The sequence below is a fragment of the Eucalyptus grandis genome, chromosome 2, assembly GCF_016545825.1.
Source record: "Eucalyptus grandis isolate ANBG69807.140 chromosome 2, ASM1654582v1, whole genome shotgun sequence".
In the NCBI taxonomy this organism is placed as follows: domain Eukaryota; kingdom Viridiplantae; phylum Streptophyta; class Magnoliopsida; order Myrtales; family Myrtaceae; genus Eucalyptus; species Eucalyptus grandis.
In genome coordinates, this window is record NC_052613.1 from 34,645,072 (window position 1) to 34,716,370 (window position 71,299).

A 71,299-nucleotide genomic window follows, 5' to 3' on the forward strand; every position below is an offset into this window, starting at 1 on the left:
CAATATCTTATGTCCTAAATGTTTCAAATTCCCTGCTTTGTTATACGGTCTGCCATGCCAATCATGCGTAAAGCCTTTGCATAATCAATGCAATACTCATTCAGCAAGATAAGGTAAAATGGATCAATATGATGATGAATGAGTCAGGTAAGGGTCAGGCAGATCTCTACCCCTTGAAAACTACTTGATTCATGACCCCCAACCTAACACCGATATTCAAACCCAACCGAACCAAGATGGCTTACAAGCCTATCCTCGTGATGGAGCTTGTATTGTATGCCATCGCACGAGTCCAAGTCCTTGTCCTAGCCATTGCTCAAGGTATTAACGTGACGAGTCCTTGTCCTAGCCATCGCTCGAGGTATTAACGAGCTCGAGGTATTAATGAGATTGTAGGACGGAATGCACCGATTCATCCCCAATGCGTTCCTTGCATCAGATTTCACGGTTCCAACACAGCCAAAACTTGGTATAACTTGCTATCTATGGCCTCGTCTACCCAAGGGCTCTCATCGATGACTGACGCTGCATGTTGTCGATTCTCTTCATTGTCGACAAGCTCAACCTGTTAACTGATGACTTCTACTCTGACAAAACTCTATTCTTGCCTGACCGAGCATGCCACTCATCGATTTCAAGAGTTGGTTATTTTTTATTGCCGACATAGTACAAGATGAGCCCCCCCTGCCCAGAAACGTTTTTGATTGCTGAAAAGATTTCGTAATCACCATATAAGATATCAATTCCAGACATCTTATGATCGCAGAGCTTTGATAAAATCCACGACAAAGTAATTTTCAAGCATGTGAGCCATCTCAACTTCGTGTTTGAATATATCTGTTGTCATGGAGATAGTCTCACAAAAGTTCGACATTTCGCTATAGAAAAGCCTGTGGACATTTTGAGGCACAACAATTGAAAGCAATTACAAACCACTTTCAAGACAGAAAAGGAGACATACCAAGACTGCCCTTTATTCTACATTTTCAAAGATCTTCATAACTACATGCGTGCACGACTGTAGTTACTGTAGTTGAAGGATGCAGTTCATCCCTGAAGGCCAATAACCCCTGCCATAATGAAGAGGGAGAAGCAAACAGACTATGAGAAGTGGTAGGGGAAAAAAAAATCCCATGGCTGTCTGAGCTTTGTGCGTGCACCGTATGATGAACATGTTGAAGATGATGTCGAAATGTATAATTCACGAAAAGATCAAATAGACTTCATCTACAGATGCCTACTGTACCGCACCAACCTCTCTCAGCAATTAAACGAGCAACAGAAAAGAAAAGAGCTGTAAAAGATCAACATAGAGGCAAGTGACATCTATCAGCTGACATTTCTCTGCCCACCTACAAGTGAGCTGCTAAACCTTGGGCCAAATAAAAGCGGCATACTAAATTTCATATGATATGGATCTCTACGACATGACGCTGCAGTAAGTTAAAGCTAAAATGCTCACCGCAAGCAACTCTGCCACCAGCATTCCCAGTTGTTTTGCTAAGTTCGTGCCCACCTGGGTATAGGAAAATAAAAACAAGTTACACTTTTTATAAATATAAAGAAGGCTCACATGAAAAATTGCATCGCCTGGAGAGGTGGGAATAGTTTAAATAATCAATAGAAAGAAGATGCCAAGTTGAATATGCATTTTCCCTGTCACTTAAGCTATTTGCCACAGCAAGAAGAAATCCATAGCATGATGATAAACACAACTGATACCCTAGTAGAACTGGAATAAACTAGGGAAGATGCCTACTAAATCAACACTCTTTTAGCTGGAGAACCTAGCATTTAAGATTGTTGAGGGCCTGTTTGGCATGAGAAAACATTTTCAGCTTTCATTTTCTGTGTTGTCTGAAACGTGTTGTGATAGTGCAAGTGCAATTCTCTTTAGACGGTGACAATATGCTTGTATTCTATTGGTATTCCAAACCTGCATGCTTTCATTTGGAACAAGAGAACATTTTTAGCTTTCGTTTACTGTTTTCTCCAAAATGTTTTGTTGACAGAAGTGAAATTCTCTTCAGATGCTTGCTAACTATGTGCTTGTACTTCATTGGTATTCCAATCCTGCACGATTTCATTAGGAATGAAAATACTAAAAGCATAGAAAGTTGCCTTCAGTTTTTTACTCTAGTTAAAGACAGTTTCTCTTATTTTTGTTTAGAAAACCGTTTTCAAACTACAGGAGTTATTCTCAATTTTCATTCTCTGATGCCTTACCACTAATTAGAAAAAACCAAACTGAAAACAGCAAATGTGGAAATTTTTACGAACTAAACACAGCCTAAATTCTCAGAAATTACCCTTCCCAAGATCATCAGGATCTCCATGAACAACGACAGCCCTTCCAACAATTGAGCTTGGTCCACTGAGAGGAATCTGCATAAAGGAAAGGGTCATCAAATTAAATTCTGCTTTAGGTTTCAAAGAAATCTAAAACATGGTAATTCAACACATAATGCTAGTTGCTAAGGATGGATGGATAGTAGAGAACCTGGTTATCAATGATTGTGAAACTAACAGTGCCTGAATCACAAGGAAAAGCATAGTTAATCACAGCTTCTATCATATGCAAAACTGTAATGCTTGACAAAATGCAGATTCCAACAGGTGGGTAAAGTCACAACATCTTCAAGTATTTCCATCAACATTCATCTTGACATCAGCATTCGTAATTTTTATATTAGTAGTAAAGGAGGTTCAGTTGACTGTATAAAGCTTACCATCATCACCCACATTCACATTCCCCAAATCACCCGCATGACGGTTCTGGTCTTCAGGGGCTCCATGCTCTTTGCCACAAGGATTAAAGTGTGGTCCTGTGAATGTCATTTTCAAAGATCATAACAAGTCAATAAACTAAAGATTTGGTTTATGTAAATGAAGAACTAGTCTATATGCTTTCTCATTAATAAGAAGACCACTGTAATCAAAAGATACCTGTTGACATACAGCCATTTGTGGTGTCTCCGAGAGCATGGACATGGAAACCATGAAGTCCAGGCTTAAGGCCAGACAGACTTCCAGTTACTGTGGTTGGGCCTGAAAAGAACAACGCAAGACCAAAAAAGATGAATGGAACCCTGAACATGAAAACACATGCGAGATTCTATAATCAGAGCGTTGCATTACCATCTCCTTCTTGAGTGAAGTAGACAGTTCCGCAGACACCCTCACTGCTCTTAAGCACAACAACAGCCTTCACCATCTTTCCTTGTGATCTAGACAGAAACAAAACAGAAAAAGCTAGATCAGCAATCATGCAAGCTTGAACAAAGAAAGAAACACCACATAAACAAATGGTCGTTCTGAAATGGTGAAAATGTAAACAATTAAGCCACAAAAACAAAGAAACGAAGCATAAAGAAACTGTGATGAAATCAACAATTAAAGCAGGAATATGGGTTCAAAAGAAGCCGCAAAGTCAACAGACTGACAGTACACAAGAAATTTCGAACTCCCATCGATGACCCAGTTCCAGTAATATGCAAATTTCAGATCTGATGTTCCAAAAAGCTGGCTCTATCAGAACAAATTAAACTATATCTGAGCAAACTCATCTTCTCTCACTTCGATAGAGGAACTCAAAACCTAGTCAACTGGTGATACACACAAACAAAGAGACACCATCCCAACTCCGAGCTTTTTCCGCAGCAACGGAATCGCAGTACTTGCAACTATAAGAAAAGGGAAGTCTTCGCTCCTCAATCAAGACCAGATCTTTGAGGACCAAACCGATCAAAACCCATAACGAAAACAAGCCCATCCGATCAAAGCATCAAAAGAAACAAAGATTTGTCAAAGAAGAACAATCCAACACTGCGGGTCACGTCCAGCATCAACCACTATGATGGTCATCTCAAAGAGCAGAAATTAAGTGAGAGAAAACGGGAAGAAGCTACCTCAGAGCACCCCTTTCTCGAGAGACAACGACACGCAGCGACGAAATAATCTACAGGCAGCAAATGCGTGGAGGAAGACTCGGTTCTTCTGTGGAAATCCGACTCTTTTATAGGAGGAGATAACAACGTGGGTCAGCTCCGGCCAGCTAGACAGAGGGAAGCCGGCCGTGCCTCTCATCCCCTCAACTACTACCTACACATGTACGGCCCGCCGTTTTTGATTCGTGAGGTGTCGTTTTCTGATTTGGTCTTCGTTTTCGTCTTTTTTTGTCAAAAAATATTATTTCGTGGATATAACAAAAGGTCCGGTCCAATTTTCACAGCTAGGATGACGATATGAGCTCAACCAATTGGAAAATTGGAAAAATTTGGGGAAATTAGATTTCGGTTTCGAGGTAGCATGTCGATAAATAGATTAGAAAGTGAAAATTGCTTGACCTAGGAATGGTATTGATGGGTCTGCGCTATTTATTAGACTTTCCTCCTATGCGTACGATTTTCAGCTCTGAATCAAGTGTACAAATTCTGACTCTTTCCAATAAATTAGTGAAAAAGTTAGATAGGTTGATGACCCAAATTAGGATCAAACAAAATATGCAATTTTCGATGTTTGCCTGTACAAAACGGGGAAAAGAATCTCCTACCCTCTTACATACACAAAAAGTAGGGCGATTGGTTCTGAGGTAAAAAAAAAAAAATTCCCGACTACCAATTGGAATCTAGTCTCATGCTTGATTTTAAATGATTGAAACCAAAAATTAAACTAATCCATTCGGGAAGTGCTGATTCCTAAACCGACCAATTCGGAGTCAATTAACAAATTCACCCAGGATTTGGCCCATTTTATGTTTAAAATTGTACTCTTATAAAAAGATATTAAAGTTGTATCATTTCACTAGAACAACATTTATGAGTTAAGTAGTTATGTCGTTATTTCTTCATGTTGAAAATCATGGTTCATATTTAATTGGTGCAAAAGTAAATTCCTTTTTCTAAAAGAGGCTTAAAAATAATTAAAACCAGTTCAACTTGGGTCCATTCTAGTTTAATCAATTCCTAAATAGAACTGACACCTTCAACCTTGGAAATGGGAATTGAACTTGTCCTAGGTCGATTTTAGGTTTAATAAAAATCAAGAATTGGACTTTTGATCTAGTTCCTAGGTTGAATGAAACCTAGTACTCACCTCTAGTAAAAAGTTTTTCAAGTTTTTTAGAAAAAATTTCAGAAAAATCAAAAAAAATTATTAATATCACTTGAAATAATTAATTGTTGAAAAATGTTTTCATTATTAAAAAAATATATGTTTAAATACTTTTTTGGGCAATGAAAATATTTTTAATTGATCATTTTCTAAAATGATAAGAGAGACATTTTAGAATTTTTTTTTCAAATCATCCATTTTTTTGAGAAATAAATGCCCTTTGTATTTTTTTATTTTTCTCACGACTTTATCATTATGCACCGATATTTTGGAATATGAAACGGTTCCCTTGTGATGTGGCACGAAACATTGTAGGACATGTACTTTCTACAATGCAAGATTTGAAATGCTAGTATCTTTTAAAATTAAGTGAAGTAAGCTGTCTAAAAGCTTTTGCAATGTGTTATAATTACATTATAGAAATTGAAGCCCTAGTTTTTAAATCATTATCAAGAAGTCATTTAAAATAGCTTCTTATGGCACATTTGATAACGATTCTTTTTTGGGAATAATTTTTTATTAGAAATATTTTTTTTTAATTATTCTATTTCTTGGAATAATTTATAAGAAAATGAATACTTAATTGTCCAAAATTTATATTTAAGATAGAAATACGTTTAGTAAGATTTTTATTTTTTATTTTAAATACTTTTATTATTTTTTTTCTCTTTTTTTTTCTTCTTCTCCCTCCTTCTTGGTGGCAATCACGAGGCACGGCGATGGCTCGGCAACCGGCTAGGCAAGATTTGACAAGCTTGCTAGAGGCTCAAGTCTGGCCAAGGTTCCCAATCTTCCTCTAGGTGAGGTCAACTGGCCTAGCCATGGTGTTGTCGTGGCCGACGATGTTTAGGTGAGGTTGGCCCACTCTCGTTTGGCCAATGTCGGCCATGGCTAAGGCCAACGATCCAAAAGGAAAAGAAAAAAAAAAGAAAAGGAAAGAAAAAGAAGAAAAGAGAATAAAAGAGAATAGAAAAAAAAAATTAAAATTGACTCTAGAAATTGTTCTGGGAAAACATGAATCATTTTTTTCTACTTTTAATTTTATTTCAAATTTATTTTCAAAACAAAAAGGTTAATTTTTGTTCTTGAAAATAAAAAAAAATTACTAAATGATTTATGTTATTCTTTTACTTCTAGGAACAAAAGAATAAAATCAATTGTTCTCAAAAGTATCATCAAAATCAATTATTCCCGAAAATGCTGAAACTAGGCTCTATCAAACAGGCCCTACTTTTACTATTGTCCATCAAAATGAAATTTGATCAAAGGATGTACATGGGAAAAAAGAATCCGAATTTAATTGCCACGCCTTAGCTGACACGAAAGCATTTTGAACTGTGCTTTCCTTCCAACATGGAATTGTCTTCTAACATTTTACTAAGAAGAATTATTAATCCGTCAAGTCCATCACAGGAAATCAAAATATGAAAAATAAAAATAAAAATAATTTCTCCCGGTTCCTGTTCTACCCCTCAGCTGTCCTTCCTTTTTCACTTTCCACCGAATTTTTCGTATTGCTGTTAGACCCCTCTACCCCTCTCTCTCTCTCTCTCTCTTTCTCTCTTCCCGTCGTCGACTCCCATTTCCAGCTCTTCCGATCGACTTCGCCGGCGAAAAGCTAGCGTTTTTCCGGGCGCCCATTTCGCGACTTTGGAAGATGCGGTCCCTGGAGGAAGCCGTCGAGTCCGCCATCGCGATTTCGCGGCGCGGCGGCCACGATTCCGCCGCCGTCGGAGGGAGCTTCGTCATCGGCCCGAACATGTACGGCTGGCTCTTCGAGTGCCACGGGTTCTGGCACAACGTGCTCTGATCGCGTCCGCGCTCGCGTTCGCGCTCTACTTGGCCGCTCAGGCGAGGAAGAGCTTCTCGAAGCTGTCGAGCGGGAGGTCCTCCATCATGATCGCCTATTACGGCTGCCTCTGGCTCGCCAGCTTGCTCAACCTGACCTGGTGCTCTTTACAGGTGAGGGTTGCTATTTGCCCGTCGCAGTTTTAAGATGGACTGTTCGAGTTCGTGCATTTGTTCCGGCTCGTTATTGCGCTTGATCGTGGCTTTTGAGCTTGTCTTTAGGGCATTTGGATTGGGTTTAGATGATGAAATGCTAATGTTGCTTGCAAGTTAGGGTCTTCAGTTTGTTGGTGTGGCTTTTCCGAAGAGGGGTTTTGAGTGTCTCGTGCAGAAGCGTAAGGGAAGTTTGGACTCCTGGAATTTTGTAATAAGCTGTGGATGGTGGTTGCGGTGGAAAATGATAGAAGAACTGATCAGAATGATGAACATAGGATGATTTGAATTGGTGTAGCTAAAGATAGAATAGCCTTTCATTCAAATTTCCGACGTCTTCTAAGAAGTGAATACGAATTATTCGATGATACACATTCTTTGTTATTTGCGGTATAAAGCCAAAGTTCTAAATGCGTTTCTGTAGAAGTCCACTGGCAACTCTCTTGGCATGTGGTGCTCTTCACCGTGTAATTATTTCCTATTGCTGAGATACTTGAGATGGCTATCGCTAATGGTGTTAAAATGAAGGTTAGGTGGAGCGGAAGAACAATCATATACTTGTAATTGTTTGTCAGATATCATTGTTCTGATTTTGATTATTTCAATTATGGAGGACACCTATTGATTTTATTCTTTGAAAATTGAAATACAGACATAATACAGGATAGTCCTTAATCATCATTTGAGATTTAGTATATCAGGAATTTGCTTATCAATGATGACAGTTGGTCAAAAGTCCACACCAGTTGCTGTGAAAACTTCTAGTTACCTTCATGCAGGGGGGATGTTCCATTAATCATATCCCAACCAACTCCAAATGACTGAATATATCATGAGTCACACAACAACACATTCTCAACCTATGGATATCAACTCCACTCCCCTGTCCTAATGCTTCCCTAGTTAGGTCCCATGTCATCTGTGTAGCACTCCAAGTCATTGTCGAATTTTATGAAGTCAAATTTTTTAAGGGAAGTAGAAAGCCTAACTCAAGGAATATTAAACAGATGGCAGCCACAAAGCTGATTCACCATTGGTTATCTACAACATGGAGAGAGAACAAAACTGGATTAAGAAACTTTCCAAAAACTTCATTGAAGTTGTGGCCCAAAGTACCAGTGATTTCCAGCATTTATATTTCTATGCTAAAGGTCATGGAATTCACACCAACTGAAGTTGTTGAAGTAATGTGTTGACACTTAAGGACATTAACAACAACCTTATTGGTTCAAAATTTTGATAAGTAATGAGATTTTCTGATAAGGTGGCTTAGGACTAAGGAACAGTGAAGATAATAGTCTTGAACCATCTAAAAATATAAAACAAGAAAGAGAAAAAAATGAAAATATGCCAACCAAACACACTTTCATAGTTTTTACACCTCTTTTGAGTTTCAAACAAGGAAAAAAAATCTGGTTTCGTGAATTAGAAATGAAGAGAATATGAAAATGAAAACAAACCAAATAAGTTCTCTTTCATCTGAGTAGTTCTGTGATTGCTTATCTGCAACCATGCTGATCAGTTGTATGGAGGTGATATACACCTTATGTCTACAAGACATGAAACTGGACTGGTTGCGGGTGTCGGTTCACTTAATCTCAAACTCAATAGTTGCAGGTATGTGTCTTATTGCAGAGCTATGGTTAATTCAAATCTCAATAGCCGAAAAAAGTGAAGAAAGATAGTGAGACCATTTGAAGGACAACATTTGAATATCCTGTTAATTTCCTGTTTTCTTATGACCAAGTTCTAGTGTTCAAAATGTTTCTATACATCTCTGGTCCTTGTATTGTACATTTTATTTCTAGAAGAGTCAAGCCATGATATAAATCTGCACTCGACAACAATATCTAAGTTTAAGTAATGTAGATCTGTACTTTGAAGGACCTTTCATTGTTCTACAAATGCTTGAACGGCTCTTTTGTTTATAAAGGCATGGGAATGCACTGCTGGGAAAGAAGTGGCCTGGAACATCTTGTCTTTGTTTACAACGTCTGGAATGCTCTTTCTTGAAGTAAGCTTGGTGGCCTTCTTGCTTCAAGGGAACTCAGCAAGTGGGCTGCATGCACTTACTCGTACATTTGTTGTCTCGGGGCTCATTGTTGGTTTGGATCTTCTTCTCAAGGTAATGTTTTGCCTTTTGCAATATACGAATTATCTCCACATTCCTCCTTCTGACTGAAGAAGCAGGTTGAAGCACATTATCATCTTTCCTTTTGTGGATCATGCATTGTGTCTTCTGATGGAACAAATTTATTTGCAATGAGTGGCACAAGAGATGGGTTTGCACTTTTCAAATATATTTATACAATGGGAAACAATCATCTTTCAAGCCCTATGAGACCTGAAGGTCATGATATGACCTGTCGTCATTTGCTTCCTTTTTTTTTTATTAATGATCTTCATCAGATCTTCCTTCTCTTTATTAATGGGTGATATTATGGCTCTGGAGATTGATATTTGGTTCCTTATGGTTTCTATTTCAGGCAATTTATCTTTTTGCATTTGGAATCCCTTTGTTTATCGACGACATTGATAATCCTCATAGGGTTAAATGGGGCTTGTGGGTAGTCCACCGACTGGTGCTTACGGCAGTTTATGGTTCTATATTGTTCATGTATCATTCCAGGTGGAGAGAAAGGCTACCTGGTATGTCTATGTCTATGTTTATGATGAATCTCCTGACAATCTAACGTCGGTAAAATATGACCAGCTGGGTATGTCTATTATTTCTCTGCAGCTAGACCAGCGTTTTACAGGTATGTAATCATCATGCTCATCATGAATGCACTAGCTCTATTTGCATGCGGCGTAACTGGAAATGGAGCTGGCTTTGGATTGTGGTAATTCAAATTTTCATTTGTTTCTTTCTTCTTTTTTCTGCTTCAGATGAACTTTTTGTTTAGCAATCTATTTTCCTGATGTTTAGAGCACTTAATCTTACAGGTTGTACGGTGCCACAATCGTCTGCTATCATGCCTTCTACCTTCCCCTTTTGTATTTCACATTTCTAGCTGACTTCTTCCAGGTTAGCCCATCATCCTTATGCCCAAGTTTTCTTATTGTGGTATTACTTTCTTTTAAAAGCATTTTATTTAGTTTGATTTCACGTGAGCACAAAGTGACTTAAGTTTAGATTGTCATAACACTAAAAATTCTCGATTATGATGATAGGAGGAGGACTTGCAATTGGAGAACGTGTACTACTCTGAAATGAAGGACGCGGGTTTCTTCGATGGAGACTGGGAGTGATCAAGTCGCTTCAAATCATGAGCAATTGTATCGGGAAAATTGTAGATAAAGAGTAAATATCGCCCTCATGGCTGAACGCGTGCTATGTAATGTGTAAAATGGCATCCATTTTTGTGTGGGATTAGTCTCTGCATCAATGTTGTGAAAGTTGTTCACGCATGCCTCGTTGTTGTAGGTCGTGAATGGTTCAGGGTCGAGTCAATAATCATTCTCCATCGTGTATAATTTCTTCTTCCGCTGTAGACTGGATATCTGGCTGTCGTTGTCATTCTTCAATATGATTATAAGCATGTAGATACTAGTGGAAGTGATTTTTGCAGGACTTGTAAGTGTTTTTTTTGCAAAATTTGCTCTTGGGACTGTCGACTTAGTGAGTACTCGATGCGTTGGTAGACACGTATCATTCCAGCGAAATGTTTGATGAAAGCACAAACTACACATGTTGATACGCTAATTGAGACACCTGGTCTTCTAAATTGAAACATCACCTGCTCGATATGATACAAGGCCGGTGAAACACTACAATTACAGGAATTTGATGCGAAGAAGACATTAGATGTGCTATCGCGCAAGGCCTCTTCGCACCTCATATTTAATTTCACACCTATGGTACACTATTCATCGATTATTGGATGTGGCACGACGCTTCTGTCTCGTCGAGAAAGAAACCGAGAAAAGGGCTCGTACAAAATTGCATTCAGGTTCTCAACAACAGCTGCATTACTTAATTAATACTCTACACGATGCAGCCTAGCCTTCCCACTGATGGACGCTCCTTTCTGTGGGGGAGCCGGGAACATATGGGACAAAACCACGGCCACCAAAGACTGGGCGCATGAAGGCATCGTCGAATTTGCGCCAGTAGTAATGAACAGTATGTGCTGGTGTGGTCCAGAGCGCCCTGAGGCTACCTGGGCGGCCGATGTCGGGGACCACAAGATCAGGTTCAGAATCTTGCCCGCCTCTGAGAAGCGGAAAAGTAAAGGACTTGGGAGTATTTGGATCGGAGACTACGATGCTTGTGTGTTTGGGGGACGGTAGCAATAACCTTATCAAAGGTTGGGTCAAAAAACCAAACACCTGAGAAAATACAGTCGCATGAGACCATTGAAACATCGGAGAGTATCTAAATTGTGAATGAAAGAAAGGGTATGTAACTGCAGAACCCATGTTGCAACGCTATACGGCAGAACAGAAAAAGAGAAAAAGAGCAAGTCATCTTACCACAGTGCTGAAGAGGACGACAGTTATAGTGCTTGTGATCATGATGGCATTATCCCTCAGATGAGTATGGCCAGAACTAGTGAACTGCAAATAAATAAACCCATGTCAAATAAAATTGCTCCTCCCCACTCTCACATACAGACAAGCACGCACCCATGCACGCACATGCACGGGCACACCCACAGAAAAGCTGCATTTACCTTGTTATAAGCTAGGGCCATAGATACAGCGCCTCTCATGAGTCCTGCCCACCATATAATCACCTAAAGACTAATAGTCGTTAGTTGTTGAATAGATTACTCAAGAGGACATAATTTGCATCTCACACAGAACATACTTGCTGTCTGAAGCTGATTCTCTCGTTGGGATTTTTCTTGGTTAGGTTGGACAGAAGGGATAGGGGGAAAACGAATGCTGCCCTTCCAGCTAGAACCAATGCCAGCAGTACTGAACTCACGGCAACTGATGTCCCAGGACTGCAAAAGTAAAAAGACAGTTGAATGTACATTTTAGTCAGTCACACTAAGCAATTCAGACAAATCAAAGGTAGCTATCTCTAGCAGAAGTGATAGTAAGTTTCAATAGAATGAAAACAGAAAGTCAAGAGGGAAACTAGGGCGTGCCTATTGCTCACAAATCTCCACTTTTCGATGTCCAAAGCATCCATTCCGACATAAAGGAAGATGAAAGTCTCAGCAACAAATGATAGGGTCGCAAAAGCATGCCTGACAATGAGAGAGAGAGAGAGAGAGAGAGAAGCATTGCGTAAGTAATTTACAATGCATGCGCACAGGCTAGAAAAATGAAAATTTAAGATTTAATATCAGAAAAGCTTACTTTGTAGTGACTCGTGAACTTTCAGTCACGTTGTGCCAAGTGTAATGGGACATCACTATCCCACAGAAAAAGACAGTGAGAATGCCGCTTAAGTAGAACAGCTGCATTATGGATATATTAGCATGTTAAAGAGAAATATTTCAAAAGACCGCCATGAATTTAGATAATTGTAAAAGGAGGAGCTATCAAAAGCTAACCATAAAGCTCTGAGTAAGCTTACTTCAGCCATCATGTAGGACAGGTATGCCATGAGCATCATAAGAGCAACTTCACGATCTGTAGAGTGCCTGAGCTTCCAGAATAGAATTGAAATGTTCAATTCAGAAACTCAGTATATTACAGGAAAGAAATAAACTAAGAACTTAGAACATGTTCCAACGTAACACCTGTATGGTATGTGTAAACCCAATATCTCAAGATAATAACATCTACCACGTGATCATGGTGATCGAATCTGGGCTGATAAAAATTTAAAAATTGGGCAAAACCTTGAAAGGCATTCTTTTAACTATATTTGATCACAACAAACTCATGCAAACACTTCCTAGAATGGAAATAGCTATCTGAGGTGCAAGGCACTCCGCATAGTATGAAAATTCTCGCACTTTCACAGAAGATCAGCCACTACAGTGTTGTTAGCCAGGGATAACCAAACATCAGCCTAGCTCGACAAAATCTTTTCACCTTAATTAGATAGGCTATTGACTATTACCAGACAAAGTATACAATAACCAAAAGATATAATTAAGGTGACCTGCAAATTCAGTTTCTGAGAAGTACCTGCCAAAATAGAGCTTTTTAATAATGTAAGCACTAAGCAATCCAGTCTGCAAGAACAGAAAATACTCCATAAAATGATTGCTGAGGCAATAACTATATAAAGAAACTAGTGACTGAGGATTTGTTGGTGTCTGTCTGCAAATGCATGTCAATGCATGTGCCCGTTTTGGGGGGAGTAGGTGGACTTACCAACACTCCTAACATAGTGCTTGCGAAGAATAAATAGAAGAAATTGCCGATGAACTGCAAAGCAATTCTGGGATCGATATGATTAAGATCAAAGCTCTGTATTGCATTGAAAAGCACCACTGATGTTGCATCATTCACAACACCTTCTCCAAACACCAAGCTGTAAAGCAAGGGTGTCTCGTCCTGATTAAGCACCTGCACACCATATATAAAAGGTGGTGATTACACGTCCAACATGATTGTTTAAAACAGTAACTTGAAGTGTAAATAATAAAGTACCTGCAAGGTGCAAACAGAATCTGTTGCAGCAAATATGGCACCAATGGCTTGAATTGGAAATACAGACGACATAGTCAGAAGCATATCTTTTGTAATATATTTTACTGATAGAAATAGAAACAAGAGAGAAAAAAATCATACTGTCTCAGAAAAATGAAAGGAGAACCAAAGTTGTACCTATGTAATCCCCTATGTCGAATGAATTGATGCCAATCTTCTTAAAAAACTCTATAGCACCTGACAAAAAAGCAGTTGCTATCAACTATCAGATGCAAATATGATTTATAACCACAATCTTGTCTTCTACTAGGCTAAATTAAAGTTCCAGGGCCACTGCCCATACAGTAACTTGCCACTCTCCCAACCCTGGAAACAGTTCAAAATGCTGCTTGGATTTTCTTTTGGGGAAAAAAAATCAGTGGAATAGATCTTCAAGGCATTGAAGAATATAAGAAGCAATATACACAATCATCCTTTGACATGGCGAGCCAAAAAATGAAAGTAAAATCCTTAACTTACCTAGTGAAATAATAGTGCACGAAACTAAGGTACCGATAGCGCCAAATAGCATGATGGTCATAAAGTTTCTAAAGAATTGCTTCTTTTTCACCTGAAACCTGAAAAGGATGATTAGCACCAATAAAATAACTTATTAAAACCCCATATCAGAAGCCTATAAGAAATTATTTATTCACTCAACAGAGATTAGAAAATAGAAAGGAGATAAATCCCATAGAAAATAGTCAGAACACTTTCAACCCTAGAAGATATAGGCAACCTTCCTGTAAAGTTCAAAGATAAGACAGTAAATTAAATTATACAACTTGTCTGTCAATTCTATATTTTGTAAAGTATAACAGATTAATATACAAGGACATTTCGCTGACTATCAAATTATTCAAATCTTTGATGATCAGTCTCCAATCCATCTATATAGTCTATCCCTCACAGTTTATAAAGCCCATGTTAGAATTCTTTCGAAGCCTGTTTACAGTTCAAGGAACTCTTTACAATTATGGAAAAATCCAACCTAATCTCAGTCAGTGGAGTTACTTGTATTCTGAAGACATATTCGAAAAACAAACATGTAGCAGCAAATGATGCCTAGAAGTTACCACATAAAAAGAATGATGCCTAAATGCTACCGTGTAAGATGATCTGAGAAACGTTCTTCACCACTCCAATTGGAAATTAACTTACCCCGCATTGAATATGATAGGTGGCAAAAGATATATGAAGAAGAGATCTTCACTAAACACTAAGAGATGGGAGCTTTTCATTCCTGTGGTCAGTAAAATAACGATACCGGTACATAATCCCTGCAAAAAAATTCGAAAGCAATTACTAACAACCTACTTGAATTAAACCAAAAGCCCTCAGCCTCTGGCACAAGACCAAAAAGAAATGTTTGCACATGTACAAGTAACGCCGACACGCAAGGCGCAAGCCAGAAGCTCAATTTTTTCAAGATACGACCTTAAACTCGAATCCACGTGAGCAAAGAATATAATTGGGCTACAACAAATCCACTAGTACAACGTCCATGCGAGACGGAGGACTCACGATCATCAGAGCAGTGATGGACTCATTCATCCACCGGTTCTCTTCCAAGAGATGACCGATCACGATGCAAGCGAGGAGGAGCGCCACGAACAGGTTCAAGGACACCACGGACGTATGATCCGAGGTGGACAGCGCCTGCAGCCTTGATACAATGGTGCTGAACGAGGCATCCATTGTACCAAGATCTCAACTAAACAAACGAACACCCTTCTTTCGATAACACACCGAGCTACGGGTTTACAACACCACGAATCAAGAACGCCTCTTCAAGGAACAGTCTCGCGCAATCTATGTCTCCGAACTGTCCATCTCCTAAAGCTTCCCTCGAACCTCAGGATGCCGAATTCTGCATCCAGAAAAAACGCAAATTCGAATTATCTCCAGCTCAAACATCACAATCAAGATCCTTTTTTGTAGTTACTAAACAGCGAGCGGCGTCCAGAAAAAAAAAAAACCCAAGTCAAATTATCGCCAAACCAAACATTACAATCCGGAGCCTTTCGATAGCTACCAAACAAGGGCAGATAATTAGTACAACGGGAACCTCAGAAAAAGCCAACAAGTTACACCGCGCCATTTCCAAATTCGTCACCAATGAAACACGAAACGGGAAGACGAGCGAACCGCGCGAACGCCATACCAGATAGCTCCGGCGCGAGGCGCATGCATGAAGAAGCATTACACGGGCTAAAAACGGATGTTTTCCTCGCTTCAAAATCGCGGGCACGAAGCGAGAGAGAGATTGAAAACGTCGGTATGCACGAAGCTCGAAGTCTCAAGCGAACCGAACCGAACCGAACGAGGGAACGCGCCAAGCTACTGCAATGAACGCCGAAGCGCGATTTCAATTCCGGTTTTGCAGAGAGATGGGGAGGGATGGATGGAGGGTGCTGACAATGCCTGTTCGAGAAGGAGATAGAAAGCTCTGGAGTGCTGGAGAAAATGGCCGCTAGAGAGAGAGAAAGAGAGGGCGTGCTGTGCGGAGGAAACAGTGGGCGAAATGAAGAGAGAGAGACAGAGACGGAGAAAGACGTAGGACGACAACATAAGGAGGAGGAGGGAGAGCGAGGGTAGTGTACGGACGGTGATGGAATCCCCGGATCCGACGAAATTGAATGAGGATCGTCCGATCCGCATGCCCCCGGCGGTGGAGATCGGGCGTCGTCCGTGGGAACGGGCGTACCCTAGCACCGCCGGTCGACGCCCAGACGGACATCCGTGACCGCCACGTCAGCTGGCTTCTTATTCATTCCAGGATCGTCGAGGTGCTTCCAAGCGCTGTAAAAATGTTTTTTTTTTAATTATTTGCGATGATTTTTTTTTTTTTAGCAATTATCGATTGCGATGATAAAAGAATATGTTTCCACAGTTGTGATTATGCGGCTTGTCTTTAAAGGATAAATCGGAAATAAGAAATTGAATAATCATGAAAAGCGAAGAAAATCACGCGAAACAGCCATTTGAATTTGCTTATCGCGAATTTAGATTAACTTAAAATTAATTGACGCCGCATGTTTCCATCCATTATTTAGAAAAACTATTTCAATGACGACTCTTTCAAATTTGGCTTGTATTTCATATGTTCTCACCGTATGGATATAGCCCGAATTATTTGAAGAAGTTGATTCGCATCTTTTGTGAATGAAGAGCATTTTTAAGTGTTTAATGTTCTGGTCAAAACACTTAATCTATATTACTCAATTAGTGAAAACAACATGATTCAACATTGTGGTATCTAATAGGTCATCTTCAAAAATTTAATGCCCATGATGCGCTGTAAATGTTTTAGGAATTATTTTTTTAATTATCGATTGTGATAATAAAAAAATCTGTTTCCGCAATTGTGATTAGGCGGCTTCTCTTTAAGGCCAAATCGAAAATAAGAAATTGGATAATCATGAAAAGCGAAAAAAATCACGTGAAACAACCATTTGAATTTAAATTAACTTAAAATTAATTGACCTTGCATGTTTCCATCCATTATTTCAATCCCCTTTATAAAAAAAATTTTAATGACGACTCTCAAATTTCGGCTCGCATTTCATATGTTCTTTGCCTTATGAATATAGTCCGAATTATCTGAAGAGGTTGATTTACATCTTTTGTGAATGAAGAGCATTTTTAAGTGTTTAATGTTTTGATGTGTTACTCAATCAGTGAAAACAACATGATTCAACATTATGGTATCTAGTAGGTCATCTTCAAAACATTAATTGCCCAAGATGCAAAAAATAAAATTAAAGTGTCGAGATCGAAAAAATTGTTTTAGTAATTTTTGAACAAATATCTCAACACCCATTCAGCAAAATATTAATTTAATTATATTTATGTGGATGCAATTACAAGAAAAGACCTAAAAGGAGACGGGACACCTGGCTCACTTGATGTGAAATCATCATCAATCTGAATCCCATGACCTCCGGGCCTTTGATGCGGTTGGAAGCTAAAGATTAATGGAATCACGTGCAAAAGCCATCCTTCTTTTTTCTCTACGAAATTTATAAGTAAATTGACTAATCACCATGCAAATCATCATTATTTTTAATTTGTCCTCCTTTTATTTTATTTTTTCTATTCCTTCTTTGTCTAAGACAGAGACAGTTTCTTGCGATCCTATGCTACCCATTAAAAATCCTTTGACATGAACATATTCGTCCTTTTCCTCATATATTCAGCCGACATCTCCAATGGGACCACCGGGTCTGTTCTGCAGACAATACAAGCAGAGGTCGCTTTTGTCTATCAATGCTGACTCGGACAAATAGGCACGGCTTTGCCTCGACAGATCTCTAAAAATTGCTAATTATTTATGTGCATCCTAAAAGCTATTTAATTCACCAAATTGCCACTCGGTCCTTAAGGAAGGAAATGTTGATTACCCAGTAAACCTTCCATTAATGGAAGAGGAAATGAAAAATGTTGAGTAATTAATTCCGCCATATTCACTTTCAATAGAACCCCGCTCGAAATTGATGGGTCTGGCAAGAACAAAAGTGGGAGTTATTTAAAAAGAAAGAAATATCATGCATATAAGCAAGATAAAGAAATATCGGAAATATCGGAAAAAGATCCACATTTTAATAATTAATGATACGACAAGCGTAATCAAAGTGCAGATTTATGTATCAAAATAATATAATATACCCACTATCATTTGAAATTTGATTTGACTAGGGTCATTCTGGAATACTAAACGATTATTTTTACTGAAAGCGACACATTGGGGGTGTCCATTTCAATCCACATAATCTAATTGTTTAAGGCTTATTCAATTTGAATCGTCTTTTTCTTTATTTATAAATACTGTTTTTTTTTTTGGTGGACTGGGGAGATTCTATGCAAGTTTTTTTTTTTTTTTTTTTTTGGCAAGAGATTCTATGCAAGTTGGACACACTGAAAATGACATCTTCCTACCAAAAAAAAAAAAAAAAAGAAAATGACGTGCTGAGAAATTTCGATCTCAAGCCAAGTATTTTCCAAATTGGATGGTTATCCTTTGAATTTGACAATCTTCGAACGACCATAATTTTCTTGGCATACTTGTATACCTATATATATAATTTTACAAAAAAATCACGGGCCACACCTCCGATGTAAAGAAAATTTTACATTAATTTTATAAAGTTTATACTATTATTACTCATATACTAAATAATTATTTCCTAGTCACAGATGGATATACACAAAACTCGGACCTTGTATGGTCACTGATCAGATAAAAAGAAAAGACACGTAAAGTTTAAAGTCTTATTTATCGGCAGGAAGGGTATGTTAGGTGTACTGCACATGTTTGCTTAAAACTTAAGACTTTGTTGGCGTTGCAGCCGTAGTGATATTTCAGGCTAGCTTCGTAATCGAATTGAGTTTTGCTTCCTTCGTTATTTAACATAAGTCAGCCTAAGATTAGGGGATTGATAGAAAAATAATGATATTATTCTCTCGATAAATAATTTTGAATTATACCCCCACTGCTCACATGATATCGCATGACTTGTTTTGTATTCACCAATTGCATGCCGACTCAACCTGGACATGAATTATTGAATTATAAAAATAATTGGAGTTTGCCAAAAAGTGTCTTGAAGATTTAATAATGAAATATAGTGATTTCCAATATAGTCGTCAGATGCATAACCTATGCCTGGAAAATATATTATTTCAAGTATTTCTTAACAAGACCCTCCATAATTAAGGGTCATCTTCATATTTGCCAAGCGAAACCTTTTTGATTGCGGTAGTGGATCGTTCCCCCAGGCATGAGCTTATGCTCAAGTAGAGAGAGACAGAGAGAGAGAAGAGGATAGAGGGCACGACAAGACGATCTGGAGGGCTAGATAAGTTCAACAATCAGCTGTGAAATATCGGAAAGGTTTTCCTTAGAGATTAGGATGCCCGAAGGTAAAGGAGCGACTATGGACATAGTCCTTTTTCATTACCCTCCACATAGCCTGAATTTTAAGTCACTCGAAACTAAGGATGTGCATGGTCCAAGCGGGCAATTCCCGACCTAGAATCGGAAACCGCCCGCTAAGGACCGGTTCCGAAAAATTAGAACCGGGATTTACCCATTTATTGCATGGATCCACCCGAGAACCGGATTGCCGATTCGGTCCGATTCCCGGGTGGATTCATGGAACCGGTCTCACAATAATATCACTTTCTAAATCCTACAATGAGAACTCTTCATATCGAGTTAAACTCATAATATACTAGAAAGTTTCTAGTAAACTCATGGTCTAAGGAAAAGAAATCACTGGATGTGATTAACTTGGAGGAGGATGAAAGTGACATTTTGCCTCTCAGTGGAATTAGGGGAAAGAAGAACCACCAGAGGGAGGATTCATAATTTGAAGATGAGAGGAGTAACAAGCAAACAGCAGTGTATGTTGATGACATCGACACCGAGCTATCCGAGATGATGGATACACTGCTACTCTTTAAAATTAAAGGCAAGAGTTGAGATTCGAATATTGTTGAATCCTCTCAAAAAGAAGTAAATGAATCTTTACAGCAGAGTAGATAAACACACATTACTAATGATGGAAAGTTTCTTGATAACACACCAACCCCAACTAGCAATGTGACAAAGATGGTGGATCTTAGAACTTTGTTGATCCTTTTGATGCTGGGTTTGTTAATTAATCGGTTTGGTCTAGGTGGGTGGGTGGAACGAAACCGCTTATAGAACCGGGAATCGGATTAGTATTCACCGATTCTCATAAATTGGCTGGGAATCGAACCGATTCTCTCCAATCGCCGGCAGGCGGATTCCGTCCCGTTCCAACGGTCAGGCGAATCTCAGTTCTTTTCACATCCCTACCCAAAATGCTTGAATAATCTCATTGGATCTCACCGGGACCGAATAATCGCATGCCTTGGACGTTACCGCACGCCGAAGACCTACGTCGGCTTCCTATTCACTAGACAACTCACGTACCTATGCATCGGTCCGTACCTATTGCCGACGAGTTATCACATGGCCAGCCACAGCGATCGTTTCGAATTGAGTGATGATAAGGCCTACGGCGTTTCAGCACGCTGTCTTGGCTCTTTACTGTGGGTCGTCGGCGTAGGCACGTCCTCATGTGCTGAAAATGAAAGGAGAGAGAAGAGAGCAGGTGTCCCCCTCATTGGCCATGTTATATGTAGAACGTGTTCGGTACGTGTGGATCTGAGACGTCTGCATAAGCGACAAGATCTGCGCCAGCTCGTCGTCCTTTTGGAAGGGAGCGTTCTTGTGAGTTTTGGATCGGCACGTATCAACGCCGCTGGTTCGTTAGCATTTATCAGCCTATGCCATTTGGCTCCATTGTGACTTTGAATTTGATACTGAAAGATCCTGCATCGAAGAATCCCCCTAGTTTAAAACGGTTAATATATCTTGATTAATTTTTAACTATGATATTAAATTTAAATAAAAAAGTCAATCCAACTAGATATATTAACGAGTACAAATTTAGATTTTCTTTAGATGATTTCTTCACTCTTTCATGACGATTTTGAGGAAGCGATAGACCAGTGAGGTCAAACGCTAGAGAAATGTTATGGAGATCGAGATTCTTAGCTAGGCTCTTTGATTTCAAGAGTGGGAATTGGAAGAGACAATGGCTCATGGACTATAGAATAAGTCCTCAGGAGGAGGAAGGGCCACCCTTGAACACCGGAAGCGCGAGATTTAAAGATTTACTGCCTTTACTTATTCAATTTTCTTTCATGCAATCTATGCACATGCTTGCTTTCCTGTAGGCTCTTAGTTTTTAGTTTTTAAAGCTAAGAGCCTACCAAACTAGATTTAGATATTAAATTTAGGAGTTCCTTATAGATATTTGATATGTATTATTTTAACATATTGATGTTGATATCTCTACATGGTGATGGTATTGATGACGTTGAACCTATATGCGCATTGCAGATCATTGCAAATGGAGTGAGAGATCTCGGTGTGTATTCATCACTGAATATGGTGATTGAATGTTGAATGTTTATGATGGCAGATCTATTCTTAAGGATGATAGTGTACTTCTAGCTGCAAATTATGCCTTGTTATTTGCATTTTGACATTTGCTTTGTTCTAAGGTTATTTGGATTTTGCTAGATTTGAAAGCTTTAGAATCTTTCGTTTGACAAAAATATATGTACATACTTGCGCTTCAATCCTTGCTCTTGTGGTTCGAGTCAATCAAGTACAAGGACTCAGCGTGACTTTAGAAATCCCAAGTCCGTTTTGTTAGTCGATGTTGTCCCGGTCGATTGTGGCCGTGAACAATTTTTGAACGAATAATCTTCGTTACCGCGCTTGATTGTCTCAAGCAAAATGTTGCCCTGATAGTGCCAAGGAATTTGTCATATCTCATACTTAGGAATTTGAGTTTTTTTTTTTTTTTTAAGGAAAGAAAATTTTTAAATGAAAGGGGAAGAAAGAAAAAGAAACGAGAAGAGAAGCTTCTCCTATTTTCTTCATGGAAATATAGAAAATAGAGAGTAAGAAAATGAATACTATTATGTATACTTCAACTCGTTTAAGGAAAAAATTGCAGATAAACTACATTTTTAACCTTTAAATTCTACATCCTCTATAGATGTTATTGTCATAAAAATTTTCTTTTATCTGGAAGATATTTTTAATGCTTGAATTTGGTGGGAGGAAACAAAACAATAACAGCCAATCTGAATATCTTAATCTCTATATGTAGGGGAACAATTCCAGGGTCAGTCTAGGTTTCAACTGGAACTCACCTTGTTGAGAATAGTGCTTAATTTTTGCAACTTTGAACTTATCTTGTAAATTAGAGATTTCAAGGTTTTTTCCAAGGTTTAGCTAGCAACTGGCCGGTTCTTTTCTGGTGTTTGTGCAGGGGATTCAAAGGCCGGAGAAGGTATAAAAAAAAAAATGAATGTCATGGACTAGCTTCAAGCTAGAGCTAAGAGATGACAGAACTAGTGCCGATATTGCTCCTTTTTTTTTTGTTCGGAGCCGATATTGCTCCTTGAATAGCCACTAAGTTTAGTCAAAATCGAAGATAATGTTCTGATCAGGATTAAAGAGAGAAGAAAAAATAAGACAACATGCAAAAATATCTATAGATAGTTAATTCATCACAAGTTAGGCAGGAAATAAATTAAAACAAAATTACTCATACAGCACAAATCATGCAGCACCAAGCATAAGACATTGTAGCTATAGTTCTTCGGTTCTCTAATTCCTGATTTGGTCTGGTTTGGTTCCTATTTGGGAACCAGTCGGCCTAGCACTGGTTCAAGAAATTTGGAACTCGGACTCTGAACTGAACCGAACCAATTTCTAGTGTCGGTTTGCTCTAATTCCTGGTCCTACCACTTTTTATATGTATGGGTATGAGAGAGAAGGTGAAGGGGGATGCGTAGCTAGTTGCATGGTCATTAATAGTGGCACATCGACGTGGCAAAGATGTTCATGTTGGAGCATTGAATCCGCCCTTTGCACGCCTGTGTTCATGTGAAGAAGGAGGCATAGCTCGTGGTGCTATCTTTGATTGATGGCACGTCAATTCAAAGTTAGGGGTTGCAATTAGGGCATAAATTGTGGGATGATGCGAAATGTGAAAAAGGAGGCATCGCTTGTGGTGCTATCTTTGATTGATGGCATGTCAATTCAAAATTATGGGTCGCAATTAGGGCATAAATTGTGGGATGATGCGAAATGCAAGGACAGAGAGAGAATCGGGGAGTTATAGCTTTTTTCTTGTTTTTTTTTTTTTTTTTTTTTTTTTGGGTCCGGATGGAAGCATCTTAGGTTGAAAAGAGGCGATTTTCAAAATAAAACTAGGATTGATGCGAGATGTAATATGATATTCAAAATTAAAGCTTGAGAACATAAAATATCTTAAAGGGCTCGAGAGGAGAATGAAGTCCGATTACTCAGAAGGCCTTTTCTTCAATGGGCTTAGACCAAATCTGCTCCTTCGACTTGAAAAGGACTTGAGCTTAAATGAATTACTACTATCTTTCCAATAAACTATCTTTCCAATAAAGAAAAGAAGAGTTAAATTGTGAATTTGTAGTTATAAAATCACGATCTCATCACGATTTTTACTAACTATATATTTCCTTGGAAGATTTTTTTTTTCATTTAAATTTATTAAAATTTAATTGATGTAAAATTTCTCAGAATGTGAATCTAACATTTATACCTTCCATCAACTTGACGAATGGATTATCACATAAATTTTACATGGCTAGAATTATTATCAAAATTTTGATTAATTCATAAAATAAATCAATCTACTATATGAACTTCTACAATCAATGGGTCCACCATCCCTCTTTATGCTACCATCTTATAGAATCTCCTCTTTGGCGTAAGGATTCATACGGTACACAAAAGTCCCTTTTTAGGCGCAGCGCGAAATTTTAGTGATGTGTAGAATGAGTGCATACTTTTATAATCTAGTCATAACACGAATAAACTTGTCTTATGATTTTCTCTTTCGTCAAAATGATAACTTATGTCCTCACGTTTGCCGGTCATTTTTCAGGAATATCGATTCAATATGGATCCAAGCAAATTTGCAAATTGAATCAATATCAAGCAACGAGACATGATTTTGCTTGGGATCCAACTTCACTAATTTCATGTCGGGATTGAGCACAATGCAATATATGATGATGGCCAAAGTCGCACAAAACCTGTGCCCATGTACTTTGGTATTTAGATGATCTGTGTGACATTGCGACCTAGTTGAGATGAATGAATGTTCCTCAAGATATTGTACAATAATGATCTAAATACTTTTATTTCCAAGGTTTATTTCTGACCCAAAATGAAATGGTCTTTATATTTACAGTCTAGAGAGCAAATAATTAAGATAAACAAAGGGACCCCACAACATTAAATTCGTCCGATCTGGCACGGAACATATGGGCTGATCAGCAAGCAAAGTAGAAGGAGAAACCCACAACATCAATTTCAATACATTAAATGATCACACGGAGTAAATGAGCCGATCAGAAGGGAGGGGGCCCACCCGGAGGCCCACCACGGGGCCCACCCGGAGGCCCACCACGGGGCCCACCGAAAACCGGTCCGCAACAGCTCTCGAAGATGCAGCAGCAGAACAGGTAATAGCAACTGGGAAAATCAATATACACAGAAATTAGGTTTCATGTGTATCACCTTTTTATTTTATTTTTTATTTTATTTTTTTGGGGGAAATGGATTACAGAATTTAGTCAGATATGAAATTTTGCTGCAGTGGGAGAGGGAAAAAAGATTTGGCAAAATTCTACAGAGACTTTAACTTCCAAAAATTGGATCGAGCATCAATCGGCCGAGGTGGACGACTCTTGCCGAACCCCCTCGGATTCGCTTGTGCTCTCGGATTCAGATACAAACAAGCGTGCTTATAAATTATAAATCACTAAATGCGAATTAATGACTCAAATCTAATTATCTGCTAAATTTTAATTATATGCTAAATTTGAGAGGATTAGAAAAGCTTAATTCAGACATTCGAATAGGCGCAGCTCAAGTATTTCCATTGTCAGTCATCTTAGGTCAACTACTCCTAAAACTGGACTTGGAGAGCTCTCACAAAACCAAAATTTGTCTATGAACTAAAAAAATGATAGGGCTTGGCGGCTCAATACAAAGAAATCGAGTTCTCACCATGAAGATGCAAGTCGGCAAATACTGTCGCAGCAAAAGCCTAAGCACCCGCACGGCCCTGGCGGTCCGGGAGGTCCTCCCGGCGGCGGTCCCCAATCCGGCATCGATCTCTCTGTGTTCGCTCTCGTGAACTCGCGAAAGTTTTAGGAAGGTTTTATGGAGTTTTGTAGAAGGCAGGTATGTGGCCACTTAACAATAGGATGGTAAGAGAGAAGTGGGGAGAAGAGAGAAACAAGAGGATTATATTTCCATGCAACATGTGATCCTCAGCTGCACTGTAACCTACCATTCAAAACTCATGCTTCACGTTCTTTTAAGCCCAAAAACAAGAAGGAAAAGCGGGTCACTAGACCGATTTCTCAATTTCAACACAACGTACTAGTACATCAGATCTAATCGAACCATTTTGTCATATCGAGACTAATTCCAATTCAACCCGTTAATGTGTTACTAGTCAATTGGTACTTTTCTTAGTCCGAATGTTGACGAGAGCCTTTGAGCACTGTCAAAAAGAATGATCGCGACCCGAGATGGTACATTGCATTAATTTTCCATGGTCGGAAACTTAGAATAAGGGAAAAATGAGACGGCTTCATAAATTAAATTAGATAACGTGGGATGACATGAGCATAAAGAAAAAAGGGCGAGATCAAACGCCCTCCACTTCCACACACCAACCCTGCCATCCATCAGTCAATCGTTTTTGTAGGCAAAGTCAACCGCGATAAAACGACATCGTACGAAAAAACATGGACACGTGTAACATAATAACATTCTGTAAAAACCGGCACGAAATGGAATACATCGAGGATCTAGAGTCTTCATCAGTCTCTCTCTCTCTCTCTTGAAATTTATTATCTTTTTTTTGTCTTGACATTTACGTTTCTCGGTAAAAAAAGGTGGGCTCGCTCAGAAGCGTGGTGGGCCGCCTGGTGGGCCTCCGGGCCCACCGAATATCGGCCCGCAGCAGCTCTCGAAGAGGCAGCAGCAACACAGCAGGTACGCACTGCCAACAGAAGAACGAAATAAAATCACAATCCAAGTCAAAATCAATTGTGAAATTACGGTTACTTGCTTCTAGAAATAGATAGCAAGAAATATCATTCCATAAATATATGACAGGAAATTCCCACAAATTAATTTTTACATACTCCAGATAATAACTATTCATTTATATTGAATTGAATTTCCTATTCATTTTCACCTTTGCTTTCAACATTGGTTGTGAATCGAAATAAATGCAATGCCGCATTAATTTACCACGTAAAATATGAACAGAAGATGTCGACCAACTCACCAGGTGGAGACGAGGCGACATAACCCGCCGCACAGGAACCCGAACGGCCCCGGAGGCCCGTGCGGGCCCGGCGGTGGTCCCCACGGTGGAGGCGGCATGATCTCTCTCTCTCTTTCTCCCTCTCTCTTTCTCAAATCGATGGAGGAAGTTGCACCGATGCGGATTATGAAGTTGATGGATGGAATGTATATATAGAGGGAGGAAAAGGGAGGAGCTTCGTAGCTAAGTAATGGTGGAAACCCTACCGGCGTGGCTGAGGAGGCATCGAAGTAAATGATGCGACGCCACCAACCAGTCCAAACCTAACGTTCCGCCCTTCGACTGTGCCGACCTCTACGTGCATGCTTTCTCATTTGCCGTTGTCCCAAAGCACAAATTCACGCGACAGATGTCGTGGCATTGGGAATAATTGATTGCGTGCCGGGCGTAAAAGAGATGGATTTACAAAGTTGGACTCGAGAATCGTTGCGATACGCTCTTTTTCCAGGTTTGTTTGAAGGGGATTTGCTCTCTTGAACGTTTGACGAAAATAGTTTGCGACATCAAGTCAATGTTTCCGTGACCGCTTTCCGCGTGAGCCTGTGTGCATACGCTATGGGACTGGCCGTAAGCGATTGAGTACTCGGTTTGGTGGATCCGGCTGAGTCATTTGCTTTTGTCTATCAAGTAAGAGCATGTATCTATTGGCATGAATTGAACGAAAGCTCCAAAAAAGGAAAAATAATTAAAAGAAGTTTTAGTACAATTTTGTCAATTCAATCATATATATGTTTTTGTTGCCAATTGAGTGTTAAATCTTTTGTATTTATGTCAATTTAGTCCATAGTCAATTTTTGCCATTGATCGCCGATATAGATATTGACCATTCTACATGGCACTCTTGACAACTTGATAGTAATGTGGATAATTTTTTATAATATTTTTCTTTTTTTTTTCCTTCCCTTCTTTCTTTAGCCGATTGCCGAATCTCAATGAATGGCCAAAGGCAAGGGCTGGCGAGGCCTTCCCTCCCTCGTTGGCCACTAGCCTCGCTAGTGGCTAGGCAAGGCTCGCGAGCCTTGATGCAAGGCGCAAAATCTCCTTCTGTATCTTCTCATTCTCCGCAACGATATTCCTGCCCTTCTCTTCGTCTTTGGCTTTGGTTGATAGAGGCTCCAGGACGCTTTGCTTCCATCGGAGCTTTGAAGGGATCGAGGATTTGAGCGAAATCTAGAATAGGAGCGCTCGCCACTCAGGTTTTCTTTACTATAATCGTTCAAGTCAAGTGATTCAGAGAGCTTCATGAAGACAAAATTGTCGGAAGACCAAGAGGCCTTGTTGGCGACAGCGGCAGAATCTTCGGATTCTCCATTGTCGAAGGCAGCATTGCTCCATTTTTTAAAGTTCAGGCCCGTCAAATGCATTTGGGTACTCAAGAACACTCATTTTCCGAGTACTTCCCCTCGCTAGTGGCTGGGTGAAGTTGACCTTGCCAGACCTCACCTCTGGTCGATCACTAATGTGGCGATCCCTTAGAGAAAGAAGGAAAGGAAAAAAAAAAACAGAGAAAAGAAAAAAAAACAGAAAAATATAAAAAATATTATTAAAAATTATATATGTCGGTGTCGGCCGTCTTACATAAGATGATTAATATCCATGTCGGCGATTTTCCGCTAAAATTAACATAATAGACTAAATTGGTACAAATATAAAAATATTGAAAATTTAATTGACAAAAAAATTCAAATTAAATTGACACAATTATAATATATTTATAACGTTTTTGGTGATTTTCCATTAGAAAATGCATAGAGTGTGTATCCGTCGGTTGAAATATGTTCTTGATCTCACTTAACTCTTAAGTTTCCATGAGAGCACACGGCAAAAGTCAATATCATGTTTGAAATCGAAGGACGCCTACTTTTGCCCGCAGCTTCTTGGAGTTCGACGGCGTTCAGTTCGATATGATTGCTCATTCCAAACGCTTATAATGCTGGAGAACGAGTAGAAATATACTTTCGATCTCTGCACTATTCCTCGCGCAAAAAAAGGTCGATTAAGATAACACGTGCGAGCTCAATATGATTAGATAAAAGAATTTGGGAAGCATCAAGACATCCTTAAATAAGGGAAACCCGTAAACGGGCACAGACATTATAAGAAATTACATATGAAGAGCTTGAGGGTCTTTGATTTTGATAGAAAATCAATAATTTATTCTTAAAAGAGATTGCTTGTATCATTTATAAAAATAAATGAACTAAAAATATTTTTTTTTCCAGAAGATTGCTTGTATTGCTCATAAAAAAATTGAACAAAAAATATTTTCATCTTCCACGATAATGAATGTTTTTTTATTGACTAATTATTTTAAACTATTCATTTTTCATGTAACGAATAGAGTCTAGTCTAATCCAAATTGTCTATTTGAAAAGCTTAATATTATAAAAGAACGGCACAAAACATACCTTATATTCTGACGTAGGGCGTGTGTTAACTTTGCCACTTCGGTGTGCCACGTAGGCTCCTGTAAATAGTTCTCTTTTGTGCATTTTATGATGATAATCCAGATTAGAGAATACAAATTATTTCTTCTGGCATTAACTATGATTCCTACCCAAAAGTAACATATTCTTTTTTCTACGCCTATAATTTCAATAAATATCGTAAAGTATACAAAAACTATTGGTAAAAAAATGACCAGATGACCTTTTTTGGGCAACTTGTTGGTAATTCAACACTTTTATGACATTATGATCTTTTAAATAGTTTGCAAATTAGCATTTTTTGTACTACCTACTTTTATTTGCATAGCTTACTAAAGTTTTGAATTTACTTATCCTCATACAAAATTCCGATGTAAATTAGAGTAATCTACTAGCTAGTCTTGGTAACCAACGAGTTAGTGAAATGTAAAAAAAGTTGATTATTTGTAAATTGTAAAAGGGAATTAGTTATTTCATAAAAGTGTCAATGGGTTACTTACCAATAAGTTACCGCGTGACCAGTATTTCTTTTACTAGCAATTTTTTTGTCACTTACCTAACCTTTAAAAAATGTATCTATAAAAGAAAATGTTTTCTATTTTTAATGGAAAATAGAATCACCCTTCTTTCACCTCTTCTGTCCAATCTAAAGGGTCTCAATTAAGGCATTGCACCTCTTCTTCATGTAATTTATGACCTTGCCAGGGGCTTTGCCATTTTTTTACTAGTTGCATTGGAAGCTCAACTGTACTCGAGACAACACCAGAAATTCCTAGTGAAAACAATCATCTGATGAAGACAACCATCACCAATATAAAATTCAATACATGGTCTAAAAGACCTGATCATCAAAAACAGAGGATTCCCATAGACAATTCACATGAATGTGTCCTGCGAACTGACTTCCGACATGAGATACGCGAGCAAGTTGCTCTCTTCCTACGAAGAAATGGAGTCTGATTACTGCATGACCCCCAGGACAAGAAAACCAGGGATGAGAGGCTCTGGCTGTGAGCGGTCCTGATTGGTTGAACCAGCACAGCACGAGAGCTCAACGGCGAGGCGGTCCAGATGGGCCGGGAGGTCCGGGGGGTTCTGGTGGTTCGAGAGGCCTGCCAAAACACTCTCGTATCAACAAGCAACAGCACAACGAGCTCAAGCTGTTTGAAGCATCACAGAACGAAAAATAAAAGTCAGTTCGCTTCGCTTTGAACGGCAGTGATTCGATAATGACGTTAAGCAAAGTTCTTGAGCTTCCCTGAAGCAGAGAAAAATGGAACTCGGAGCAGACAAGTAGATGTGGCATTTTGACGGACCAAAAATCTCAAGACGTCGCATATTTCAAATGTATATTTCAAATGTATAATGATTTCATCTTCTTTACGTACAATCACATTGTTGAAATCTGGTTGGTTTTCTTGAAAAAAAACTACAAATCTGTTTGGTTTACTCCACAATTGCTAGGGCCTTCTTCCTCCTTGTTTTTTGTTTTGATGACCCAGGAAGCCCCATACGCCGCGAACGGCTGGAGTAAACCCTGGGGGCGAACTGGAGAACCCACCACCCCCGGCCACCGGGTAAGATGCAGGCGATTCCGTGGTGATTCGAACCCTCTCCCTTGAGCAAGGGGTCAGCAGGTCCCCCCACGATGGGGAAGAACTACCAACAGAGCCACCAAAGTGGGTGGTGCCTTCTTCCTCCTTGTTTCTTCCTTGAGCCTTTTAAAAACTTGCTCGGGTCCATATGTTGTTACTAAGAACTCCTAAAAATAATCATCTTACTAACAGTACACATGCATTGCGCATCCTCACAAAGGGAAACCAACATTCACATACCAAGAGCCTATCACGTCGCAAAAGCCACAGAGAAATCCTGGCGGCCCCGGCGGAGGAGGGCCCCACCCTGGCGGTTGTCCTCCGGGTCCTCCTGGCCTCATCTCTTTGCTAGTAAACTCAAGCTCTCAGGCTATGTCCTCACAAACTTTGGAGAGCTGCCCTGCACGATGTGCCTCCAAACCGGAGCTTCCCCACTTATATAGGGAGATTCGAGAGCTCGAGGGGTTGAAGGAGAGAGAACTTTCTTCCAATGGAAACATCTATCTGCCTTTTTATCTTTCTCTTGGATTTATTGCTTTAGCATTTATGTACCAGAAGATCAAGTCTGGTCTCGGCATCCAACGCTTGTTTTCTTTTTCAACAGTTGTTCTTCAACTAACATTCCAAGTGCCGGAATGTCAAGTTCAAAGTTTCCCATGATTCCTCTTTCGTTCATTCGTTTAACATGTGGACGAAACTATATGCCATTGCAATAATTGTTAGCGATGTATTCATTTAACATGTGGGAGGATATGCTGATTAGAACTCGAGGAGGGTAAGCGAGCAAGAATGCCGAGCGCGAGGTGCCTCTTTTCCGTGCTTATTTTAAACAATTAGAAAGCTTTATGTGATTCGGGAAGTGGTTAGGATTTTCGAAACAGAGAATCCACAGACCCAGAAGGTCTGGATATATCTCAACGTCGAGTAGTAATATAGACCCGCCAAGGCAGGATAGCTGGGAGCAGCAGGATTAGGAATCGTGGTTGAAGTCAGCACCTCTTTGTTCAGTGTACCCTCTAGAAACTGAGCAAAGCTTTACGGTTTCTCAGGCCAAGAGTACTATAATCATATTTTTCACCCTTTAAAACACATCCCGGCAAGATTCATAGATGAATTGCAAGTTAAAAAGAAACCAAATATGTTTTGCAAGTATGACGTTTCATGGTTTGGCATAGCTTGTGTAATATTTGGCTGGTGGGGCCCAAAAGAAGAAAAAGAAAGATAAGTTGAAAAGTCAAAAAAGTAAAAAGGAAGGGAGGGGAGGGCTCGGTTAAAAAGGACAGCAGAGAGCTCCCTCGACCAAAAAGGAGAGAAGAAGAAGAAGAAGAAGCGGAAGAAGGAGAAGAAGGGGGAAAAGAAGAAAGGGTTTTTGGCACGTGCATACCACGGATGCCTCGCCAAGCCGGCTCAACTTTATAACGCAGCACCCGGTAAGAGATTAGGCCCATTATTCGTCCAATCGAAGTAATTTACGGGTTTAGGGCTCCAATTCAAAATATTTGGAAAATAAAGCATCGAAGTCCAATTTTGGAGTCGTTGAGCCGCGTATTTTTGTAGAAATGATATTTTAGGGTGTGGAGCCGTGGGATTTTACGGATCGTGATTTGAACTTACAGTTTTCTCGAAACAAAATTTTGAAGTTTCCTGCGCACAGTGAATAGTGTGCGTCCAGCAGTTTCGAGCCCTTATTTTGTTAATTTTCGGTTTGATTTTGGGACGGTCAAGTTGGGATTATTGTAGTATGATGGAAGGGCTCTCTATGGACTATAAGTATGTTAATAACAGGGTTCGATAGAGAAAATTATAGTGTAACTAAGTTTTACACTCAAGTGTCGTGTTACAAACGGCTTGAATAATTATTTTGGGTATGCGATTTATTAGCGCATAGGAATCGTTTTGTTAACATTTAGATATAATATAACCGTTTCGTGGTTGATGTGGCGTGCTACCAAAACTTAATGTTGATTCTCGCTCATTTGGTAGGATCGCGAGATCGAAGGATCAAATAACACACACGTTATTTGATTTTGGGGCATCCCCAGGTGAGTAGTACTAATGTCATCTTTGGTTTTGTGTAACTCATGTACTAAGGTAAGATTAACCGACATATACTTGTGAGGAAATGAGGACCTATTTGTTATATATTGATGGATATAGTACTCGGTAATATTGAGTTATTGTGAGATGATTCGACAAATCTCTCTTGAAGGGTTATGTATGCTGTTTTGGGTATAATCGATTTATGTGGTTATGTGATGACTATTAAAACATGATATGTGTTGTGTTGAGGAAATCAAATGTGTGGTAGTAAAGGACTAAGTGCTACACGACAACGAAATTTCGTGTGAGTCACCTCTAGAGCCTTGTAGTCAAGGGCGAAGTGCTACATGGCGACTTGAGTCACATGGGAGTCACCTCTAGGGCTTTGTACTACTGACATGCATAGTAAAGAACTAAGTGTTACATGATAACGTAATTTCGTGGGAGCCACCTCTAGGGCCTTGTACTATTGCTATATGTGGTCGAGGGCTAAGTGCTACACGATAACGCAATTTCGTGGGAGTCACCTTTAGGGCCTTGAGTTTGGATATTGAGTGTGGAATGAACCATTGATATGAGATAGGATGAGTTCATGCTGGTTTTGTTATTATGGATGAATGGAAAATTTGGCTATTTGATATAGCTAGGTTGAGGTAACATTTAACACATTTTGTTCTTGCAAGTTATCATATTTTGTTTGGCAATAATGAGTCATGCCTTGAGTTTTAAATGAGTAATGTGGAAGCTTGATATGCTTTTATGATATATACTACTCACTGAGCTATGGTTGCTTATTCCATTCATCTTCAATGTTTCAGGTCCCAAGGTTAGCAACTAGTAAGACAAGAATGCTTTTGGAAAACTTTTGGGAGTTCTATTTTGGGTATGGTTTAAGAAAGTGGTGTATATAATTTTTGCTAGTGGTTGGACTGGTTAAGTTTTAAATGTATATTTCTTTTTGGTAGATTATAAAAACTCTAATGTTGCAACAAACTTGTTAAGTTATCTGATATGTATATATATAGCTTGAGATATACATAATTCATGGAAGGTTGGCCATGTCATCCCCATTCCTTGTAGTTTTGGGGTGTGACAGCTTGTTTGCATTGAGGATCCTGAGTGGATGATTTGAGCTCAGCAGGAGGTGCAGGGGAAGGGCACATTGTGCAGATGGAAGAACTGGAGTTGGTGCAGTGAGTAAACCATGCAGGATAAGAATGACCTCAGCTTGTTTTTCAGAAACGGTGCCTTACAGCGCCTTGTATATCTGTTAATAGTCCTCTCTTTGTCCTACAATTGATTACCTGAATGGGCAATACTCCTTATATTCCTAATTATCACATTTATATATATCATTGCTTTTTTTTTCCCAGGTTACACATCGACCAACTATTTGCCATTAACTAACTGCATTATTTTAAGACATTATTCTAACAAGATGAAGGCAACGATCCAGAGTCATCTGAGGCCGCTGCAGTAGTCCTCGCCATCAAGGATGTAAGTGAGTAATTGCTGAAGGAGACAGTGTTGCAGTCATTTGAGCAACTTGTGACAACGATGGCTCAAGTCTCAACCAGGTGGAACAAAACAGTGTCATAATGAAGGCATTATTCTCGTGACGCCCGCCTGACAAATCCATTCACTAACATTTGTGGGGATGTTTGCATCAATAGGAAGTGTTTGGGACAAAATTCACGGTATGTGAAGTTGAATGATTCGTTGAGGGCAGCCACAAAAACAGAACTCAGAAACTGAACGATTGGCTATTAAGTTCATGCACTGACCTCTATCCTAAATGTTGAAACGCCAATTACATCTTTCATGTCAATCTGCATTATTTGAAAGTCGGTCAGACATGGATGTTGGAGGCTCTAATCCCATATGTAGGCACGTTGTGGACCTGGTTGGGTCAATCCTCTGTTTGATTGTCGAGCGTATCCTGTTTGAGGCAAAAAAAAATAAAAAAAATAGTTCATGTTTTGGCCTAATAAGTAGTACTTCTAGTTGTCGTTCTTGATCGGTGATAATAGTTACCATCATGAGAAGACTAATCCTACTGAGATAATGCAGTCTGAGGTGGACAAAACAATCTCTGAATATGCAGATTTGTAAACATGCTTTTAAAAATTTAAAGAAAATAATTGCAATTAGCACATATGCATATTCATATCTTCTCCCCTTTTTGTCATAATCAAAAAGCGATAATGATGGATTCACGTAGAAAATATGACATATAATTTCCAAAAAGGACACAGGGCAGACACAATTACCTTTCCTTCCATCCATAATAAGATCACGATCAATCAAAAAAGATTTTTCCATAATTGATCAAAGCTCCCCCTCAATTTGTTGCCTTGAGTAACACTTTTGTAAGGAAGAGACTAACCCTGTCTTTGGTTTCCCAGCTGGGCAATGGCCTTCCACTTTGCGTTTCACTCTTGGACATCCCATCCCAGATTTAGCTGCATTTTCTTGTTTGAGTTGTGTTTTTGAGTCTTTGGTTTCCCAGCTGGGCAATGGCCTTCCACTTTGCGTTTCACTCTTGGACATCCCATCCCAGGTAGCTGCATACTCACATCACATATAGTCCGATCCGTATCATCCCTACCGTCTGGATCGTCAAGAGCAACTGCCCCTTCTTCCGTTTTCAGAACCTTTGCAATGTGCTCCACTGCCAAATCTATTAACCTCGTAGCTTATTCTCTTTTCTTATTTGCAGACATATGGGCGAAATGCGAAGCCTTCAGCATAAACTCATGTGGCCTTGAACCAGAAACTTTCAGATGTAAAGTCACAATTTCACACACCCAAAAGTCTAATTCTTTGATTCCTTTATATTCATTGAAGATTCATTCTTGTCACCTCCGTTTCTTGCAACTCTCACTCATCAGAAATAAAGAGACATGGAGAGAGAGAGAGAGAGAGTCGAGAAGAAGATGGGCTCTGAACAAGCTCTCTCCTTCTCAAAGAAGTCTCTAATTGTGGCAACCACGGCGACTCTACATCTTTCAGTGATTCTTCTCTCACGGCTCTTCTCGTTTTTAGCACCTGGCTGCGCAGTGAGCATTGGTGCCGTAGCAGTGGCACAATGATTTCCGAAGCGATTTATGAGCCATCACCTGTCTCTATGAAGCCTTTGTTTTTCTCTGTAATGTTTCTTCTGCTCATCATCACCAAGATGCTTTCTGTTGGCTACAGTACAGGACAAGTCATGCTCACAGGTTCTTTCCAATTCATGAATATCTAGTCTCGAGAAGATGCAAATAACTTGGTTAGCAGGTTCTGCATCAAGTGAACTATCCCTGAAAAAATAGCATCCGCATGAATTATTAATTGCAATTTTGTGCTCTTGTAATAACCCGTTCGCATGGGATTGGGACTGTTACGACCACTAGGGAAGTAATCGAGCGTTCGAGCTCCATCGCATTATCAGGAGGAAAGGAGAAAAGGAAAAGAAAAAAAGCATGAAATTAGGAGCCAGCGTTTGGGCAGCCTTTCAAATGGACTCCACAATCTAACTTTCTGACCATATTGTGCTACTTCAGTTAAGGCTGTTTTTCTCACAAGGTTATTCACAGTTGCAAAGGCACCCGGACAACGGTGAGCCATTACTGCTCATGTGGTTATTTGTAGCAGCGACGAGCGGTTTTAGAATTCATTCAAGTTTAACTTGAAATCTAACTATCGAAATAGGTTCTTCATTTTTTGAAATCTGAAATTTACTTTGCATACTTCAGAACTTGAAACTTATCTTGTTATGAGTTCTAGGATCTACTTGGGAACCAACCAATTTCCTTTTTTGTTTTATTTTTATTTAAGCAAAATGAAAGTGAACATAATAACAAAAATGAAAGTTTCCTATTTTTCAATAGCAACAAGCCATTTAAGATGAACGCATAAAAAATAAATAAACAATAAAAAGTTCAAAACACGTAACATAAAACCTAAATTATAAAACTTCAATGCTCAATCATTCATGAAAAGTTACTCTAAATTCTAACTACCTAAAAGGAAAAGAAACAACATATATTGTTAATAACTTAAAAATAATTTTAAATTAAAATTACTATTAATTAAACTAAAGTCATTATTAGAAAGCCTCATCCCTATATATATTTTGGACTTTGGAGGAACCGCCTCAGCCGGTAGCCGAAGCGTAAACCCCCAGGTGCTACATAAGCGTGAGGAGCCACCACTCCCGGCAGCACACTTAAGTCACAAGTAACTTCGCCAGAATCTTTGCTTTACAAAAGTTTCGAACTCCTCACCTCTCTCGCAAAGGTTTATTGAAGCCTACCCAAAGTGAGCCACCACAACCGGTGGTTCCTCATCCCATATATTCATTGCACTTCAACTCATAAATTCTATATACCGATGATAATCTCTTTATTAAGACAATCGATATTTGAAAAAAAGGAAAGAGTACATCAAATAAAACATAAACTTATTAGATAAATAAATGAATTACAATATAAAAATGTATAAACATCACTTACCCAAACCTAAGTCAATTACTATTGTAGGATTTCGTTAGTTCTCAGTTCTTGATCTAGTAGGAATCAAAGGTGCTATAAGGTTTGGAATCAAGGATTGAACAAGATTTCAATAGAACCTGGAACTGGACTGGTTTCTAGTTCCACCTTGAAACCGTACTCGCTCGTCATGTCAAGCATAATGGAAGATTTGGCACTTTCTTCTGTGTGTGATCCACGTCGGAAACAAGAGCTCACTCTCCAACCACCCTAACTTTGTCCGCAATCCAAAGCGTCGTCGTTAGATAAGCAGATGTCCATGACATCGGCCATGAGTAATAAGTTGCCATGGAGGAGGCAGAAAGAGTCATGATCTGCTCTTCCCACGACGTCAGTAGGTTGGATGAACACAATGGGTAAAAGAATAGTAAAATTGGGGGATGCTAATTATGGGAGAGGTGTTTGAGGGAAGCGGAGCCGATAGGTGGTCTGGGTGGGTTCCCTCCTCCATGATTTCACTTCTCACTTTTCGTATGGGAGAGGGGGATGGAGAGGGAGGAGTGTGTTTGTGCGGGGAGGCGGAGAGGGAGGGGAGAGAGGGGCTCATGCGGAGAGAGAGAGAGAGAGAGGAGGGGGAGATGAGAGAGAGAATGAGAGAGAGCATGTTCCGAATTATGGGGAGATGTACGGTACGGGTCCCACTTTGCAGAAATATCGAAACGCCCCTTCCTCTCTCTCCCTCCGTTACTTTTCCATTGCTCCTGCGTTGCTGATTTTTTTTTTTTTTTTTATGCTGGATGAACTGCCTTGGCCAACAGCCGCCACGTAAATTTTCAGGTGTTGCTAGCGGGGAGACCACTATCCCGACGCCACGCGTTAATCACCTAATGGCCCATAACTTGCGTTGCGAGAGGCTTTGAACTCCCAACCTCTCCTCAAAGATCGAAGCCTACCCAACTGAGCTACCACGGCCGGTGGTTGCGTTGCTAACTTTTTATGCCCTTCCTTTTCCCCTCCCGATAGACTAGGCACATTTGGTAATGATTCTGTTCCCGAGAACAGATTCGATCATAAATGATTTTTTTTTTTTTATTTTGTTCCGGAAATAATTTCTAAGCATTTTAAGCCATTTGGTAAGCTGTCCAAAATTTTTGATTCTGAAATAAAATTGCATTTGGTACCGTGTTCATCGATTTTGTTCTAAATTAATTTTTTTAATTTTTAAATACTTTTTTTTTCCTTTTCTCCTATTCTTCTTCTTCGGCGATTCTTTGGACGGTGATCGGCCGACGAGGGCAGCGACCTCAGAAGAGTCGCGGCCCTGGCGGCGAGCCTCGTCGGCAATTGGGCGAGGCTCGCCCGGCCTCGCCAAGGCCCTCTTGCCCTCGCTGGTGGTTGGGCTTGCCTCCGGTGAGCTCGTCGGACCGGCTGCCCGGTGGCGGCGTGGTGGCGGCGGCGAACGGTGGCGGACGGTGGCACGGGATGGCGGTCGATGAAGAAGAAGAAAAGAAAAGAAGAAGAAGAGAAAATGAAAGAAGAGTTAGTTTTGATTCTTAAATTTGTTCCCAACGAGAATCAACTTTTTTTTTTTTTATTCTTAATTATGTTCCAAATCTACTTCCGGAAACAAAAAAAATAGAAATTTGTTCTCGAGAATAAAAATTTTACCAAACACAATTCTATTCCCAAACTGATCTCGGGAACAAAAAAATTAGAATCAGGCACTATTTGGATGGTTATCAAAGAGTGCCTTCGTCCTCCACTTTAAGGGTTTGTTCATTTCGCGGAAAATGGGTCATTTCCGGAAAATATTTTCCCAGTTATTTTCCAGGAAAATGACAATATTTTATGGTGTTTGGCTAAAACCTGAAAATGTTTCAGAAAATATTTCCGGTGTTCGGTAAGGAAAATATTTTCCGCTCACCAGATTGGCAAGCGCGAGCGTTAAACTCGAGGCTCACCAGATTGACGAGCGCGAGTTTAAGATCGACAAACTTGAGGTTCACCTGATTCGACGACTAGCCAAGAAAGAAGAAGATGATAAACAAAGAAAAGAAAAAGAAAAAAAAAAAAAGAAAAAAAGAAAAGAAAAAAAGGAAATTAAAAATAATTCAAATTAAAAAGAAAATTAAAATTAAAAAATAATTCGAATAAAAAAAGAAAATAAGAAGAAGAAATGGAAGGGAAAAGTGAGGATTTGTAGAAGTATGAGATAAGAGAGATCAAGTGTTTTTTTTTTTTTTTTTGTCGGTCCTACTCTAATTTTACTTTAACACTCACTCTCGAGACTTTTGCCCTGTCTCATTGCGGAGCGTAAGAGTCGAAACCCACTCCTAAAATGAAATCGTCCCCACCCTAATCCCCCCGAGAATATGGAGATTTGAACCCCCACCTCCCCCTTCCAAATTGGAAGGGTGGCCTTGGGCGAACCCCTAGTGGTTAATGTTTTCCACTTTTAAAAAGTGGAAAACATTTTCCTCTACTTTAAAAGTCTTTTTTCCTTTGATGAAAAACATTTTCCCTAATGAATTCATTTTCCGTGAAATGAACACCGAAAAATATGGAAAATGTTTTCTCGGAAATTATTTTCCGTGAAACGAACGGAGCCTAAATTTTCTAAAAATTTCTTTAAAAAAAAAAAAAGGTCTCTTTTCCCTCTCTTTTGGAGCTAATTTAGAAAAAAAGCGCACTAACTAACAAATCTGACCTATGCTATTATGGGAGAAGTGGAGTCAGGGAAGTGAAGCACATTGATTGGTGCACTGGTCTTCTCTTCTTCTGAGTCAGTGGTGGGTCCCCCTATGATTTTCACTACGGGTGTGCAAAATACCCGGGAACCGCCCGGATCGCCTGGAACCAGACTGGAACCGGCGGTTCTTGAGGGAACCGGTCCGATTCCCGGTTCCATGAGCGGATCCGCCCACCCGGACCGGACCGGAACCTTTTTAATATTAAAAAAAATTACTAAAAGAAATCCTAGATTAGCCTTTTTGGCTTTCATAGTTACAATTTTCACTAAATATAGTCGCTGAAAACTGTAGTCTCCAAACTTGCATGTTTGTGGCTTTTGCCTTGAGAATTGAAACAGATTATGAACCAAAATATGTTACAATCCTACATTTCACACGTAAGATGTAAGTTGACTTTCTTTACATAAATCTCCCATAAAAGAAGCATAACCGGGAACCTAAGCGAGATAAAACTATGCCTCGACAATAACCAGGTTGAATTGTTTTCTTTTTTAGATGCCAGACATATTAAAAGCTACTAGCTAGAAACGGGTGTGTCAAAAGGCCAACCCAAAAATTCTGATAGCCCAATTGACCATAAATATTGATTAATATTCCCTGTATTGGATTAACCACAAGAAGCAACCACAGGACCTCAACCACCACATGGGCGTCACGAAATGCACTTAAAATTAGCTTGCACCCTGTGATTTGTTTAAGGCAATGAAATATGTCCTTCTCCGGATATTTTCTAAGAAAATGTAGATCGAAAAGCTACGGTCCGAAGGAAAAGTAACATGGCCTAACCTGCCATGTAAATGCATGAGAAGAGAGAACTTGAGCATAGACCGTCGATGGAGCTCCTGTATAGAGAGCTCCCTAGATTATATTGCTACTCCTCCACCGCCGCTGTTCGCCCCCTCGCGGTCGCCGCCACCCTCCACGGCCGTGGAAAATTGTTTGCGACCGTTCTATGTTGAAAACCAAATTATTTCGCGTTAAGATCGGTTCCATGGATCCACCGGGAACCGAGATCGAACCGGCGGTGCAGTTCCGGGTGGATCCATGCAACAAACGGGTGGATCTCGGTTCCAATTTTTGGAGGCTGGTCCTTAGCGGGCGGTTCCGGTTCTAGGTCGGAACCGCCCGCCGGACCATGCACACCCCTAATTTTCACTTCTCCGATGGGAGAAGGAGAGAAACAGGGGTGTGCTTGGAGAAAGACAAGAAAGAGAAAGAGAGAGAGAAGAGAGAGAGAGAGAGAGAGAGAGGTGTTTATGCGGGGGAGATGGAGAGAGATGAGAGAGAGAGAGATGAGGGAGAGAGGGGGTGTTTAGGCCAAGATAGACAATAGAGAAAAGAGAGAATGTACGGAATTAGAAGATCACGAAAATTAAAATATATTCCAACCCAAAAAAGAAGAAAAAGAGAAAATTTTGTATGGGCTTGTCTTGCCAAGTCAACAATGGCTTTGGTCGAAAAGAGAAGTCAACAAGAGGTCAATTTACTTAGACTATCTTTGATCGTCTGAATTTCTAATCAAAATATGACTGGATAGAATTGAAATATAAAGATTATACTATTCTCAATTTACTATTTGATAATTCTAATAATAAAATTGGATATATTCACATTATATCATGTATATTATTTGATAGCATGCACATTATTTATATATGGAATTTATGTTATAAGATAAATTCGAATATATAAATAAAAATAAGATTAAATTAAAAAATACTAAATTGTTATTCTTTCTTATTTTGTATTTATTATATTATAATTTAAATATTATTCATATTGATATATAATTTTGAATTTGTTAATTTAAGAAATTTGTTATTCAAGGAAAATAATTTTCCTATTATGAATATTAGAAATCTCATCAACTTTTATTTCACATCGCCTTGAGATAATTTTATTTGGCCTATATCTTCTTATATCCAACTTTATTTTGTTTTAAGTAAGTACTAAATGCATGATATGATAAATTGATGATCAAACGCGGTTTTAAATCTCACATGTACTATGCGGGTCACATTTTGCAGAAATTTCAAACATTTTCCTCTCTCCTACTTTTCCATCATCGTATCTCTTATTGATATCTCCGCCTTTTCTCTCTTCCTCCCAAGAAAAGTTTCATCCTCTTCTTTACATTTTCTAGAAGTTTTAGAGAAGGAAGGCAACTCTCTTCCTTTCCACTCTCTACTCTCCCTCCCTTGCGAGAAAACTTCATCTTCCTCTTTACGTATTCTAAAAGAATTTCAGAAAAGAATGACCTCTCCCTCTTCTCTTGAACTTCTCTCTATTCATCGGACGAACTTTGCTGCCACCTCCTGAAGCCCCATTTGTCATCCTCTATTCAACCCAAGAATTCCAAATTTCAAGAATTATCTAACATGCATCTAAACTCATACACAAGTGTTCTAACAAGCTTATGGCGCATTTAGTAATTATTATGGGAACAATTTTTGCTCAAATGATTTTTTATTTTATTTTATTTTGATCCCGAGAATAATTTCTGAATAAAAAACACGTTTAGTAACGCACAAAATTTTTATTGTCGAGAAAAAAAATGTGTTTGGTAAGATTCTTAATTTTTTAAATACTTTTATTATATTATTATTTATTTTTTCTTTTTTATTTTTGCTTTTTTCTTCTTCTTTCTCCTTCTTTGTGATTGGTTGCTGACCGCTATGGCCAGCAACTAGGCAAGGTTTGGCGAGCTTGCCTAGCCATGGCAAGCCTTGGCATCGCTAGATTTGGGTGAGGCTAAGTCTCGTTGGTGGCTGGGCGAGGCTTGACCTCTCCGCTAGTCGGTGGGAGGCTTAGCCTCGCCAGGCTAGGGCAATGTCGACCTCGTGTTGCTTGGGTGAGGCCGAGTCTCACCAAACCAGGGAAAGGCCAACCTCGCATTGCCTGGGTTAGGCAAAGTCTCGCCTGTGGTCAAGCGAGGTCGAGCCTCACCAGATCGCTTGGCCAAATCACCTAGCCAAATCGCTTGGCCACGAGTGAGGCTGAGCCTCGCTAGGCCAGGGTGAGGCCGACCTCGTGCTACTTGGGTGAGGCTGAGTCTCACCGGTGGCCATGCAAGGCCGTGAGGCTCGGCCTCACTTGACCATTGGCGAGGCTCGGTTTTGCACAGATTTGGCAAGGCCGAGCCTCTTTAGTGAGCCGATGAGCTTCTGGTGAGCTCATTGAAGCTCGCCTTGACCTAGCGAGGCTCCAATGAGCTCATTGATCTTGGCCCCGTTAATCGCCGGTCATAGCCGGTGGTCGGTGACTAGTTGGGATTGGAAGGAAGAAGAAGAAGAGAAGGAGAAAAGAAAACAAAGAAATAAAAAAAGTTAGGCTTGATTTATGAAATTGTTCCTAGGAGCAAGAAGCAACTTTTTTCTACTTTTTGATTATGTTTCAAATCTATTTCCGGGAACAAAAAAATATATTTTTGTTTCCGGAAATAAAAGTTTTACTAAACGGATTTATATTTTTCTTCATTTCGGAGAACAAAAGAATAGAAATAGCTGTTCCAAGAATGGTTACCAAACATGACCTTAGAACACTAAAACCCAATACCCTCCAACATCTTGAACAATTATTATAACACATGAATGGATTGGAACGTCATGATACAAAATTGAAATCAATTCACTTTAATCACGTAATTGGAGCATGCTAGAGATTTGATCATCAAAATTGGACTCAAATCAACATAGAAAATTCAGAGAAATATATCACCGAGCAAGCTTGAGGATATTTAAGTAGTGCTGGACATTCATTTTTATTTATATTTCTATTCTAGAACAAATTTTAGCCAGGATCCCATAAGAATTCATCACATCCTCTCCAAAACTATCAATCATTGGTTGAAAATAATCCTTCAACTTACTACTAGGACTCATAGGGCGATCCTATGAGTTTCGATCAACAAATGGAGAGAGCCTATCTTTGACTAGAGCAATTTTGGAAAACATGGATCAGTAGAGACTGCGATGGAACCAAGAAGTTCGCTAGTGGCCATGAGAGACCTGGCCGGCAAGCATGGATGACGGAGAGGACTAGGCGACTCCAAAACATTTCGGCATGGTGAAGAATTGCTGGAAATTGAGAGAGATGTAAATGAAAATAATCTCTTTCTTTGTTCATAACGTTAACTCCATAAAAACAAAATCGTGCCGGTTCCAAACCAAAGCAGATAATATCGTCACGCATGGGGCCTGGACTTAACACTATGCAGTATGCAATATTTTCTAGAGAGAGGGAGAGAGACGTGTTATGTGGGGCGAATAGTGGGAGAAGGAGTGTGAGAAGGAGAGGGAGAGAAAGAGAGACGAAGGAAGTAAAATAAGATGGAGAAAAGAAAGATAATGTACAAACGATGAACGTGGTTGTACTAAGAAAATTTGTATAAAAAATCAATCAAAATATCATTTTTTTTTTTAAATTTTAGCTTTGACTCACATAATCTTAAAATTGATTTTGTAATTTTAATGTCCCTGCACTCATTTACGAGTTTTGCATCAACGGAGTAATTTTTTTACTAGTTCCTACTAGTTCATTATTCTTACTTTGATTTTTTTCTTCACTTCATTTGTTTTATACATAATCAATATCATTGGTCTTGATTTTTAGTCGCCGAAAAGTTCTAGAACAATTTGACCTGAGCTGAGCGAAAGGAATGGAAAACCATTTCATTACACAATGATTTTGTTATTAGTTGTAAAGCCAATGTTTCAAGTTTTTTTTTTTTTTTTTGTCTTTTAGATTAATAAATATTTATAATGACATCTACAATTTCTTTTTAATAAGTGATGATAGTTTTCCAAATGTCATTATTTATATTTAATTTATTTTTCTTTCTTTGTAGTCAAGAATAAGGAAACATTGGAGTTCAAACAAAAAAAAGAAAGAAGTTAAAAATTGAGACAGGCTCGAAGGGACTTCTAGTTTTCTCATGTGGCTGGCATTTGATCGATGCATTATCATCCTTCAGCCCACGGTCATGCTAGCCGCTTTCAAATAAATGAAAAATCCAAGGCACAATTAATTTCAACGTTCGTTGTTAGCCTAACTTAAACAAACTTTTTCTAAATTATTCGATATGGCAGCTAAATGATGGAACCGAGAATCGCAATACATCGGAAATACACATAGAGAACTACGTTTTTCATATTGGAAGCACTCCACTCAAGTCTCGCCACGTGTACCGACGGTCCCAGCCTCACAGAATTCTTGACACTTCCTCTCTCTCCGCTCCCTCTCCTCCGTTAGGCACACGGACGTTCCCTCTGTAGTTGTGCTGGACGACCAATTCAAAGTTTACTTTCTAGCAAATTTTTAGGAAACTATTTAAATTTGCAGATGCCTCAAAATTGAAACAGGCTTTACCTAATATATAATAAATTTCTATTTTAATAGTTGTTAGCTGGCTTGTCTTAAGCCAAATCGAAATATCGTTTCTTGTTTGGTTCTATTAGGAGGATCTAGAATATTTTAGGCGCTCAAATTGGAAATAAGAATCGTAACTTTAAGACTCTAAAATAAGAATAACAATAATTAGAAGTGGAAATCTTACGAAACACTGTTTTCTTTATGCAAATTCAATTAACTTAAAATTAATGGTTCCCATGTTTGGATTTATTATTTCGATCCGCTTCCCAAGTAAATCATTTTTAGTGGTGAATCTCTTGTTTGGCTATTGTCTCCAATTTTGACTTGCATTTTAACCGATCTCGTATGAATATCTCCTCAATTATTTAAAGAAGCTAATTCATGTCTTTCATGAATTAAGATTATTTTAAGTGCGCATCGTTCTAGTTGAAAAGCTTAACCTACGTTATTTCATCCATGAAAGCAACATACTTCCATATTTTGATAAATTTGTAATCAGTATCACTTGTAGAATTTCCATCATACAAGAATTATATAATTATTTCAGTTGATTATCTCAATGAATGTTGCATGGCATTTGTTAACCATAGATAATATGTAATAGTTCGATGATAAAATATTAATTACACACGACACGAAAAAATTTAGTGTTGAGAAATGTAAGATTTTTTTAATAATCTTTAAATAAATACCTCAACGCTCAGTGAACAAAATCCTTCCCTAACCATTCATTGCGCACGTTGTTTAATCAATCCAACAATCTAAACTAAAACAAGCATAGCCTTTGCAACAATTAATCAGCTTTAAATGGCATCCGACTTGCTCGAACCTTTGTGGTGTTAATCATGTGGATACCACAAATATATTGGTCGTGATCATGCACGATTCGTCCTCCCTTTAGAAGATCAGCCAACCACTGTAGCGATCCTGCGTGGGCTCAGCTGAGATCATAGGTAGAGCTCGTTTTTCCGTTGCCGGCGACTTGGCACTCCACAAGAACGACGCAGCATGATTTGCTTTTGATTTGTGTATCTTTTGTTTTTGAGACATTGAATCGCACCTCTGGGCGGTCGGTCCATGAGGAAGGAAATAAAGGCTGATTAATAAAGTCACCTTCCATTAGGGAAGAAAAAAAAATAAAATCTCGATATACTAAACTGTTCCGTGCTCAACCAAAGCATTGAATTGTTGATAAGCCCTACGACTTTTCAGCAAATTTGTTTTGGTCTTACGTACGTCTTCATGTACCGAATATGAAAGGAGAGAGCACGTGTCCCCCCATCGTTTCTAGCATAGCACCGGTTCAGGTGCTTATCACATATGAAGCACCGATACTTTCTAAGAGCCTTCGTGTTGTGTCGGATACTTCGACACGTGTTTGACACTCTCCGACACTCGTTTAACACGTATCGAAAAATCTGACACTTGATCAACTTTCTCAACACTCTCTCACACTTGAGTCGAAATTTTGATATATAAGTTCCCAACATATGATTCGATATCGAGGTTATTTTTAAAAATGAGGTCATAATATATATGTGAAAAAATAAAACACAATAATAAAAATAATAAATATAGAAAGAAGAAAAACCTAATATTCTCTTCTTTTTTTACTCTCATTCCTCGTGATACACAATTCACCTCTTAATTTTTTTTCTTTTCTCCTCTTCTAACATATCTAACATGCGAGTTCAGAATATGGATCGCTTATTTTTTCCCCAAGTGAAATAGGATTGAATTTTTCAAATTAAAACAATAAATGATATTAATAAATAGTGGGTTAATGTTTTTAATGTAAATTCATTCTAGAATTTTTAATTAATTAATTATTTATGAATTTGATTGAAATAATTATAAAAATAATAATTTATTATATATATAACGTGTCCTAACGTGTTGGATTCTTTATTTTTGAGGAACGACGTGTCGGCGTGTTATGTTATGTCGTGTTGTGTGTTTCGTGTCAATGTTGATGCTACTTAATTTATCACAAAGGCTAAACAATTGCTAATGAACCACCGACCGTGGTGATTTCGTTGGATAAGAGCTCCATTGATCCTTCCCCAAAGTTGAGGGGTTTGAAACCCAGTGGGGGCATTTGGTGTCTTAAGCGGGATGTCGGGGTGGTAGGTCCTTCGCTAACATTCCCCAGGGTTTACCTTGCCGGCTATCGGCTGTACGGGGTTCGTAGGTCATCAAAAAAAAAAAAAACAATTGCCAATGGACTCCACGGATCTGAAACTGGCCCACCGCAGCAGAGAATCAAATGAGGTCGCGGACCTGATTGCCAAATCCAGAGGAATAGGCTATTACTTCCCAATTTGGATATTGATCCCATGAAGCCCTTTGGCTTTACTGTGTTTTGAATCTCATCTCTTCTTTTCAAACACCTTGAGTTAGTATATGAGCAACATTTTTTCCCACAAAAATAAAAAAATTAGATATCCACGCAAGACAAGATTCGTGGCGGCTCATCACCTTTGGAATCGAGCATGCTTTGAGTTTTGAATTCGCATGTTTCAATGCCACTGATTCGTTTGCATTTATAATCCTAACAATTTGACTCCGGCGTTTGAATTTAGTGTACTAGGTAAGCATTGATTTTGCACTTGTAGGCAAGGTAACTTTGTCGACTATGGCTTTCAATATGATATTGATTCATGCCAATATTGATGAGAAAGTGATAAAGATCATTGAGACAAATAGAAGTCTTTTTAGTCTAGTCATAGTGATAAAGTGAAGTTATTGACCAAAAGAGATCAAGACTGATTTTGGGTATTGATTAAGTAATGGAAAATGTTGAGCTAAACATGTGAATAGATAATGTGGGCCAATTTTGTGAATACAATCAACAGTTAAATGCTCACATTAACTGTGAGAATCCTATAAAATCAAGTCAAGCCATATAGGAATATCTTTTGTCAATTGATAGCCGAGTTGACGTTAGTTAAGTCGGTAAGTATTGATATCGTCTCGTGACATTTGACTGAAATCAAATTGAATATAAGTAGGATAAAAATGATTATTGCAATCAAACTTTTAGGTGAGAATACTTCTTATAGGTGTCAATTGACAATTGTCATCAAGCAGTTGTCACTGTCGAGTCAAGCCAACATATGGACACATGAACAGATTTGTCCTCCTCCTACAGAAGATCAATCGAACACCTCTAGCGCTGTAGCGGGTGTTCCGCCAGCATTACAGACGAAGCTCGCTTTTCCATCGCCGGCATCTCGGCCTTCCACAAGAACGACGCAGTTTCGCCTCATCACCATCTCAAATTTTGCTTTCTATTCATGAGTATCCTGTGTTTTTGAGCTGTTAAGTCACACAACTGGCACGTGGGTCCATTAGGAAGGAAATATATAATGTTGATTAATTAATTCACCTTCCATTATCATGCACAAGTACGATAAAGAATATATGCAAAAATGTCCATATTTTGATGATTAATTCATACGAGAAGCATAATCAAAGTAACTGAGGAAGTGTTCAGGACATGATTCATGAGATATGAAGTTGAATTTGTTGAGGCCAGCCACAAAAACGAGACTGAGAAACTGATTGATTGGCTATTGAATTGATGCACCGACCGCTATCCTAAATATTGATATGCCAATTACCTCTTTCATGTCAATCTGCATGTTTCCAAAATCAGTCAGACACGGACGTTGGAGACTCTTAAGCTTTTTGGACCTGATTGGATCAATCCTCTGTTGGATTGTCGAGCTTATCCTGTTTAGGGTAAAAAAGTTACTAACCCTATCTTCGGTTTCCCAGTTGGTGGGTGGCCTTCAACTTTGTGTTACACTCTTGGAAATTCCATCCCAGATTTAGCTGCATTCTCCTAGTCGAGTTGTGTTGCGAGAGCGTCGTCTCAAATGGTCTGACCCATATCATCGTTACCATCTGAATTGTCATGAAAGATTATGATTTCTTCCCGTTCTCGGAGCCTTTGCAATTTGCTCTAATGCCAAATCTATGGACTCCAAAGATATTCTCTTCCTCTTCTTAGTTGCACATGTATGCACAAGATGCAAAGGCTTCCGCATAAACTCACTGATGAACAAATTGACCGGGCCTCTGTCCTGTGAAGTCGCTGCATTGGGGTGTCCACTGCCTTTGGCAGATTTTTCCCATCATTTCAATAGGTAGCGAGACGATACCATGAAAATGTTCCCGGAGTTGAGAACTTTCAAAGCATGGAAATCTAAAATAGCGACCGACTCAAACTTCCCGCAACTACATGCTAATGTCCAATGGAAAGGATCCAACTCCACGATGCCAATCTTTGTCCTTCCATCTTCAGTCAACTTAAACTTACAAAGAGTTGCCATGCTCTTAATTTCTTCAATTGCCAGAGATAGGCCATTTATCAACTCCTTTTGAAACATCGTAAAGATTGGTCGAGTATACAGGCGTTCAGCTTCTTTCTCCATCAGACTCCTGAATTTCAAATTCACCGGTTTTTTTCTTGCAGTGCAGAGATGAGCTTGCCGGGTATCTGGACGGCAGGGTGTCCGACCATTACTTGTTTGGGGACCCAGCCTTGTCCTTAGCTAGGGACGGTCTTTTATATCCTTTCCAAAAATACTGCAAAAGGATACTTAAGTACAACAAATATAATTTCAAATAATCAATGACATATTCTAGCAAGTTTTGCAGTTATGAAAATTATATTAGGGTCAACGGTTACAACACTTTTTTTTAAGCTTTTACTGAAATCAGTAAATTGTCTTTCAGTGTTCTTGCTCTAGAGCCTAGGGGCATGCCAGGTTATCTAAGCATTTATCATCATCTATAGGTTTCTTGATACAGGTAGCGATGGACCAGCGGAAAGTCGCAACATCAACATATTTGACAGTAACCGTGACATTTGGAGTCTAGCAACAAAGATTCAAGTTAATGATTTAATTAAAACGGGTACTGAAGTGGCTGATTACGGGCCCGTTTGGTTCGGCTTTTGGGGAATGCATTTGCCAAAATGCAAATACCTTTGGATGAATGAGGTTTTCCGAAATGCAAATATCGTTTGGTAAAATTTGCATTTGTAAATGACTTTTATTAAATTAAAAAAAAAATCTATTTTCTTTTTTGAAGTCCGGCCAGACCGCCGGATCCGGCGGCCGGACCCCCGGATCCGGCGACCGGACCGTCGGATCCAGCGGCCAAATGGCCGGATCGGCTGCTCGGGTCACGTGACCTCGGGCGATCGTCGCCCTGGGTCACGCGACCTCGGGCGACGGTCGCGGGGGTCGCGCGGTGGCCGGATGGCAGATCTCGCCGCCTGGGTCGTGTGACCTCGGGCGGCCGTCGCCCGGGGTTGCGCGTAGGTGACCAGGTGACGGCCGCGCGCAACCTGATCCGATCGTTGCTCGGGTCGCACGACCTCGGGCGACCCAGAGCGACCTCGGGCGGCTCATGCAGGTCGCGCGATCAGCGGCCGACCCCAGGTCGCGAGATCCGAGCGTTCGCTCGAGGTCCGGCGACCCGGGCGACGGTCGCGGGGTCGGGCAACCCCAGGCGACGGTCGCCGGGGTTGGGCGACCCTCAGGCGGCGGTCGCCGGCGCGCGCCATCCCTTCGCCGATGGTCGTCGGCCTCTGATCAGCAGCTTGGAGAGGTTGGAGAAGATGAACAGTAACCAAGCTACTTGCATTCCCATGATGCAACTTGCCAATGCACCCCAAGAGCTCCATTGGGCTAAAGGCCTTTAGACTCTTTTGGAGATGCAATTGCATCTTGCCAAAGTTGCGCAAAAATACAAACCAAACGCGTTTGCATTTGGCCAAAGGACTTTAGAGTCCAAATGAGCATTTGCAATGCTGAACCAAACAGGCCCTACATCATTGCCAGTAGTAATATTTAGGATTGGTGTTCTTCAAGCAATCAGAATTTCCTCCGAAGTTTCGACTACAATTGGATAGGACAATTTGGCCTGGAATTAAAATGTACTGCTGTCTGCATTGGCAACGATATCTGTTATTTTTTTTGCTTTTGCTTGGCAAAGAATTTGGGGGAGAAACAGTAGTTGAGCATCCCAATATTCATATACACTGGAATGATACCTATAGTTTAATCTTGCTATCAAGCACCCTTAACAGAGAAACTCAAAATTCGACTTCTGATGGGATCATAAAATTTACTTTTGAATCTTTCTTGAAGTGCAGCAAGTGGCATGATTAGACTCATATATATCACTCCAAAATATAGGATGCAGGGATGCTTCAGAATCACTCTCTCAAACTGCTATTTGTTACAAAACTAAATCAAATCAAATGGGTTCATGGTTGACGGCAGCATTTCAATTCTGGGCCAACTTCTTGGGTGCAATGTACTTGATTGAGGAGACCTGCGGTTGCATGAGCAAGGCCAAGCCTAAATGTCACAAACCACAATGACGTAATTACCAGATTTATTATACGCTTTAATTCCTCAACTTCTGTGACTGTAGCTAGCCTCCCTGGGGATCTCATCAGAGTTAGACATGGTTGTGTTAAGGCTATCCTCTTCATCCATAATGGCCGCTTAGCTATAGATGATGATAATGTGCTTAGATAGATAGGTATCATCAGGCGGTATGATAATTCGAGCAAGCACTATTTATCAAAGTACATTTTTCACCTTATGTCTCGTAAAATACCACAGTACATCTCCTCACTCAAGATGTGCATTTATTGTAGAAAAATCCTTTCACAGGAGGACACGTGAACAACGTATTTTGAGCTGTCCACACTCATCAGTAGTGAAAAGATATTGTGATCATAAAGAAACAGGACTTACATTAGTTCTTGAAAGGATAATGAATTAAGCCGGTTCAGAAGTTACAAGAAAATACATTTCAACCGGATTGTACTTTTGGCTAGCTAAATCAATAGCATATCCACGTAGTTGTATGCAAATAAGGAAGTCGTGCACTCTCTTCCTACATTTTCAGGAAGGAAGAGATGGCGAGAAAAAATGTCTACCCAATTGACACACACAGATGCCTAACCTTCTCATCATCAAACATCTTGGTCTTCCAAATACCGTATCAAATGTATCAGATTTCGAGACCCAAACCTGGTCAGTCTGTAGCATCTCACAATCACGCAATTGCAGAGATTTCAGATTCTTGAAGCTTGAAGGATCAGGCAACTCAACCAAAGAGTTGCATCCATAGATGCACAAGTCTTCCAGCGAATCTAATCTTCCTAGAATCTTGACAAGCTTATGACACTGCTGTAGATCAAGTTTTGTGAGTTTCTTCAAGTTTGAGAGATCAGGCAATCTCTCAAGCAGAGGGAGCTCACCTAGCCTTAGCACTGTCAGCTTCTCCAAACCCTCAAAGCTTTGAATCTCAGTTAGACTATGACATTGCAGCAGGTGAAGTTCAGTTAGCTCCATCAAGTTTGAAAGATTGGGTAATTTCTTGAGTTGTAGAATATTTATGAGCTTCAAATTTCTCAGATTTCCCAAGCTTTGAATACTTTGAAGATTGATTAGATTATTACAGTGTCCCAAATGCAGTTCATTGAGCTTCTTTAAGTTTGAAAGATCAGGTAATTTCTCACGTGTATTCAATGCTCTAAGGTCCAAAGTTTGAAGATTCTTCAAACTTTCAAGGCCATGGAAATCTGTTATTGCAGAAGAATAGATCCTCAGCTCCAATAGTTCCTTGAAATTTGATAGATCTATTGATGTTTTCAATGATCGAGAGGATTTAATAAGCAAGCACAATAAACTTGACGGAAGCCTAGGGAGAATCTGCAGGTTAAAACAAAGAAGTTCAAGTCTTTTGAGTTCAGAGAGAAGACCAATGTCTCGATGGAGGACAGTTATATGTTGTCACAGGACAACTTTAGAGACTCCAGATTGCATAAATTTCCAATCCACCTTGGTGATGGATCCCGTCCAAGCTCAGTCATGTCCACACAGGTAGAATCCTCTTCAGCCAAACAAAACTCAGGAACTTGAGAAATCTCCAAATTCAACTCTGTCAGATTTATCAGGTTTGAGAGATCCGGAAGTCTCTTCATCGAATTACTACCAATATGCAAACTGAGGAGGCTTTCAGGAAGCTTCGGGATGTTACATATTGTAGTATTTGAAAATTTCAAGATCTCCAAAGATGATAATCTCCCAATATCTTCAGGTATTGTCCCCTCCAGACATTGGCAGAACTCTGCATCTATCTCTTTCAACTTCTCCAACATCCCAATTGCACTGGGTATACTTCTTATGGAACTACCACGCATCCTTAGTATTTTCAAATTTTTCAAGTTCCCAAGTGATTTGGGCAACTCGGCAATATGTGTGTGGGACAGATTCAGCACGACTAGTGATTCCAAATTCCAAATTGAGTCTGGAATTTTCTTGAGCAACTTACACCCACTCAGAGACAAGTGTTCAAGCTTTACAAGCGCTCTAATCTCTAGATGAGGTTGAGAAACTTCAACATTTTCCAAAGAGAACCTTGATAGAGAGGTTAAATTACCAATTGAACTGCAGTTACTTACTGACAGCCCCGGGACTTCTCTTATGGAAGTGCAATCGATAAGAAGTTCCTCCAGCGATTCTAAGTTGGCAATCTCTTCTGGCAGTTTGCAAAGTTCACGACAGAACCTTAAGTTCAAAAAAACTAACTGCGTCAACTGCCCTATAGATTCGTCAATCTGAACCAATCTTCCACAGCTTTCAAGGATCAACTGCTCTAAATTTACATTTGAAGATAAGTCGGGAGTTTTATGCATGCGTGCACAACCAGTCAAATTCAAAACTTTTAATTTCCTTGCCATCTGTACCAAAACGATCAAATAATCAAACCATCATAAATTGAATAAAGAGGCTGCAACTACAAAAATATAGTGGGTATCACTGAAAAGAATAGTACCTTCAGATGACTCCAACCATCCCAACTTTCTGACAACGTACTCCATGATAGATCAAGAATGACCATGTTCATCATGGAAAAAGTAGTCAATTTAAGTTCTGGAGGAAAATTATGCCATGAAAGCCATCTCAGCTCAGATAGGATGGGTGCATTCCTATGGAAACTAATTGCTGGAAAGCCACTCGTAGGCCAATTATCCTGGATAGGCCTCATTTCTAGGTATCTCAGATTTGATAGCCTCCCTAACTCTTCATTAGTAAAAGACTGCTGCAAATGGTCATCAAACTTCAGACAAAGAGCTTTTGTGTGTTCTGTTCCCTATAAAGAGAATAAAAAAAGAGACAAGTAAATGATACTTAGTCAAAAGAAGAGACAAGTAAATGATACTTAAGCAACAAATAATCTTCCCTTCAAACACGAAAGTAATATGAGCATTGCTTACAGATAAATATGTCACTAGAGCAATGAGTGGACAAGAATTTCAAATAAGTCCCATTATTTTAAGTGAACAATCAATGTGAAAAGGCATAAAATGTATCAATTTGATGGAAACAAAGGTACGTAAATGCAATTTTACCTTCTTTCCAATAACAACCTCAGAAGCTTCCTTAGGATTCCATAATATGGTCTGTTTCTCTAGTTGCATGTTACATTTTTGGTGAACAATGTCTCTACCAAAGTCTCTTAGCTGATTGTGCATCCATAGCTTATTGTCTTTTCCAATTTTTATCAAAGACATCCTCTGAAGGGTTTGAAGACCTTCACCTGGGAAGAGTCCGGAATCATGCCATATGTGAAACACAACCCTTTTATCAAATCCAATGAAAAGACAAGCTATATCAAGAAAAATCCGCTGTTGAGGTTTATCCAAAGCATCATAAGATATTTTCAACTTTCTCTTAACTTCCTCATTCGGAACCTTTTTCAACTTCTCCAATGTAACATCCCAAACATCTTTCCCCTTACCCAATAGTAGCGAACCTATAACCTCAAGAGCAAGAGGAAGTCCTCCGGTCATTTTCACCACTTCATCGGAGGAAGCAGCATACTCATCCGGAGGATGATCTCTTCTAAAAGCATGTTTGCAGAAAAGTTGAAGAGATTGACCGAAGTCCATTTCAGAAAGCTCATAAGTAGTACAACAGACATCAGGCACATTGAAAACATTCATGTTTCTACTGGTGATAATTATCTTACTTCCCAAACCAAACCCCTCTACCGTTCCCATAAGTTCATTCAAATGAATCTTTTCACCAACATCATCAAGTAGAAGCAGAACCTTTTTGCCCCACAACCTTCGCTTTATTTCGTTGATTCCATTATCAGCATTACTAACATTTGGCAAGTTTATTTTGACGATATCATAGAGTAGCTGATTCTGCAAACGCTCGATGTCCTTTCTCTCTGAAGCTTCTCTGACATTAGAAAGAAAGCAACGATTTTCAAAACGATGTGAAAGCCTGTTGTAGATTATTTTGGCGAGAGTAGTCTTTCCCACACCCCCCATACCATGAATTCCAAGAATTCTTACATCCTCTGAATCACCGCACGTCATTGTATCGATTTTCTTCACATGACTTTCAACTCCAATCAAGCAATCGGTCACCAGCAGATAAGCCGTTTTCAACTCATCTATAACCTTCTGGACAACTGTCTTTACCAGTACTCCATCGCCTCTAATATAATGGAAGGGAAAAAGAAAAAATAATTAGAAGAACAAGGTGAGATTATGAAAACACCCCGCCAAAATTACAACCCCAAAATGACATACCTGATGACCCATCCCATTAGGTTGGCAACGTCCTTGAGAGCAGCTTTCCACTTACTGATATTGTTCCCATCAAATTTCTTTTCGTGCGAAAGAAAGGCTTCTTCATAAGACCCACATTGATAACGGACATCTGATGGAGTAACATGATAAAAAATGGGCATAACCATCTGTCTCCTTGTTTTCCTACACTCCATCATTTCGACCAACTCATTAAGACACCATTTACTAGCAGCATAGTTCTTGGAAAAGAAGGGAATTGCAATTTTTGAATGCCTGATAGCTTTGAGCAAATCAGGACCGAACTCCTCTCCAACGTGGAGCTCTTCATTGTCTATAAATGTGCGGATTCCAGCATCTCTCAAGCGTTGATAGAGGGAATCTACAATGCCTAAGCGAGTATCTGGCCCTCTAAAACTCAAGAAAACATCATAGTCATATCCAGATGACAAGGAGGTTGTTTCTGTCACAACTGCTAAACTGCCATTATTGACAGTCAATGAGGATCTTTGAGTCGAGAAGTTACCTCCATGTTTGTTTTTGTCTGTTTGCTAAAGCGCCATTATTGACGGTCAATGAGGATCTTTGAGTCAGCGCGAAGTTACCTCCATGTTTGTTTCTGTCACAGCTGCTACTCCTTCCCACCTCAGAGATTCCGTGTTCTCACCTGCTTTATGAGAAATGTTAACCGATAGTGGCCATAATGAGACTTCTGGCTATAGCAGCACACACAGCAACCTGAAGGAAATTTATTCAATCCAAACAGAATTTATTTATTTTTAAGTTAATCTCGGTAATATGCAGCACATTCCTGCAAATAGTAGCTACGATTTGTGAAATGAAGAGTCCAAAATGCTCTTCGATGAGTACGTTTTCATAGACTTCCAACTAATTAGAGGAAAACCCAGAAAGGGAAATTATGTGGTAGTTATTATAGATGCATTACAACGCAACATTAGCCAAAACAATCCCTTCATCTGAGGGATGACTGTCTTTTTCATGTTTGTATTGTATAATGTGGCTCACCAATTGGTCACGCTGTTTTCCAGTGACTCTATAGCTGGACTGGACCTAGTGGAACTCAACTTTAAAAGAATAATTTGTGAAAAGCGAGTAAAGGTAGTTCATTTCAATTCAGGTACAGGCACCGGCATATATTTAAAGTCGGAAAAACTCATCATACTATCAGGTCAATATTATAAAATGAGTGCGGAACATTTTGCTGTGACTCAAAGCATGCAGAAAATCATTTTTGTTGTGAACGTGTTACCTGAGATGACAACATGAGGCTTTTCCAAAGACAATAATGGTTGCTGTTTGAAGGCCTGCATTATTGTGGGTTCAACAATATTTCGCATCGTAATTTCATCTTGAGACAGTTCAGAAGAAGACATTATTTGCTCCACCTGAACCACAGAAGGAGGAGAAGGAAGTGGTAGAGGAGGGGCAGGAACAGAAGAAGCTCGAGGTGAATTATTCACAATGGGTGATGGAGGAGTTCCCGAAATAAGTGACTTAGGAGAATGGGCTTGAGGAAGGGTATCAAATGGTACTCTTTTAAAACTCTTCAATGAGGATGCACCTCTTGATCGGGGAGGAGGTGGTGGTGGAGGAGGAGGAGGAGGAGGGGGAGGAGCCAATAAGGACGTTTTGGATTGTACGAGGAGGAAGAAGATGATGAACTGTGAAATCGGACGGTGAAGATGTGACCATTCCCTTGCACTACGTAACCATATTGTTGATCCAAATCGAAACTTGGTGAAATGGAGGGTGAGTTTGAGGCTAATTCAAAAGTTCCAAAAGATCCCTCAAGGGCTAACTGAACAGAAGTTTCTGACAGCAAAGGTAGTGTTGGTGGCAGAGTTGAGGTAGACTCAGCATTGGACTGTACTGTCAGTTCCGCAACTACATTCTCTTCAGGACTTGGTTTTCCACTAGTCCCCCTATTGTTGAAGTACTCCGGTGCTCCTAGACGAGGAAAGTCTTAGACAATAAGACCATAGGCTGTTATTGCATCCAACTACTAGAGTATGTGAAAGCTTACCATAGACTTTGTCAGCAACTTCCATCACCCCTCCATTGGGCAGGTTCCTGTAAGAGAATATCCAGAGTAAGGCCATAGTGCACCATGATTTATCCATATGCTTCACATCAAGCATCTTGACACACTAGAATTACACTCATGTAAAACCAAAAGTCCGTGTTACTTCATTTCTCCGAAGGATGTAACACGCAATTTCTGGTGGAGAAACATTCTCTCTCTAGACTAGGAGAGATTGTGAGTCCGTAAACCAATAATTTAGTTGGGGGAGTGGGAGCTACCTGCTGTTGTTGTTCATTGCGTAAAATGTGCATAGTAAAAGGTCAAACATGAAGAAACCAGATGATCCAATTGTAAACTTCGGCAGTTTCTAAAAAATCAACTCACCGTGTCCTCTCAGACAAATCATTGTTCACTTCGATGATTTGTTCAGGCAGTGGCTGTGACTGCCGGTCTTCAATCATCCTCCGTACTTCCGACATGGAAGGCCGCCTCTGAGGGAGGTCGGATGCACAAGCCATAGCCACCTGCATCAATCCCACTAACTCATCCTGAAATTTCTGGTATTTTCCCAGCTTAGGATCGAAATCATAAACAGTCCAGTGCCTTCCGGTTGTGGGCTTAACCAAACAAGCAAGATCAGCCCCATCAGGTTTCCCAGTTAGAAGCTCCACAAGCAACACCCCAAAGCTGTAGACATCGTCCTTCTGGGGGTCAGCGGCCTTCGATGCGCCTTTTGGAGACGCCTGGATGCTGGTCAGGCCGTAATCGGAAACTAGCGGATCATAGGATGCCGTGAGGAGGACATTGGTTGACTTGATTTTTCCATGGAAGACATTGGGACCTTGAGCGTGCAAATACTCTATGGCCCGGGCGGCTCCAAGAGCGATGCCGTGCCTGATTTCCCAGCTTAGCCTGGTCTTTTCCGACCCTACGCCTCCATGTAAAAGTCCATACAAGCTGCTCAGGGGCACGTAATCAAATATCAGGAATTGGTGGTCTCTACTGTAGCAGTAAGCCATCAGCGGGAGTAGATTCTCGTGTCGCATCGCTCCCAACGCATTCATCGTCTTCCTGAATTCGACCCCGGGTAATGCCACATCCCTCAGCCACTTCACAGCCACTGTCCTTCCGTCCTCCAGGACTGCCTTGTAAGACATCCCCACGGTCCCTTCACCCAAAAGGGCCAAAACCTCACCACTGCCCCTCCACAAGTACTCCAAGTCAAACTCCTTCGCCGAAGGGTCCAAGAAGACCAGCTCGTTAGCTGCGTGTGTCGGCTTCTCTGGCTCGGCCCGAGCCGCTTCCGGTAGCCTGATCGGCGGATTGGCCGATACCGATGCTCGACTCCTCCTGTTACCTAACCTTCGCCGGAGATCACTGAGAGTTCCCGACATCATAACCAGACAAAGAGAACCCTGAGAACGATACAATCACAAAGTATGCCCGGCTATGGCGGCGTGAGGTGATTCTTTCTCTTCGGTTCTTCATCCTATTAGCTCAGGTCTTCTTCTTGCCCTTTCCCTCCCGGTCAACGATGCCACTAGTAGGAAAAGTCTCACTGGCGTAAGAAGAAAGCTACTTTTTGGTCAACAATGATCGACCCCGGATGAAGCTACCTCATGCCAAAGAAACAACTGCGGTCTGAGATTTCAATGGCCTTCCGATCCCACATTGCTGTTCATTTTCCTTCTGATTTCCAGTGCAAGGTAGGTTCATCCGGGGGTGGTCACGGGCCTTTGTACCATAATTTCGATTTGATCGGGCCAGTTTGAGCCTAGCCGACTTGTTAGAAGGATTTCATTTTTTCCCTAGAGATGCTTCTTATTTGTCAATTTCGGTTGAGGAAATGTATACCGGGGGGAGAGAGAATGCATTTGAGGATTTTCAAGGGATTTCAGGGTATGAATAACCTATTTTTAAATTAATATGAATACTTGGAAGCTTGAATATGACTCAAGTGCATTAAAGTTCTATACAAAATAAAAATTAGAGAACTCAAATACATTCTTGTGACAAGTATCAAAATCCGTTATTTTATCAATTCAAAAACTATTTTTATGTTGTCAGCTATCTCTAAGTTGTTATTCTAAAGGGACTGTGTTTGAGAATTATCAATTAGCCTTATAGAAATGTGGTTAAATGTGTTAAATTATGATTCGAGTTTGAGCGTTTATAAAAACTTAATTTGCTGAACTCTTGAAGGATTACAAAAGAGAAAATAATAGAATTAAAAAAAAGAGGGTAAAGCCTAGCATTCATCCTTGAAGAATGAAGCTGATCGTGGGGCCCAGTAGGCACACGTATAAGAAGATACGAATTTCTTTTTCGGAAGCTTGCTGAAAGTTGTTATCCTTTTGGGGCCCAGCACACACAATTTTCGGCCATGCAAACAAAAGAAAGGAAGAAGCGCACACAATTTTCGGCCATGCAAACGAAAGAAAGGAAAGAAGCGTCTCTCCCACGTGAAGCCAAAAGGAGGTGGGCCTAAGGTCAAACTTTTGACCTTGGGCACACATAAAAATAAGGATATGTTTAGTAGAAGTCTAAATTGCGGAAAGTGCGATTCAGCCCAAAAACTTACAAAGAAGTTCAATCAAGTCCTCAAATTTGTGCGAAAGTGCAATTGAGTCCTAAAACTTACAAAGAGTTCAATAAAGTCCTAAAACTTGTCCCAGAAAGTGCAATTAAGTCCTAAAGTTAACAGTTAAGAAAGTTAACGGAAATTGTCGACGTCATATTTGAAATGATTTTTTTTTTTTATTTTTCAAATGTCTTTTTAAAATCATTTTTTATTCAAAATCTTTAAAAATTAGATTAAAAACTAAAAAGGAAAATCTAAATTTATTTTAAAAAAGAAAAATCTAAATTTATTTAGAAAAACAAAATTGTTCAAAAAAAAAAAAAAAAAAAAAAGGGGCGGTGGACTTCCGCCACCGCCCATCGCCGGCCCGGGCGGTGTGGCGGCCCTCCCGGGGCCGGCGGCCGTCGGCCCCACGGGCGAGGCCTTGTCGGCCCTCGCTCGGGGCGGCGAGGCTCGCCGGATCTCGGCGAGGCTCCCCCAGATCTGGCGAGCCTCGCCGGCCCGAGCGAGGGCCGACGAGGCCTCGCCCGGGCGGGCGACGGTCGGTCGGCCCTAGGCGAGGGACGGCGATCGTTGCCCGCCCTAGGCGAGGCCTCGTCGCCCTCGCTCGAGGCCGGCGAGGGCCGACGAGGCCTCGCCCCGGGGGCCGACGGTCGCCGGCCCCGATGAGGGCCGGCCACCCCGCCTAGGGCCGGCGACGGTCGCCGGCCCCTCCGGCGATGGGCGGCGGCGAAGTCCACCGCCCTTTTTTTTTTTTTTTTGAAAATTTTGTTTTCTAAATAAATTTAGATTTTTCTTTTTTTAAATAAATTTAGATTTTCCTTTTTAATTTTTAATCTAATTTTTAAAGATTTTGAATAAAAATGATTTTAAAAAGCCATTTGAAAAATAAAAAAATCATTTCAAATATGACGTCGATCTATCGTCAGCAATTTCGTTAACTTTCTTAACGGTGTTAATTTTAGGACTTAATTGCACTTTTCGGACAAGTTTTAGGACTTGATTGAACTCTTTGTAAGTTTTAGGACTCAATTGCACTTTCTGCACAAGTTTTAGGACTTGATTGAACTTTTTGTAAGTTTTAGGACTCAATTGCACTTTCTGCACAAGTTTTAGGACTTCTACTGAATATATCCCTAAAAATAAAAATAAAAACGTCCAAGGAAGCGCGCGGCTGAAACCCTAAGTAAGAAGAAAGGAGCGGCACGTCCACGCTGTTTCCGAAGAGCTACAAGTTTTGCAAATCCGTACATATGTAGCATGTTATACTTTGAGTTTGAACGCACGGTAATTTTATGCTATAAGTTTATGTTCAAGTAAGTTGTTTATTTATAAACACTTTGGGTTTGAGATTAAATTTAGATATAAAAAACACTCGAGCGTGTGAGTGATTGTAAATTTTAATTTTCTGATTATAATAGATTATTTGCTGCTAGCTCTTCCCGTGAATGTAGGTACCGATACTCAAATCGAACCACATAAATTTCTAGTATCCTTATTTTTCTTATTTATTTCTTTGATAATTTCGCGTTGACGTAAATTACAAGATTATGTCGTTTCTGCGTATTATATTCTAACAAGATAGCTATAGCATTCGCTTTGAATACATGAAAACGAGGCCACCAACATGGAAATCGTGATTTTCAAATCCATTTAAAAATATTATTTTAATCAAACATTTTGATTAAGATGATTGAAAGAGAATAAATTGGGGTGTTTCCTTAAACATCGCGGATCGTGATTAAAGTCAACATTTAAACATAGTCTCCGCATGGTTATTGGAGTTTGCATTGCTTACCTCATCTAGTTGACATGTCATTTCGAGTGTCATCTCATATGTCCTTTGTCGTGTCATCTTGTGTACTTAATCTATAGTTATGCCACATCACTACTTTGTTACATCCTCTCAGTTGTTTTTTGCCACATCATTAACATGTCCATGTTAGATCATTATGCATGCTTACATTGTTTCTTTGTCATGTCATCTTACATGTCTTTTTGCCATGTCAACATGCATGTCTATGCTCCGTCATCATGTATACTTACACCATCTCTTTGCCAAGTCATCTTTCATGGCAGCTCATTGTGCATGCTTCCGCCATCATTTTGGCACATCATCTTGCATAGCTCACTATGCCACCTCACTGCTCGCTTACATCTTCATTTTGCTTACAAATAATGTATTACTGATCGATCGTGAACAGTAGTTATTTTATGACTAAATCATGATATGGGGGCATGAGATTATTTTTTCCTTTGAGAAAGCCCAACATCGAGTAAATCTCTAGGCATGAAATGGCTTGTTAATGTCGTGAAATTAGACATAGCCTATTTAGTTGAACTCATCATATATAGTATTTTTAGGTTTGAGATGTTCGAGCTTAAGATAGAAAGTACAGTTGAGTAGAGTCAACTCATCAATGCATCAAAGCTCAGTAAGTATCGATTTTCATGCTTGAACTCAAGTTAAAGGGAATACATGAATTTAGCGCGTAGCGAAGCTTGTCATCACCTACCTAGCCCATCCTTGATAGTGCAAGTATAGGCCTTGAGGCATGATATCAGAGAGGTTGTCCACTATCAATTAAGCGAACGCCCCGAGATTCAAACAATTGTAGATGATTTAATTAATAAATATGTTGCTCCTCGTTAGGATTGTGGTCATGGACTCAGGGCAAAAATTTCCCCTAAAGCAGAGGAACTATTGTTTAGTTGATTGAACCCAAACTCCTGTTCACAGCATTAGTGACTAACTAACTCTTATCTCCTTTTGGACATGAGTGCCGATGGCAAGCGTGGGATTGGAGGAGACAATTCAAGGGAAGTTTCCTTCGTAGGAGTTATAAAGAAAAATTATCCAAAAAATTATAAATCTATTACACTTTTGTCAATTCAGTCTTAAATCTTTTAATTTTACTAATTGAGTCCTAAATATTTTCATTTTTTGCCAATTGAGCTTATCCGACTAATTTTGGTAGGAAATTATTGACGTGGACAGGCAGCGTTGACGTGTCACTTTTTAAATAATATTTAATGATATTTTAATAATTTTTTGAAAATTTTAATGTTTTTTTTTTCCTTTTCTTAGTTTTTTTTTTTTTTTTTTGGAGAAGGCTGGTGAGGGGCATCGGCCTAACCCTCGTTGGATCTAGCTAGGCAACGGCCACGAGCAAGGTCACTGCCCTTAGCTGGATCGGCGAAGGTCGCCAAGCTCTCGCCTAGCCAAATCGGGTGGGGGCGTTGCGAGTCTTGGCCAATTTTGAGTGAGGCCCTCACCCAAGGCCCACGAGGGTCGGCCGGCAACCCATGACAGCCCTAACTCAAAAATGAAAAATAAAAGGCAAAGAAAAGTAAAAAACAAAATTAAAAAAATCATAAAAAAAACTAAAAATATTATTTAAAATTGTCATGTTAGCACCGCCCGTCCACATTGGCAATTTTCAGCTAAGATTGGCCAAATAGACTCAATTGATAAAATTAAAATATCTATAACTGAATTGATAAAAGTGTAATTTTTTCCTGAAATGACAACTTCCCATTTTATGTTTAGAGTTTGCGTTTGCTCTCCAAACACAAAAAACTAAGAGAGAGGTTAGGGGGCAGAGAGAAGGCCGCCAACAGAAGTTCCCGTAATAGATGGGCTTAAAAAAAAAAAAACCCAGTCCATGTGTGCTAAAGCCCAAGCCCCAACCCATTTTCCTTTCTTCTTCAACAGATGGTGCATCGAAGCGTAAAGGAAGAAGATGAAAACAGCTATGACAAAACCGAAGAAGGGAAAAAAGAGGAGAGAGAAAGCTTGTGCATATACGCCACGGGAACCTCGTAAGGCGGATTAGCTTCATTTCGCAGTGCCTAGTAAGTGATCGAACTTGTTGTTTGTCTCATTGAAGTATTTTTCAAAGTTAGTTCATAAATTCGAAGTTATGTCCATTTTGAATTGAGAGATTCAGTCGGAGAGTTGTTAAGTTGCGTATTTATAGGAAATGATAGTTTTGGGCATTGTGGAGCTATAGGTATTTGATGAAAATTGATTCTAAATTGTGAATTGATCAAAGCGAATTTTTAAAGTCATGTAAGTTAGGTGTGATAGATAAAGATGACCATTAGCTATAAATGAGTTTCTTCGTTAGCGCATAAAAGTCATTTTATTGATGCATAAGCATAGTTTAATTTAGTCTCTGGTTAAAGTAGAGTTTTACTTGGATTTTGATATTGTTTTTTGATTAATTAATATAATGGTAAATGACACAAATGGTCCCCAAACTTTGGCTAGATGTGTAATATAATTCTTGAACTTTTAATTTGTTCAATGTGATCTTTGAATTTTAACTTAATATGTAATGTAGTCCTTGAACTTTTGGTATATATTCAATCTAATCCATGGACTATATGAAATTATTCAATATTGTCCCTAAATTGTTGACAAGATATATATATATATATATATATATATATATATATATATATTATTACAATTTGGGCTGAGTTTCCTACAAGTGATTTGTGAAACCTTTTTATGAAAGAATTATGCAAAATTCCTGATTTATGAATACGGTTTATATAGGGTACTTTATTTGATATATTGAATCACAAAAAAGTTATATATTCTGGTTAGTGAGCCTGAGTTTTGAGATAAATTCTAGATTTTATTTGTAAGGTATTTGAGAATAATATTAGTGGATTTTGCATAGTAAGCATGCATAGTATTGTTAGTACATCCTTCTAGGCCGAACCAGTAGTTGATATATGTGGAGACCTAGCCAAGAGGAGAAAACTCGATTGCCTTTATCACGGTTGTTAAGCGTGACCATGGTTAGATATTAAGAATAAGATTAGTTGATAGAATGAACCATTAATGTTTGATTTGATAAAGATTGATCAATAGAATGGATCATTAATGGTTGATTTATTATTGTTGATTTAATATTTTTGGTTAATCTAACATGTAGAAAGTCCCGTTGAAAAAACAATCCACTTTTGATATTTTTTGTATATCGTATATTGAATTTGAAATTGAAGACTTATGATATCACTCCATAAAGACGTATAGTAAATGTTTGAGGGCTTTGGAGTCCACTACTCAGTCAATTCATGGAGGAATTCCTATAATCCACAATCAATTCCTTCAAGTGAAACGAGTTGAGAGGCTAATGCATAGAGAGTAGTTGATGCGCCTAGGATAGAGAAGCCCGCTAGCTCCGGCTTCATATCATCGAGAGCGAGTCTAATATTGAACCGATCAATTTCCTTTTTTTTTTTTTTGGTTTTATTTTTAGTTAAGCAAAATGAAAGTGAACATAATAACAAAAATGAAAGTTTCCTATTTTCCAATAGCAACAAGCCATAAAAGATGAACACATAAAAATAAGTAAATAATAAAAAGTTCAAAACACGTAACATAAAACCTAAATTATAGAACTTCAATGCTCAATCATTCATGAAAAATTACTCCAAATTCTAACTACCTAAAATCAAAAGAAACAACAAATATTGTTAATAACTTAATAATAGTTTTAAATTAAAATTACTATTAATTAAACTAAAGTCATTATTAGAAAGCCTCATCCCATATATTCATTGCACTTCAACTCGTAAATTCTATATAGTGATGATAATCTCTTTATTAAGACAATCGATATCTTAAAAAAGGAAAGAGTATATTAAATAAAATATTCACTTATTAAATATATAAAAGGAATTACAATATAAACTTCGTCCATACGAGAGAGAACGAGAGAGAGAGAGAGAGAATGTTCGGAATTATGGGGAGAAGTACGGTACGGGTCGCACTTTGCAGAAATATCGAAAACACCCCTTCCTCTCTCTCCCTCCGTGACTTTTCCATCGTCTCCTGCGTTGCTCACTTTTTCTGCCCTTCCTTTCTCCCTCCCGAAAAACTTCGTCCCCCTCTTTAAGTTTTATAAAATGTTCACAAAAAATAAAGCCCCTCGCTAATTTAAAAAAGAAAAAGCATAAATTTTAGATCGTGTCACAAATCTGACCTATGCTAACTATGGGAGAAGTGGAGTGAGGGAAGCGGATCAGATTGATTGGTAATCTGATCTCTCTTCTTTTGACTGGGAGGTGACTGTTTGGTCCCCTCCTTCATGATTTTTACTTCTTAGAGGGGAGTGTTTAAGGGGGAATGGAGAGAGAGAGAGACAGAGAGAGAGAGAGAGAGAGAGAGAGAGAGAGAGGAGAGAGAGACGAGAGGGAGACGGCGGGGTGTTTAGGCGAAGAGAGAGACGAGAGAGAAAAGAGAGAATGTACGAAATTAGGAGATCATGAAAATTTTAAAAATATTCCTGCCGAAAAAAAGAGGAAGAAAGAGAGAAAATATTATATAGCCTTGTTTCGCCAAGTTAGCAAAAGTTTGGTCGGGAAAAAAAGAGTCAACAAAAGGTTAATACACTTACGTTATCTTTGATCGTCCAAATTTCTAATTAAAATATGATTAGATAGAAGAATATATGAAATTCATGATTTTATTTTTATCCCATCGATTGTTTAGTAATTTCACTAATAGAATATGGTATATTCACATCTTATTATTTATAATATTTGGTGGTGTTTAAGTAGGGCTAGAAGTGTTTAGGACATGATTCATGACATATGAAGTTGAATTGTACGTTGAGGGCAGCCATAGAAATGGAATGATTGGCTATTGAATTCTTGCATTGACCACGATTCTAAATATTGATATGCCAATTACCTCTTTTGTGTCAGTATGCTTGTTTCGAATGTTGAGGATGCATAGGCACGTTTTGGACTTGATTGGGTCAATCCTCTATTCGATTGTCAAGCGTATCCAGTTTAAGGCAAAAAAAAGAGTTCGTGTTTTGGATTAAGGAACAATATTTGTATTTGTCATTGGCAATCAGAAAAAAATAGTGACTACAAGAGAAGACTAATCCTACTGAGATAATGCATTCTAATGTGGAAGTGTGCACGTGGGGCAGCGAACATAAGAAACGATTTAAGGAAGAGACTAACCCTGTATTCGGTTTCCCAGTTGGTCGATGGTCTTCAACTTTGCCTTTCAATCTCAGACATGCCATGGGCCGGATTAAGTGTTGTGTAGGTAGGCCAGATTGGCGGAGAGACTGCATGGGAGATTTTTACAAGTAATAGGTATATTCAATATTATCTTAAAAATAACTATGTCGCGATCTCGTGAATAGTACAAATGATCATAATATCAATACAGAAAAAGGATGCACATCCTTTATTTATTATACGCCATAGTCTTTTATTCTTTCTTAAATCTATCTGCAGGCCCAACTTTAAGTCTCAGAAACTACTCGATTAATTTCATCTGACCTTAATAGAATACTAAAACGGGGAGGCTTCAAGAACGCTGCCTTTGGCAGTGCACTATTTCTGTTATGCAGTATAAACGCCACGCCACATTAATTTACTTTGCAAAGTATGAGCTGCAGACATTGGCAAAAGACTGACAATCCAGGAGAAAACGAGGCCACATATTCCATCGCGTTGGAACCCAAACTCTGACAGCTTGTCGAGGATGCAAATTAATGCACCGGCATGTGCGTTGATGGTTTCTCACTTGCGGTTTTCCATAGCTCAAATCAAACAATAGCGCGCAAATTACTTTCCGAATGTGGTCGCAGGAACTCTAACTCGATGTAAAAGAATATTTCAATTAGAGATTTAAAAGAGCGAACTATGTTCGGACATACTAAAAACACCATATGGCAATGATTTGCAAGTATGACTTTGTACATCCATATCTTTTAGCCTAGCACGCAACCAGTACTGTATTTACTGATGACACGGGTACAGTGCGTAGGTAAGCTAGGTGGTGGCTGGTCACGGCTCCGGTGGCAGCTCGGTGACAGTTCGGCAGCGATTCGGCGTCAGCACGACCTCTGAGCTTTGTGGGGGGACTAAACTGGAGAAGAAATGAGCGAGAGGGAGCTCTTACAAGGGCTGAACAACACCGAACAGCCCTTGAGGAGGCTAGTTGGTCGGCTTTAGATGGCAGTTCGGCAATGGGAAGGGTGGTCCGGTGTTGGGGTTCGAAGTGTGGTCATTGGTGAGGTAAAACAAGAGGAAAAATGGAAGAAACAAGTTTGATATGAAGCCGAAGATGGCTATGGGGTTCGGTCACACCGAGTGAGAGAGAAAAAGCGAGTTTTGAGTGTTTCAAGTGAGAAAATGAAAGTAAAAGTGAGAGAGGGAGGGTTAGCCAGTGGTGAGGGAGGAGAGGGAGGAGAGAGAGGAGTCTTGCCCAATTAATGCATTGCATTCCAAATCTTCCACTTCTTTCAAATCTAGGGTTCCATTTATTGAGGAAGTGACATCTTGTAGAGGAAAAAGGTGAGAGTGAAGGGGAGATGGGTGGCCGGTGGCTTTAGAGGGAGGAGGAGGAAAGAGACTACAAGGGCGCGTTTGGTAACGTTTCGTTAAAAAATTATTCAATGGAACAAAAATAGAAATATTATTGTTCTGGGAAAATTTTTTGAACAGAAAAATGCATTTGGTAACTACACAAAATTTATGTTCTGGAACAGAAAAAGAACATAAACGCATTTGGTAAACTTGTATAATTTTTTGTTTCTTTTTTTTTTTTTTAATTTAATTTTTTATTTTTTCTTCCTTTTGGCTGGTGAGGGCCAACGGCCTCGGCCAGCCATGGTGAGGCTTGCCTGGGCTGGCGATGCTCTAGCGAGGTCGCCGACCCTCGACGGTCGGTCGTCGGCCATAAGAAAAAGAAAAAAAAAGAAGAAGAAAAAGGAGAAGAAAAAAATGTTTCTCGAAATTGTTCCGGGAACAAGAAACAAGTTTTTTGTTTTTTTTACTTCTTATTTCCGTTCCAAATCTGTTACCAAGAACAAAAATGTAAACAAACACATTTCTATTCTTTTTTTATTCCTTGAAACAAAAGAACATAAATTTTTGTTACGGGGAACATAAATAGATTTAAACAAACAGGGCTGAAGAATTTTTGTTCATAAATGCCCATCACATCTCTTGGCTCATGTTCATCAAGGTGGCTTAAGAAAGAAGCAAAAATTCTAGCATTAATGAGAGATAAAATTGCAGTCAAGTGGCTAAATTAGACTAGGCTAGGCTAGGCTTCAAACTTCTTCAAGTTGCCGCCCCCTCCATGCATGGCTGCCCCTTGCCTTGCCCATTTCCTTCTTTATCCTTTTGTTCTTAGTCTAAAGAGAGGGCATTTCGGTCATTTCACTATGATCTCGCATTATTCATGTACTATTTACGTCCTTTCATGCATTTAATGCCAAGATCTTGTCAAAGAAGACTTGATGGGCTTGAAGGGCTCATGGGCCTCCCTTGGCCGCCCAACCCTTGAGCATGTAGGCCTTAGGCCGCTCACTTGTGCTCGGGCCCATTGGGTCCCTGTTCGTGGCCCGTTTCCACTTTTATGCACTCATACGTCATTGTTGATGAAAAATCGAGTTTTCACCCCTAAATGGCCATTTCCAATATCCTCATGGTTTATTGATTCTTAAGACAATCTCGTCTGACAATCGCTTGTTGAAACACTTCCACTTTGAAAAATCTGGTCAAAATGAGGATGTCACAACTATCATACTTATCACCATTATCAAACCTTAGACATTTAATCTTCAAGCCAGTCTCATTCTCCACTTCACTTTCCATATCTTAAAAGTAGCAAACACGTTAGATTTATTTTCAAAAAATAAATAAAAATAAACCCATACCTTTCTAGTTGAGTCATCAATAAACGTGGCATAATAGTGCAAGCCTCCAAGGGAATGCACATGAGCTGATCCCTATACATCTGTATCACCAACTCTAATTTTCTTTTCTTTGGTTCTCTCCTAATCTTTCAAAAACTGACATATTTCTACTTGCCCAAAACATAATCTTTACGTAGACCAATATTTATGGACCTGAGATTAGGCAGTTTTCCCTTTGATGCTAACAACTTCATCCCCTTTTCAATTATGTGCCCAAGTCTATGGTGCCATTATTTGGAATTAGTTTCGGACTTAGCAACTATTATGGTTTCTCTACTACTTTTAGCTATGTAGAGCATTCATGACTTTGTTTCCCATGCTACAACCAAAGCACCTTTAACTATTTTCCAATAGTTATCCCTAAAATAGTTCTATATCCCATTCTATTTACTTGACTTACAGAGATTAGATTTCTCTTAGGTCTTGAAACATTTCTCACATCATGCAACTTTCATTGATATCCGTTAGTAGATTTTAGGCAGAAGTATAGCGTAAGTACCAAAATTTTGGCACGGGAGGGTACTTAAGTGCCAAAAGTTACAAAAGATATACATAAATACCACTTTCTTTGAAAAATGAGATATTTAAATGCCAACTTCGGTGAAGGTGCTGGAAATCTAATGTGGCATTTTTTTTTTAATAATATAACTTGCTTAAGTGGCTCTTCAGAGAGTTGAATCTCTAGAGAAGGGCCAAAACAATATCGTTTTGCCTCTTATTTGAATTTTAATATAGATATTAACTAAATTAAATCTAAAACTAAAAAAAATGAGAAATTGTAGAAGGCGTTAGGCAAAGGCATATTAAAATTCAAATCCAAGGCAAAACAACGTCATTTTTGGCTTATCTAGTCACATTAGTATGCAAAACGACGACACTTTCGACTTACCTAGCCCGTTAGCGTGCAAAACGGCAT

The 71,299-nt window shown here is 39.3% G+C and overlaps 4 protein-coding genes and 3 long non-coding RNA genes across 7 annotated transcripts; 2 read left to right on the plus strand and 5 right to left on the minus strand.

Annotated features, from left to right (window-relative positions):
- Positions 1-769: 769 nt before the first annotated feature.
- On the minus strand, positions 770-4,068 carry LOC104430936 (superoxide dismutase [Cu-Zn] 1). Its single transcript, XM_010043652.3, has 8 exons — positions 3,909-4,068; positions 3,139-3,227; positions 2,947-3,048; positions 2,730-2,825; positions 2,501-2,532; positions 2,310-2,385; positions 1,463-1,516; positions 770-1,070 (listed from the first exon to the last, which is right to left on the minus strand). Exons 2-8 carry the CDS (start codon positions 3,212-3,214, stop codon positions 1,048-1,050), a joined length of 459 nt encoding a protein of 152 aa, XP_010041954.2. The 5' UTR covers positions 3,215-3,227; positions 3,909-4,068; the 3' UTR covers positions 770-1,047.
- A 2,578-nt stretch (positions 4,069-6,646) lies between these two features.
- Positions 6,647-10,672, plus strand: LOC104430927 (protein CANDIDATE G-PROTEIN COUPLED RECEPTOR 2). Its single transcript, XM_010043645.3, is given in 7 exon segments — positions 6,647-6,911; positions 6,914-7,074; positions 9,047-9,238; positions 9,600-9,762; positions 9,854-9,956; positions 10,060-10,141; positions 10,288-10,672. Coding segments are annotated over 7 exon segments (921 nt in total). The 5' UTR covers positions 6,647-6,769; the 3' UTR covers positions 10,366-10,672.
- Positions 10,673-10,807: 135 nt separating this feature from the next.
- LOC104430916 (sodium/hydrogen exchanger 2) lies at positions 10,808-16,243 on the minus strand. Its single transcript, XM_010043635.3, has 15 exons — positions 15,878-16,243; positions 15,238-15,583; positions 14,875-14,993; positions 14,194-14,291; positions 13,852-13,911; positions 13,675-13,721; positions 13,396-13,590; positions 13,207-13,253; positions 12,647-12,713; positions 12,427-12,527; positions 12,213-12,314; positions 11,927-12,065; positions 11,790-11,852; positions 11,590-11,673; positions 10,808-11,445 (listed from the first exon to the last, which is right to left on the minus strand). Exons 2-15 carry the CDS (start codon positions 15,409-15,411, stop codon positions 11,116-11,118), a joined length of 1,626 nt encoding a protein of 541 aa, XP_010041937.2. The 5' UTR covers positions 15,412-15,583; positions 15,878-16,243; the 3' UTR covers positions 10,808-11,115.
- An 8,239-nt stretch (positions 16,244-24,482) lies between these two features.
- LOC104430910 lies at positions 24,483-25,649 on the minus strand. The gene is made up of 2 exons (XR_722697.3): positions 25,382-25,649; positions 24,483-24,844 (listed from the first exon to the last, which is right to left on the minus strand). It is a non-coding gene; the product is annotated as an uncharacterized LOC104430910 (long non-coding RNA).
- Positions 25,650-26,119: 470 nt separating this feature from the next.
- LOC108956232 lies at positions 26,120-26,858 on the minus strand. Its single transcript, XR_001982361.2, has 2 exons — positions 26,679-26,858; positions 26,120-26,387 (listed from the first exon to the last, which is right to left on the minus strand). It is a non-coding gene; the product is annotated as an uncharacterized LOC108956232 (long non-coding RNA).
- A 5,199-nt stretch (positions 26,859-32,057) lies between these two features.
- LOC104430654 lies at positions 32,058-34,019 on the plus strand. Its single transcript, XR_001983440.2, has 3 exons — positions 32,058-32,168; positions 32,722-32,780; positions 33,597-34,019. It is a non-coding gene; the product is annotated as an uncharacterized LOC104430654 (long non-coding RNA).
- A 16,111-nt stretch (positions 34,020-50,130) lies between these two features.
- LOC120290670 (disease resistance protein RPV1-like) lies at positions 50,131-54,146 on the minus strand. The gene is made up of 3 exons (XM_039307023.1): positions 53,245-54,146; positions 52,399-52,717; positions 50,131-50,253 (listed from the first exon to the last, which is right to left on the minus strand). The coding sequence occupies exons 1-3, from the start codon at positions 54,144-54,146 to the stop codon at positions 50,131-50,133; spliced, it is 1,344 nt and encodes a 447-aa protein (XP_039162957.1).
- Positions 54,147-71,299: the final 17,153 nt, after the last annotated feature.

Bases quoted from the DNA above. Each gene is read 5' to 3' on its own strand.
- LOC104430916 (XM_010043635.3), bottom strand. From the start codon at position 15,411: ATGGATGCCTCGTTCAGCACCATTGTATCAAGGCTGCAGGCGCTGTCC. The intron at 12,714-13,206 runs GTACTTCTCAGA...CTGGAAGCTCAG, and splicing joins AAAAAGCTCTATTTTGGCAG to GCACTCTACAGATCGTGAAG. The intron at 12,315-12,426 runs GTAAGCTTTTCT...TCTCATTGTCAG, and splicing joins AGTTCACGAGTCACTACAAA to GCATGCTTTTGCGACCCTAT.
- LOC104430936 (XM_010043652.3), bottom strand. From the start codon at position 3,214: ATGGTGAAGGCTGTTGTTGTGCTTAAGAGCAGTGAGGGTGTCTGCGGA. The intron at 2,533-2,729 runs GTAAGCTTTATA...CTTGTGATTCAG, and splicing joins TGTGAATGTGGGTGATGATG to GCACTGTTAGTTTCACAATC. The intron at 1,071-1,462 runs GTGAGCATTTTA...TCATTATGGCAG, and splicing joins TGGTGGCAGAGTTGCTTGCG to GGGTTATTGGCCTTCAGGGA.
- LOC120290670 (XM_039307023.1), bottom strand. From the start codon at position 54,146: ATGGCAAGGAAATTAAAAGTTTTGAATTTGACTGGTTGTGCACGCATG. The intron at 52,718-53,244 runs GTGGATTGGAAA...GCAATGTCATAG, and splicing joins GGACGGGATCCATCACCAAG to TCTAACTGAGATTCAAAGCT. The intron at 50,254-52,398 runs GTATTTGGAAGA...CTTTGTTGCTAG, and splicing joins AATCTGATACATTTGATACG to ACTCCAAATGTCACGGTTAC.